Consider the following 65,800-nt stretch of genomic DNA (forward strand, 5'->3'; position numbering starts at 1 on the left):
GCGAAGAGCCACGTTCACACCACGACAATGCGGAGGGAACGAGGGAAAGCTATTTTTTACTTTTTAAGCTTTTTTGCTACAGGCTAATATATAAGGACCAGGATATAGTCCAGAAATCAGGGCACATGCCAGGCATGTACCTGACCTGCTGGGGAACAGTTATCCCCAAGGCACCCTGACATGTTGTGCACAGGGTCCAGGTAGGAGTCTTGCTGTGGGGCAGAGGAGAAACCCCTCCATGAGCGTGGAGAAACCCCACCAGGAGCAGTTGATCACAGCTCACTTTATTGCCAAATACATGCATTTTTACAGTTTTAGTTTATAGGAGGTCCAATCACATTAGACTTTAACACTATTGGCCTATCACTTTTTCCTCTCTGCTTTGTCCCTGGTCCAAGCCCCTTCAAGGCTGTATGCTGCAGTTCAGATTATTTGTTTAAGGCTTATGTGATGGTTTCTGCATTTTAGGCTTATGTGATAGGGGACTGAGTGAGGGTCAAGGCTGGACACATGATACAGGCACCCTGCTTGGTATCTTTAACCAGTTACTCCCTCTTGAAGTTTTAACTTCAGGGCCACTTTGCAAAGTCAGGTTTTTCCTGCTCCAGTGCCCGTTGCCCTGCTCCACACCCACATTCAAACCCCAACACGACATGGTCTCCTGAATGTCAGCAGATGTAGCCCCCGAGGTCCCCAACCACCACAGGGAATTGTCCAGAGATTCCCAGTATCAAGCACTGAGTGACTCAGATATTCTCAAGCACCAGAGGGCCCAAACAGCATTGCATCCTGGGTTCTCTGTTTTGGTGGATAGTTGGATGAGTATCAGTAGGAATGATCCCCAGCTCCCTGGGTACAGCTTGATAGACAGCCTCCCTCATTCTACCCAAAAAACAAAACAAAACAAAAAACAACAAAGAACTAAGATACAGGGCCTGGGAGACGGCTCAAAGGCCTAGACTATATGCATCTCACACAGGTGTAAGGTACAGTCCCAGCACTGAAATCAAGAAGGAGACCTAAGAAAAGCCAGACAAGGCCCCCAAAAGCTAAAATACAATGACAAAATGGCTGTATGGTAGAGTACTCACCTTGCATAAGTGAGGTTCTGGACTCAATCTCCAGCACAGAAAAAAAAAGCTTTTATTGAAAAAAGACTGCAGTGCTGGCAGATACGGCAGAAGCTGGGAAAAACATTTGCAATGCTCAACTGTCCTTCGCAAAATACAAGACAAAGATGACTTCCCTCCGACATCCTGGTGATCCTAGTGGATCTATCCCATCTTCCAGAAGGGCAATGGAGATTATCCATGACTTCCACTCAGATCTCTTTGATAGCCACATCCACCTGCCCACATACTAAATTCCACAGGATGGATATGTCATTCCCAACATTCGCCCTTCCGAAATCTGACATGCCATTTCTTCAGTAAAGAAGTGAACAGCATCCGGGCCAGACAAGGTCAGATCCAAACACCTGAAGAACCTGCTGTCAGTACTCATTAATACACTGGCTTGGCTCTTCACATCACACACTACCTATCTGAATGCAAGGTTCCATTCCAATGGAAAACCAGCAGGACTGTACTACTGTACAAGAAGGGAGACATCCACTACATTGGCAACTATCGCCTGATCTGCCTGTTGTCTGTCCTCTACAAGCTGTTCACTGGAGTCATCCTGAATAGGATTGGCAGAATACTAGATGAAGGACAACCATGCGAACAAGCCGGGTTCCGAAAAGAATTCAGCAAGATCGACCATATCCACACGATAACCAAGCTCATTGAGGTTTCTCGGGAGTTCAAGATGCCACTGTATAATGTTCATTGATTTAAAGAATGCCTTTGATTCTGTTGAGACTTAAGTGGTTATCGAAGCCCTAGCCAAACAGGGCATTCAAACTCAATACATCAGGATCCTCCATGGGCTGTATTACAGATTCACTACCATGATCTCACCATTCTACAAGGAAGTGATCATCCATGTCAACAGAGGAGTTTGGCAGGGATACCATTTCACCGAAACTCTTCAGTGCCACCCTCAAGAAAGTCATGCGATGACTGGAATGGGAAGGAACGGGAGTGAAGAAAGATGGTCAGCAACTACACCATCTCCGCTTCGCTGATGACACCATTCTAATAATACCAAACATTGGCCAAGTGGCTCAAATGCCGGTCGATTTCGACCGTGAGTGTGGAAAGGTCGGACTACAGCTGAATCTCACGAAGACAATGTTTATGAGAAACCATCGCGTTCCTGACGTCCCATTCGCTCTCGGTGGAATGAACATCTCCGAATGCATTATGTGTACGTAGGTTGAGAAGTCAACATGACTAATGATCTGGCACCTGAGTTGCACAGGAGGAAGAGAGTGGCTTGGAACGCCTTCAAGAGCATCGAAGAAATAGCTAAGAGGACAAAGAACCTCCGGCTCTGGGCACATCTCTTCGATTTCACTGTTCTTACTGCATTAACATACGCCTCAGAGACCTGAGCCCTATGAAAACAGGATGAGAACGCTATTCGGGTCTCCCAAAGAGGAAGAGAAAGAGTTATGCTTGGAATATCACCCTTCACTCAAATGAGAGAAAGAATCCGGCGTTCCGACCTCCATCGATGATCAAGAATCAAGAATGCTGTCTCATTTGCCAAGGTGTCGAAAATCAGATGGGCTGGACAGATAATGAGATTTGGAGACGACCACTGGACTAGAGCCATTACTGACTGGATTCCACGGGACATCAAAAGATTGCATGGCCGCCCACCTACCAGATGTTAAGACTTCTTCATCAAGACCCTAAACAATCAGTTTGAGGCTCTTCGTGTTCCTAGAATGAACAGATGCTATTGGGCTACACTAGCACACAACAGGGACATATGGAGATGTTACTGGAGCCCACTTGAGCAAATTGATGAGTAATGGGATGTCAAGTGATCAGGTGATTGAAAAATAACCATGATCATGATAAGGCCAGAGAGATAGTATAGCCAAGGCTGACCCAGTTTCAATTCCTGGTATCTGGTCCTCTGAACACTGCCAGGAGTGATTTCTGAGTGCAGAGCCAAGAGTAACCTCTGAACATGACAGGCTGTGGCCCAAAACAAACAAAATCATGATTAAAAAACTAAGGAATGTTTACATCCCTCCTAGGCCTTGTAAACAGAGCAGGATTAATCAATATCACTGGCCTCCACCTCTAGATCTCATTACACTGGAGGATCTCTAAGGAAAATAAATTTGCAAGGAGCTATCAGCTCATGTGATACCAATGCCTTCAGGAATGTCCTAAAGGAACTACTTGGAATTCTTTTGGAAGAAATGTCACTCTTTTCAGAAATCTCCAGAGTAGGTTTTTTAGCTTATTTCTTTTTTATATTATGATTTGCTTATAAGTAAAAATATATGATGAACATTCCTCTCTACTGATGAAAACCTTTTGGTATTGGGACCTATGTTTTCTTTTGTTTGTTTTTATTTTCTTTTTTCTTGAGAGGTCTACACACAGTGGTTATTCGTCGATTGCCTCGAGCAGGCCCCAGTAACATCTCTTTCATCCTAACCCTGAGATTATATTCAAGGCTCTTTAGGAGAATGAGACCCATCATTGTTACTGGTATTTGGCATATTTGGTACGCCACGGGGAGTTTGCCAGACTCTGCCCTGTGGGCAGGCTACATTCGATAGCCTGCAAGTTTGTCCAAAAGCGGTGAGACAGAGCCGTCCAGAGAGCCCGTGAACACACAACCTTAAGCGTGTTCAACTACCACACACAGTGGTAGTCAGGGCTTAATCCTGGCTCTGAGCTCAAGGATCACTGCTGGTGAGGTTGGGGGGATTATCTGTGAAGTGGGGATCAAACCTGGGTCAGCTACATACCTATAAGGGAAGTGCCCTACCTGTTGTACTATAAAACCAGCCCATATTTTCAAACTTTTTAAGAAGCCTCTTGAACTTTGAAAAGCTTCTGCTAAGTCCTCTGTAAATTTTCTTGGGGGTTCTTTCTTCTCCTGTAGTTTCCTTTTCTCATATTCTTCCTCAATTGACTGCATTACTGTTCCTGTTCCAACAACTCGTGAGTCAGTTTTTCAAATAACACCTCTAAGAGTTCCTCATTGTGATTTTCATGCACACCCAGATTAAAGTTGCTTGCCATTTCAGCTACATTCTTGCTGATTTTTTGCTATCTCTACAGCTTTCACAAATTCTCTGAGGTCTTCAACAATCCTCAAGTGTCTTCTTGCAGATGCCACCCACAAACTCCCATAAGTACTAGCACCTTAACCCAAGCAAAGTTCTTTTTTTTTTTTTGGTGGGGGGGGGGACCAGGTGGTTCTTGGGGTTGCTCAAAGTGATACCTGGAGACCATGAAACTGGGAATCTTAAAGGCAAAGCATGTGATCAAACCCTCTGAGCTATCTTTCTAGTCCTCTGTAAAATCTTAACACGCTAAAGGTTGTGTGTTCATGGGCTCTCTGGACGGCTCTGTCTCTCCGCCCGCGCCCGCGTTCAGTGCTCTTGAGTCACTGTGTGTGGCCTGGATCAGTATAGCTGTTCTCTCTCTCAAGCTTGAGCCCCTCTTGCTCTGACTCTGGATCTCTCTCGCCCAAGCCTACAGTCTTAGTTTATATAGCAATCATGTAAGGCAGTGACACAAAGGTGGGTTGAACATTAACAAATCAACAAAGAGAGGTAATACAACTCCTCCAGGATTTTAACTCAAGGATAAAATCTCATCTAAAGAGATTATTCCAGATTACTAGGAGATCTGCTCAAGGGTGGGATCCCAACAAGGGTGTGTTCTTTCCTCAGCTAGTAATCTACTTAAATAGTTGTAGTAAATCTACTTCTAATATTTCTATCAATGTCATTCTGTATGAGCACAGTAAGGGACATAAATTTACAGTTTGGTTCTTCTTGAGGACATCTCACTATATATTCCCCAGTCCTTCAGGCCAGGTTAGTCTTCCTAGCACCAGCAGGATCTTAGTCTCGTCGTTACTTACTTTTGGATCATGACAGCATTTGTCCATGATCATGCTCTCAACTTATAGTTGAGTATCATGGCACCTTGGCCTGGCCCATTTCAATGCCAGGGTAGCTCACAGCTTGGCCTGGATCCATTCAGTCTCTCATTGGACCCTGCTTTTGGGGTGCTAGGAACTAAGGGCAACTGAGTCAAGAAAGCAGATGCCCAGGAGTAAATATTATTAGGAGTCAATCAACTCCCAAGCTACAAAGCATAATATTAACTGTCTTCCTTGTGTCCATACAGAAAGGACATTGCTTTAAGGTAAACAATTCAAAAGGCATAAGGAGAGGAGAAAGGCAGTATTAACTTATAATACAAGTTCAGTGCTGTGGGATGAGTGTGACCCGATAAACGTAAGCTACCTGAGGAAGGACAAAACAGTGTTATCCTACAGTCCTCAAGCAAAGGGCTTAATGCCCTTCTCACTTCTGTACAGAATTATATCTGTCTTCCTCAGTTGTAGCAATGGCCTAGGTAAACGTGGTCCTCTGGTAGTAGACCTTGTGTAATCCATTGATTTAATAAAGGGTGGTACTGGAAGAGATGCCATTTTGGTGTTAGTATGATCACCAATAAAAAGAGTTGGAGCAACAATAAAATCTTTTTTTTTTATTTGAGGTGGGGGGCAGTCACACCAGGCCATGCTCAGTGGTTACCCCTGGCTCTGCACTTAGGAACTACTCCTGGTGGTGCTTGGAGGACCATATGGGATATTGGGGTCAAACCTGGTTTGGCCATGTTAAGGCAAATGCCCTACCCACTATACTATCACTCCTGCCTTCAACAATAAAATCTTGAAAGAGGTGTTATTTTCCCAAAAAATACCTTATTTCATTAGCCTCCCTGTAGTGCTTGGGGAACCATGCAGTGCCAAGGACTGAACTTGGGGCTCCCACATATTAATCATGCACCCCAGAGCTTTGAGCCATCTCTCTAGATCATTTTACCTTCTAAAGTTATTATTTTCCTTATATTTATAAACCTTTGGTACTAATATCTATTACACTAAAGTTTCTCATAACTTTTGTGATACCTGTCATAAGTTCCTTGACTACATGCATAATGATCTTCTGAGTAGGACACCAACTTGCTTGCTCTATATCTTTGCAAATGCCCAAGAACAATGTCTTAATTCAACACTTTGCAAAGAGTATCAACCATAACCACTAGCATCAGCATCATTTGATAAGTTATGAATACAATGCTCAGGTTCCACTTCAAACGTATGGAATCAGAAACTAGGACACAGCCCAAACATCTGTGTCTTAACCAGCCCTCTGGATAATACTAAGCATTGCTTTAGGATTGTACATTTCATAATGAAAATGAATCACACAAGAAAGCAAAATTTGATTCTTTGAATATATAAACACACACGTATTGAGACTGTATATTCCACAATGGATTGTTTGCAGCTTCTGAAATAAGAACAAAACAGTGCCAAAGATAGCCCAATACTTTTCTGGTTTGTCCTCTGGGCTATTAAAAACTATCTCTCTCACCCAAATGGCAGCTAAAGTGACTTTTTTCTACACACTAAAGGTATACTTTCTAGAAGCATCTTATTTCTGAAGAATCACTTGTGAAAAGAATTTGTAGCTCTATCTTAATAATGTGCCTACTGGAAACTAGATATGAGATTCTCACTAATCTCCCTCATAGACAGCTACTGAAGAGGAAAAATGTGAATCATTTCTCTATTCCTCTCTAGGACTTGGTTTTCTGTTCTTTAATCTCTGCTCTTTACTTTTCTTTCTTACTTTCTTTGATCTTACATTGACTTAACCATTTTCTTATAGAAACTGCTTTAGCTATATTTTAAAGGTCTTGATCTGTTAGCATTCAGATCTGATTATTTTCTACTCTCCCTTAAGTCTTCTTAATTGGCCCCTGAAAGTAAAGTTTTTAGTTTTTTAATCTTATTTCTAACCTAATAATCAGAAAGTGAAATGTTCATTATCATGGAATGCAAACTCTGCAAAGGGCCAAAGAGCAAATATCTTAAGACTCTGTTAGCCAAACGTCTGGTTTTTTGTTTGATTTGTTTGAGGGTCACACCCAGTGGTATTGGAGGGTTGCTCCCAGTGTTAAGATTTACTGTAACCTTACGTGTAGGGGGAAATTTTACATATATAGGCCTTACCTATTTCATGTAAACTCCAAAATATATTAGCATAGAATTTCTTTAAAAGTTTTATTAATGACAAGTAAAGATATGATTATTACCATAATGAGATTCAAGGATAAAATGAAACTTAATGTAATATACTTTAGATTCCAGAATTGAAATTTTCCTTATGTAAGAGAATAGGCCTTTTATTCTATTATTTTCAGTGGTTTTTAATTACCTTATTTGCATAGCAACTGAGAGTATCCCACCAGTATGACAGAGCCTGGCAAGGTTCTCGAGGCATATTTGATTGGCCAAAAACAGTAACAAGTCTCACAATCGAGACATTACTGGTGCCTGCTCGAGCAAACCGATGAACAATGGGAGGACAGTGCTACAGTGCTACATAGGTTAAAATCATATAATAATAACAAATTGACTCTTAATGATTTATTATATGACCATTCTATTTTTTATTTATTGAAGTTTTGTTTGAACAAGCAATATAGAGTAAATTTGATATGTGCCTAAAGGAAGCAGGTGGGGACTGGGAAGTAAACTAGGGAAATTGGTGAAGGTAAGGTCACATTAGTGGTGTTGGAACACTAAGTGCTTGAAACAACCATATGATGAACAACTTTGTACATTATGGTACTTTTTAATAAAAAAATTTTCTTTGAAGATTTACTGTAGCCTAAGTACATGAAGATTGTAACAGTCCATGCATGCTCCAAAACCAATTCTCAAAACACTGGTCTGCTCTAATCTTGAAGGTTCAGGCCGAGCTTGCATGTACATTTGCTTTGTTCAACTGTCATGGCAATATTGACACTAACGCTGATCCCTGGGGCCAGAGGTAGAACCGCCTGTAGGGCTCTCTTGCATTGCACGGGGCTGTCCCTGGTTTGATTTCTCCCACACCCCATATGGTTCCCAAAACCCTCCCAGGAGTGATTCCTGAGCACAGAGCCACGAGTAAACCCTGAGCACCACCAGATGTGATCCCCTCCCCCCACACAAAAAAAGAAAAAACAAAATTGAATCAGCCGGATCTCATCTGTCAGCTGTCACTGGGTGATGTGAGGGTGTGAGGGCAATTCCCGACACTTCTTCGTGTTCCACACCTGGAAGTGGAGAAAGCAACAGGGTTCTACCCTGTGCAGCTGGCAACACAACAGGATTTCAGTGAGATAATCCCCATCACAAGGAGCTGATCTAGCGAGACTCCAGTCGTGATACAATTAGAAGTCAACCAAGAAATCGATTATGTTTAGATTAACTTGGCGGACATCTGATCAGAGCTAAGACGCTGCATCCCACGGGACAACTTTCATTTCCTAAACCCTACATTTTAACATGCGGAGAACTGTCCTTCTGCGGGGGGGACAGGTGCGCTCTAAGATCCCCGGAGTTGCCAGGGGGACGACTGGGTAATGACGCAGGTTTAGTCCGTCGGGCAGCGCGAGAGGGTGCCCCGAGTTCAGGGAGAGCTCTCAGAGCACCCGACTTCGGCGCCAGGGTGCCAAGCCTGAAGCCCTGGGCACACACTTTCCCTGGCTTTGCCCTTCCGAGGAGACGGTGTCACCCAGCCCACGCAGACCGTCACCCGCCTCGCGGCTCCCACCACGGCTGTGCCCGGCGCTCTGGCTCTGCGCGCTCCACGCGCAGGGAGCGCCTCGCGCCAGAAAGAAACGAACACCCTGACAGAACCTCGTGGCTTAAAAAAAAAAAAAAAAAAAAAAAAAGGAAGAAAGCGCCACCAGTTATCACTCGGAGACACATCAATCACCACCGTGACTGCTGTGGCGGCGACGAATTCCGCCTCTTTTCCAGCGCCCAGAACTTCCCTCCACCGCGACTGTGGGAGCCCCCTGAGGAGCCCGAGAGCGGAGCCCGGGCGGGGCGTTGGAAAGAAAATGTTAAAAAAAAAAACAAATAAACAAACAAATAAAAAAAAATAAGTTGTAAGATCACCATTTCGCTGAGCCTAGAAGTCCTCAAAGCGCGGCGGATCCTGTGACAAATCACAAGGGTTTCCCTCCGCCCCGTGGGTGACGAGAAGCTCGTGACTGGAACCTGAGCGCTGGGCGGGGCTGAGGGGAAACCGGGGGGGCGGGGCCGCGAGTCCGGAACGCGAAGGGGAGGGGGGGGAAGCAAAGCCCCCGACGGGCGGCGCGTGCGCACTGCGCCGCCGCGGGACCTCCTTCCCGCCGCCGCCACTCGGAAGCGAGCCGCCAAATCTGTCCCCGCGCAGCCGCCGCCGCCGCCGGGCGCCGAGCCGAGCGGCCGCCCTCCCTGAGGCGCGCCTGCGCACGTTCCCACGCACGCTCCGGCGTACGGCGGCGGCCAGGGGTCGCGAGCCGGTGGAGCACCCGCGCGCGGAGGAGCCCGGGGAGTCAACGCTTCTTTTCCCTCCCTCCCCCCCATTCCCCTCCCCGCTCCCTCCCCCCCCTCCCCGAGAATGTTCCGCTACGAGGTGAGCTGTTGCGACCGGAAGTGACCCCTCCCTCCCTTGCGCGCCCCTCTTCCTTTCTCACCCCCCCCACCCCACCACCACCACCACCACCACCACTGCCCACCCCACCCCATCCCACCCCCTCGCGGGCGCATCGGTCCCGCCGCGCTCGGAGTTGCTGGAGAGTTGGGGGGTGGGGGTGGGGGTAACTGGGGTGAGGTGAGGAGGGGCGGTCGGTAAGACGCGCCGGCAACTGAACCGAGCACGCCCGTGGGCCTGGGGGGGTCGGGAGTGGGCTGGGGAGTGGGGGGTGGTCGGTCTCGGCTTTCCTCTTCCAGGGACGGTAAGCTGGGATCAAGGGGCGGGACTGCCCGATCGGTGGCCCCCGGAGAAGAGTTGGCTTGTTGTTTGGGGGTGGGGAGGGCCCATGAAGTGCGCTGACGAGGAACACCCCCCTCCCCCCTCCCCAGCCCTCGTCCACACTGCCCTACCGCACACACACACACACCGCCCGGCGGTGTCTTCCCCGAGGAGAGTCGCGGAGGGGAGCGCGTTGCAACCCACCCGGGACTCCTGCGGAGCAAAGAAGGCACCGGGGAAACCCCAGAGACGTGTTTCCCGCCCAGGACCCGGAACCGACTTGGTTCCGATTGCACGCACGCGCTCACACACGCACACACACACGCGCGCACACACACACGCGCACACACACACGCACTCATAGTTAGCCTGCGCCGGTGGGCTCTTGGACTTGGCCCTGGACGGCGACCCGAAGACCCCCCGACCCCCACCGGGGGGCTCCGGGTGGGGAGGGGGGCGTGTCCTGCGCGGTCCCCGCGGTCCGGGCAACGAGGTCCGTCTCACGCGGGTTGGGTGCGATCGTGCCCGGGGATGGAGCAATCGACGAGAGCGAGCGGGAGAGGGCTGACCCTGCCGACCCATTCACGGTGTGACCTTGAGCGACGCCTCGTCTCGGGACACACAGTTTCTGGGTTGGTACCTTGAAAGGGGCAGCGGGTGTCCGAGGGTGCTGCCCGATTGCAAACAGAACACCTGGGTGAAGAGGACCCTTGGCGGGCTGCAGGGGGGGGGGGTTGAGGGGCTCCGCCTTCCAAGTTGGAAGGGGTGGTACCCTGATTGTGGCGGTTCCGGGAGCGCTTTGGATGCGCGTAGTGGCTAAGAGCTAGCCGCCCCCCCCCCCCCCCCCCCGCCCCATCCCGCCTTCCCGGAGATCCTGGAATTGTAATTCTTGGAATACGAAGAATTGCAAGCGCACAGATCCTTGGTCTTTGATAGGGACCTTTTCAGATGAAACTTATTTCGATGATTTGTAAATCAGAGCTGAGATAGGCAGTGGTTGGAAATTGCAAGTGTGTTGGAAGTTAAACTGGCGGAGGACAGTGGTTAAAATAGGCCATCGCTGGGTTGTTATGGTGACAAGTGGCGTCGTTCAGTAAGTCTTTGCTTCGTTTGTTCCTCTGAGGTGAGGCTGAGGTTTCAGAACCTAACACGGGGCTGTGACACAATAGGAGCTCCAGAGCCATTCATCAGAAAGAATGTAACGGGGCCCAAGTTTGCACACGCCGCCTCCACGGAGCTTTGAGTTTGCTATGAATTTGCACGCCTCAAAGAGGGAGGCCCCGGACCTTGAATTTTTCCCAAGAGTTCTCATTTAGTTGTGGGTGAAAATGTAACTTTCTGATGTTACCACTGGAACTTGGGCTGTAGGAAACAGAAAGAAAAACGAAAGGGGAAACTTTAAAAGGAAATAGTACAGTGGTTGAAAAGATGGGCTGAATGGGGAAGATGAGAGTTTTGTTGGAAGCTATTCATGTAATTTAAGCGAATTAATAAGGTGGTCGTTTTCACTTGTCACTAATATCTAACCATGAGTTAATAGGATATCGGGGGCCTGATTTCATGAAGAAATGTTATTTTTAGATTCTTGATGAAGATAGATAATTTGGGGGGAAAGGGTTCATGAAGGAAGGAATAATCAAGAGAAATTCTCAGATCTTCCAGTCTCAGGGAAATTGGAGTCTGGAAAAAATTCTGTCTTTACAAAAAGTCATAATGATATTATTATGTTGATAGGGGAGGTAAGGTGAACATTTTTAGAACTTTTTTTAAATGAGGTTGTGAACTTCATAAATAGATTGTCTCTTTTCTCCTATTTTTTAAGTCTTTGGAGGATTGCCCTCTGGATGAAGATGAAGATGCTTTTCAGGGCCTGGGAGAAGAAGATGAAGAGATTGATCAGTTCAATGATGATACATTTGGGTCAGGTGCAGTTGGTAAGTACCATCTTTCTCTTATAACAACATCTTGGTTTCTTGCTTTTTTTCCCCAATGGTCACTTTTGTCAGTAATGTTATCTTGATAGATGTAACCTTAGTAATTTGACAGAGTATCCTCTTCCTGAACTCCCTGGTTTTGGGCCACACCCAGCAGTGCTCAGGGTTTATTCCTGTTTCTTTACTCAGGGATTATTCCTGGTGGGCGTGGGGGGCCATATGGGAAGCAAGGAATCAAATCCAGATCGCCTGCATGCAAGGCAAGCACCCTAACTGCTGTACTCTCTCTAGCCTTGGTCACCTTGATGTCTTAATCAGAGCAATCTTATTTTTATTAGAAGCATCTACCCTACTCCCTTGGTCCTCTTTTTTTTTTTTTTCCTTCTAAAGGTAGATGTTCCTTCAGGCCTTTTCCTTCAGCTGTATTATCTATTACTCTAAGTTGACACTATAATTAATTCCAGTGGTTAGAGATGATGTGTTGTTGTTTGGGGGGGCCACACCCAGCCAGTGCTTAGGGCTTACTCCTGGCTCTGCACTCTGAGATCACTCCTGGCAGGTGATCTCAGTGCCTAGGAGAGGAAGAAGAGATTGATCAGGGAACCATACATAGTGCTGGGGATCGAACCCAGGTCACGTACATGAAAGGCAAGCAACTTCCCCACTGTGCTGTTAGATGTTTTACCAACTTTTAAAATAATTCCCAAAGACAGACATTTCTTCTTGTGGTATGAATAACTTTAGAGAAATCATTGGACTAGGAGAAAATTCAGATTTGGTTTAAATATATGTTTTAAAATCATATGTTTCAAATGCACTTGATCATTAGTATATTGCATGCTACCGTTTTATAGTATTTTCAATAGAATAAGATTTTATTTTGAGAATTTTGATAACAAGTTCATATTTTACAAAACTACTGTTCAGAGATTTAAAAAAAATTCACATTCCTGAGACAAGAGAGAGAAACTTTAATGGGCTGGAGCACATGCTTGGCATGCAGGAGGCTTGGGTTTGTCCCGACCATCACATTGTCCCTTGAGCACTGACCAGGGAGTAACTCCTGACCTCTACCAGATATGGCTCCAAAATGACAACAGAGTCTTTATTCCTAAATATAAATAAATATTCTCACTTCCGAAGCACATACTCTAAAATTGGAAAGATCGAAAATATTAGCATGACCATTGCGTAAGATTGACGGGAAAATCATGAAGTATCCCAGGGCAAAATAATTATTTTTAGAAGTTGGGAAGGATTAAAACTTAAAAAACAAAAGACACTAAACTTACCACATACACAGTTAAAATCATTGAGATGGGAAAATTAGAAAGCAAGAGCTTATATGTAAAATTTGAGAATTAGACCTCCTCGAACAAGTTTAGAAATACATTCAAATTCAACGGTAACTTTTTTTAAAAGGAGTAAGTGCAAGTCAGTGCGTGATTTTTGCTTTGACTGTTGATGTTGAAAAGCACTACTAATGGTGTTTTTGTTAGTATATATAAAGATGAGAGGGCTGGCCTAGATTGATCCCTTGTATGCAGCCAACTCGGGTTCAATCCCTAACATCCCATATTGTCCCCTGGGCACCATTAGGAGTAATTCCTGAGTGCAGAGCCAAGAGTAACTAACTAACCCCTGAGCATCACTGGGTATGGCTCCAAAACAAAATATATAAAGACGAGTCATTTCTTTGAAATCTTTGTACTTCTAGCTATGCAGCACATATTCAGTCAAGTAATAAGGAAGAAGAGAAAATTTAGCATTCCATATTATTCCACGATGTTGAAAATAAAAATATAATAAGTCTTTAAAATGTTATGGTTACTGGTTTTACAATTTAAATTTATTAAAGTTTAGTCTAAATCTAAGGTGAATGAATTTGCAAAACTAAGGAAGTAGATTAATGCAATTAGGGTTTGCACAGTTTGGTGAAGAGCTAAAACTGCCACTGTTGGGAGCCACCCGGAGAAGTATTTAAGGTAGCAGCTAGCCTCACCGCAGAATGCAAGTAAAAGCTTCTGGATTATAGCCATAATTTAGGCTATGAGATCATTGTACAAGATGACATGATCTAAAAATGCTGTTTGCTCTCCAAAGAGATTGCAGGGAAGGGCAAATAGATTGGAATTACCAAATCTAAAAACTGATGGGAGTTGCAAATTGTTTTGAATTAAGTATAAAATATAGTAGAGACTACAAATATTGTATGCTTGTTTCTATAATTTTTTTTTCCTCTTCAATTTCTTAGCAAATTTCTGTGTTTAACTTAAGTTGATGACTATTCTGGATACTAGGATGGAGCAAGCATGGTGATGTTTTCAGTTTTCAACCTGCACAGAAAAGGAAGTGTTTCCTTTTCCTTAACTTTCAGAATGCTCCAGTCTTTTATGTTCCTTACAAGATGGGGGGAAATCATCTTTAGTGTATGGGAGGAGCTGGAGTGATAGTACAGTGGGGAGGGCCTTTGCCTTGCACATGGCCGAGCGGGGTTCGATTCCCAGCATCCCATAGGATCCCCCGAGCACCACCAGGAGTAATTCCTGAATTCAAAGCCAGGAGTAACCCCTGTGCATCGCTGGGTGTGATCCAAAAAGCAAAAATATATATATATATATAAATATATATATATATATATATATATATGGGAAGGGTTCTCAGTGATGGTGTAGCTCCTGACCTGGGTTTGACCTCAGGCACCACATATAGTCCTCTAACCCCACCAAGAGTAATTCCTGAACACAGAACTAGTAGTGTGCCCTAAAAATACTGCCAGGTGAGGAGGTAATAGAATATAGAATGGTTAGGGTATTTGACTAGCATACACTAGAACAGGTCCAATTTCTGGCACCACATGGTCCTCCAAGCTTCTCAGAGTGCTACCCTGGGACCTCCCCAACCCCTCTTCCAGCACCCAGTTAGCTGAGAATCAACGGGGGCAGGGGGTGTCCCTGGATCTCTGAGCATTGCTTGAGAAGCCCCCAAAATAAGTATAAGGAAATGTGCAAAAGCGCCCAGGGTTGTACAGTAGAAGGTAGAGATAGTGATAGAACATATGACTAGCCCAGTTGAATTCATTGAGATTTAAATAATACTGTATTGTAAATTTAAAATCTTCATAACATTTTAATTTCTATTAAAGTAGAAAGGGTTTTTTTAAAAGGAAAACTACTTTCTAAGTTAAACCTTTTACTTGTTTAATATACCTATGCAGTCAATATGCAGTTGGTGTTGAAAATTCTAGCCAGTAGGTAAAAAGTCAGACCTTTCGCACGTTTGGCTTGAAACTTTTAGCAAGAAATGAAGGTCATGAATGATGCCCATTAGTACTGTAGTTATTTTAAGTCACTAGCTACAGATACTCTGATGTCACCTTTCCTTAAGAAACTAGTCACTGTCTGCTGCATGGAAAAATATTTTCATCATCTTGGGCAGTAAGTGGGCCACAGTAATCTCAACTCATGCTCTAAAAATAAAAGCTTACACATTAAAGGTGCTTATTATGTGTTGGGCACTCTTCTAAGAAATGTTTTACATGTATTATTAATTCTCACAGTGTCTTTGTAAGGTAGATACTATTATTAACTCATTTTAACAAATGAACAAAAGTGACAGGTTAAGTAACTATTAATACAGTCAGTATAAACTGCCAGTTACATTAAAACGGTCTTTGGGGAAATCTTTAGGAATATCCTGTCTCCATTTGGAAGGGCTTCGTGTTGTCTGCTCCTTTCTTGATAGTTGCTGTACTCTTTGGTAACTTATATCATCATAAAATAAAATAATTTTCATGTTGTTCCATTAAATCTCTTGTTTTATTTCTGTTTGATAATATTCCTAAAGTAGACTTTAGGGGAGTTACTATAAGTATCAGTTTAAAAAAGCCAGGAGGAGTTCAGTAATTCATGTCAGGGTCTAATTAGCTGAATGTTTAACAGCTTTCATTTCACTTTTCTTTTACCTACCTTTTGCCATTTCCCCTAATGTAGGTTGAAATTAAGTGTTAACATATCTAGGTGTTATATTTTTAGATAATTTGAATAAAAATAGTGAAATATCCACTTATTATTGCTTCAGATGATTTTTCATGTAAGAAATCTATGTATTTTATGGCATAGATTTCTTTGCTAACATTTTAATAAGTAACAGTAAAATCATAGCAGCTGGTCTTGCCATAGTTTTTTTTCTTACCATATTTTTATTTAACCACTTTTTATTGTTTTTGATTTTGATCAGTTTTTCAAACAGGATCTCGTTTATAATATGTGCTCTATGACAGTTCAGTTACACCCTGGTCAGAACCAGTGTATTTTTTAATGTAATTACTAACATCAGATAAACCGTTTGTCTTTGGTATGATCTGGTAAAAATGGTAAACAGGAGTATAAAAATACAACTCTACGGCATTAAAATCAGTCTGTTCACTTTGTAGGGCCAGAGAGCTAGTAAGATACCTGTCTTGCACACAGTTGGCCCAGGTTTGATTCTCAGCACCCCAAATGGCCCTCCAGGCATGCCAGGAATGATCCCTAAACAAGAGAGTCAAGATTAAGCATTAAACACTGCTGGGTGTGGCTCTAAATTTTAAAATAGGCCAAAAAAATCTGTTAACATTAAATTTAGAAATGTAAAAAAATTCCTTAATTCAGGATTGCAGATTTCATTTTCTAGGCCTTGCTAAATAACAAGAGCATATTCCCCCTGGGGCGATAGCACACAGCGGTAGGGCGTTTGCCTTGCACGCAGCCAATATGGCCGACCCGAGTTCGATTCCTCCGCCCCTCTTGGAGAGCCCGGCAAGCTACCGAGAGTATCTAACCCGCAGGGTAGAGCCTGGCAAGCTACCCGTGATGTATTCAATATGCCAAACACAGTAACAACAAGTCTCACGATGGAGACGTTACTGGGCCCGCTGGAGCAAACAACGGGAGGACCGTGACCCTGACCGATATTCCCCCTAAAAATTTGCTCGTGAGAGACTGGAGTGACAGTACAACAGCGAGGCTTTGCATAAGGCTAACATCTAGGCTTTGCATAAGATGTCGCCTGGGGAGGATAAAAACTGCATCAAAACCTGATTTTGATCCGAATAACCTCAAAGACCCTGAGGGGAGATCTCCTACCTTTTTCAATCCCTCTTGTCTTCCCTTGATTCGTCCCATCCAGAGATAAACCTTGCTGTCTCTTTTGCCATATAACCACAGAACAATTTATCTTTCACAAGCGCCTTTGCTCAGTGTCACCTCAGTGAGATGTGCCTCTGACCATCCTATTTAAAGCTTACCTGCTTGAAAGAATTGCAGGAATTCAAAAATCTTTGTCCATTTTGTACAGTGATCTATCCTTAATGCACAAGATAGTCCATGGCACATGATAGTTGTTCAATTATCATGGGAGTTAAATTTTTAACTGGGTGGCAGCTTTGGGGGGTGTGCATGACTATAGGGGCTTCCAGAAATATAGGGGTTGGGGCCAGGGGGGTGGGAGTGCATCTCCAATTCTGTGAACACCTAAAGATTTCAGCCATAAAACCAGTACACCTGAAGTTTTCAGTAGATTAATTTCTGGGTAAGAATCGTAATCCTGGTGTTTTCTAAGAAGTCTTCCAGGCATTACTCTAGATGCCGTGTGATGTTAAGGATTGAACCTGAGTAGGGTACATGCAAAGTAGACTAATTCCTATACTACCCACGACCTCATGCTTTTCTTAATTATGAAATGTCCATTTTTACTGTACCCTATAATTTGAATTTCATTTTATGTCTCAGTAGAAATTCCACTTTGCAGGTGTCTTTAGGAGTCAGAATTGTGAGTTTGACTAAGACTTTCCTAAAAAATTTTATTTCTGGCATAAGTTTTATTATTTTTTTAATAATTTCATTTTAGATGATGATTGGCAAGAAGCACATGAGCGCCTGGCCGAATTGGAAGAGAAGCTACCAGTGGCAGTTAATGAACAAACAGGCAATGGAGAAAGAGATGAGATGGATTTGTTGGGTGACCATGAGGAGAATCTAGCAGAAAGACTTAGTAAAATGGTGATTGAAAATGAATTGGAAGATCCAGCTATCATGAGAGCAGTACAGACCAGGCCAGTTTTGCAAGTGAGTAAGTTACTCTGATTGGAGAACTATAGCAGATTAATAATTAAAGTGAGGCGTTGAACTTTGCCATTGTGTTTCACCTGCTAAAACAAGAGAATTATACGTGCCATGGAAATTTGTTAATAGGATTCCTGATGAAAATAATTCTGGAGTTATGTTAACAAACAGTGAGTGATATCCTAGAAGATTATACTTTGTTTTTACTCTCAATTGTTGCTTAGGCACTATGATTTACAATATTCTTAATAATAATTTTTCATGCATACAGTGTTCTAGTACCACAACTGCCACCCAACTCTCAATGTCCTTTGTCTTTCTCAGGGTCCCCTCCCACTATCTCCCTCCTTGGCAAGCAGTACTTTCTTATTTTCTTAGAGTTGAGGCTCTCTTGGAGCCCTGCTCATAAAACAGTCAGACAGACAGACACACATACATACACACACACACACACACACACACACACACACACACACACACACACACAGTAGATTAATTATACAGAGCTCCTGCACACTCAGCCCTGCTCATAAAACAGACAGGTAGACACACACACACACGCACGCACGCACGCACAGTAGATTAATTATTCAGAGCTCCTGCATTGGTCCAGACCTGTTCTATGTGTTTTCTTTTTTGTTTTCAGCCCCAACCAGGAAGCCTCAATTCTAGCATCTGGGATGGATCTGAAGTTCTGAGGCGAATTAGAGGACCACTGCTTTCTCAGGTATTTAAACATTCTTGAAGTAAATTTCCTAATGGTGAAATGCCTGTCTTCCTTTCCTTGCCGAAACAATGTATAATATATGCCATTTTAAGTTGGCCCCTTCTTTTAAGTGTTCTGTAGCTGTAACTATTGATTGTACTTTCTTGGACTCCATAGAAGTGGTTGAAAGAGGGCTATTGGAACTCAAAGTTTTTATCATTCTAGACAAATCTATAGGGTTGGTTGGAGAACAGTGGTTTTTCAGTGTTTGGGGTGGTACAGGAGTTAACTACAGAATTTCAAAAAGTGATAAAATTTACGTTATCTTTTGGTGGGTGAAGCACATTCTGTAGTGCTCGGGCTATTCTGGACCAAGTGCTCAGAGACCATCTATATGGTTCTGGATGTCCAACTCAGACATCCTACATGCAGATTGTACTCAGTCCTTTCAGCTGTCTCCTCAGCCCTATTCTGTATCTAGATTGTGGTGACAGATCTGTGAATTTATCAAAACTCAGAATTGTATACTGAAAGGGTGCGTCTCAGTGGAAATGAAATAAAAATTAAGATTGGGCGGGGGGACCCACACCAAGCAATGCTCGGAGGTAACCCCAGGCTCTGCACTTAGGAATTAATCCTGGCAATGCTTGGAAGACCATATGGGATGCCAGGGATTGAACCCAGGCATGAAAGCCCTACCCTCTGTACTATCACTCTGGCCCATAAATAAATTTTTAAACTAATTTCCTCAAGGTATTCTTGGTACCTATAGAGATTGTTAAAATATTTCAAGCTAGTTTATTTTCCTCTTTCTTCCCACTTAATTAGGAAATGCCTACAGTGTCTGTATTAGAATATGCCTTGCCTCAGAGGCCACCGCAAGGCCCAGAAGATGATCGGGATCTTTCTGAGCGTGCTCTACCAAGGCGATCAACTTCACCTATTATTGGCAGTCCTCCTGTTAGAGCTGTCCCCATAGGCACCCCGCCTAAGCAGATGGCTGTACCCAGCTTCAACCAGCAGGTACCTCTCATTAACAGGCACTCAGCCCAGGATATTGGGAATCTGGGCAAAATTATTTAGGAAATTGGTAATGCTGGGAGGTGGGTGGAAGATTTGCGTAGGCGTTAGCTTAGAAAGAAAAATAGCCAACTAGGGGAGAAGTTAGTACAAATAAGAGACACGTTCCCCGTCACCCATCACTGGTGCTGCTCCTATTGCTGCTGTCCTTTCATTGGGGGAGAAGAAAAAGGGTAGTTAACCACACTCCGTGTATCCATCCTTTTTAATGTGTTTTGCTGGCTGCCCGAAACATTGGCAGAGAGAGAACTGAAAGCTGGGGGGAGTGGGAACACACAGCACTGTCCACATCCCTTTTTACCTTTAAGATATCCCTGCTTTCCCTAGAGCCTGTGCAGTCCTGTTCCATAGACTTTCCTCCACCTGAAACCAGCAGCTGAAAAGGAAGGCCAATTTGGAAGGTATGGGGGGAGGGTGGTGTTGGTATGGCCTAGTTAGGCTCAGTATCCTCTGACACGGTGGAGCCACAGTGTATCCTGAAAGAGCTGAGCATGGCGGCCATATCACAGGGGCTTCAGAATAGGACTTAGTTAAATCCTCCAGCTTTCTTATCATTCCTTCTCCCTCACTGCTCCCAAAGTATATCCTCCCGGAAAGCATCTGTAAGTCAGGGTATCTGCTGGTACCTCCCTCAGATAGCATGGAAGGGTGGGGATAACTGGAGAATTAGCTAAATCTTCCTCAGTTAAAAGTGGCACTTTGCTTGGTATTTGCGGAAGGAAGTGACCAAGGGTTCTGTCTATGAACCCAGAGATGTAGCAATTTGCTTAGAAGTAGGGCTGTGCGTTGAGTTCTGTGTCTCTACCAGTACTTGAGGGGAGGGAGTGTAGGTGGAAGACAAACTGACTTCATTGAGTGTAGTTGTGTATGTTTGTCCTCGTAGATTCTGTGTCCGAAGCCTGTCCATGTTCGGCCCCCAATGCCACCTCGTTACCCTACTCCCTATAATGAGAGGATGTCTCCAAACCAGCTCTGCACTGTCCCGGTATGACACTGTACAACTTAATGATGTCCTTTATGTATTTTTGTATTGCTGCCTCTCTGATCTCTACTCATACGTAGATAACTCCTAAATCATGCCTATTTCTTGTTATTGCCATCCTTGAATTTCCAGATTATTTTTCTGTGGGGGCAGTTGTACCACAACCAGTGGTGTTCGGGAGCTACTCCTGACAGTTTTTAGGGATCACCATAGTGTTGCTTGGTGCCAGGGGTATAACTGGGGTCAACTTCATGTATGACAAGGACCTTTACCCCTGTGCTATTTCTACTGCCCTCAATTTCTATCTTTAAAAATTTAAATTCAGCAAGATTATCTAATTTCTTGCTAATCCCTTATTTTACTGCTTTACTTTTTTTTAGTTTTGATGTGTAATCATGGTGTTTAGAATTTCCTAGGAGCGTTCTCATATTTGTTTACTAAATAGAACAATTGTAAAATTTTTGAGAATTTCATATTCCAGTTAGTTCTCCGTTTCTGTTGCGTTCTCATCTGTCGATTTACCAGTCTCCTAACATTTTCTTTTCTTTTTTTCAGAACTCTTCCCTCCTGGGTCACCCTTTCCCTCCTAGTGTTCCTCCTGTCCTCAGCCCCCTCCAGAGAGCACAACTTCTTGGAGGAGCACAGGTAGGCCTATGGTTATTCCAGCTCAAAGTGCTCTCTCTTTCCCCAGGTTCAGTAAATGCTGTTTCTTGGATTAGCTGTTAATCGCTTCCTCCTTCCTTTTTCAAAACACAGTTGATGAAATCAGTATTTACTTTTGCGTGGCTTAAAGCAGAGGACCTTGCTGATTAAACGAATTGTAAGATCTTGTCTGCCTTTGTAGCTACAGCCTGGACGGATGTCTCCCAGCCAGTTTGCACGGGTCCCTGGATTTGTTGGTAGCCCACTTGCTGCCATGAATTCCAAGTTGCTACAAGGGCGAGTTGGGCAGATGCTTCCCCCAGCACCAGGCTTCCGTGCCTTCTTCGGTGCTCCAGCCCCTGCTACCCCACCTCCACAGCCGCACCCCCCTGGCCCAGGACCTCATCTCCAAAACCTCAGGTATCAAAGGCCACTGTCAACCATTGTCAGCCAAGTCTCTTGATCTCTTACAAAGTAGCGGTCTTAACATGACAGTACAGAAATCTTGCAGTATTTGCAGGTGGCATGTTTTAAGATGTTATTTGGTCCACAAGTTACCAGACACTGAAAATGTTTGACAGTCTCCAGACTATGTTTTGAATCACTTTTGCTTAAGTCACATGCTTCCTATGTACGTCTGCACATTCACAACTTGATTGCCTCTTAGAAAGTTTTGATAGTTTATCAGTATTGTTTTCACTAATATATGTATAAAAACGGTACCTTACCAGTTAACAAGAATTACACATATACTAAATACAGAACTACAGATTTTAGTACTCTGACAAAGGCAAAATAAATAAATAAATGTGCTAGCTAAGTTTATACAAACTTAGTGCTAGCTAAGTTTATACTAAAGTCGATTCAGATGTTTGATTATACCAAAGTGGATTCAACTTTTTACTTCTGTGAAATTGTGGATTCTTCAAAGAAACAAAATCAATAGGGTGTGAAGAGTATATGTTTACATTTTATGTTTGTGAGACAGTTTTAGGAATGCCGCGTGATTCCCCCACGTGATATGGGGGGATAACAAGTCCAAAATCCATGAAGTAGGCCATCAGGTCAGAACTAAGAGTTAAAGTTGTAGTCTTGAGTCTGAAGTTTACAGGTCAGGATATAGGAGTTGCAGGACTTTTACATTTCAACCTTTCATTACTGTTTTGGGGTCACATTGAGTGGGTCTCAAGAGCTACATCTGACTTGGTGTTTAGGGAATCATGCAGTGTTTGAACTCAGGCTTCCTGCATGGATGCATAATAAAGCATGTGTTTGGCTTATAAAGCTGACTTAAGTTTGAGCCTTAGGACAGCTTAAGTTTTGAATTCTCTCTTGGGGCTGGAGTGGTAGCACAGCGGGTAGGGCTTTTGCCTTGCATATGGCCGACCCAGGTTCGATTCCCAGCATCCCATATGGTCCCCCGAGCACCACCAGGAGTGATTCCTGAGTTCGTGAGCCAGGAGTAACCCCTGTGCATCGCCAGGTGTGACCCAAAAAAAGCAAAAAAAAAAAAAAAATTGTTTCTAATTCTCTGGGAAACCACAGTAAGTTGATGGCAGTTAAGACCATCAGCTGATTGGATGAGACCCAACAACATTATGGAGGGGCTTCTTTTTTCGTCAACTAATTGTAAATGTTAATCATGTCTATGAAGAAGCTTTAGAGAAGCATCTAAGCTAATGTTTGACCAAAGAAGGAAGAGCAGGAGAATTGGGATGGTTTGTGGGGCAGGAAAAAAAAAAAAGGAAGAGGATCCTAACCTAGCCACGTTTTTGTTATAAAATTTACTATTGCATATCTATAAATCAATAGATAGGTAGATCCCATGTCATTTCCAAATATTCAAAACTAAGAACATTGAATCTGTTTTACCCAGGGGCGGAGGGAAGCACTACTGCTTTACTGCTAATAACACTCTTACTGTTGTTGTTGTTGTTTTGGGGCTACCCCCAGCGATGCTCAGGGGTAACTCTAGGTTCTGCACACACTCCTTGCGGTACTCAGGGAACCATGCAGTATGCTGGGGATCCAATCTAGTCAGCTGCAGGCAGGGTAAACGCCTACCCACTTTACTACCTCTGCAGCCCACTGCTAATAGTTAAGCATTTACATTTATAGAACCTGCCCCCCCAAAAAATTAAAAACCCTGATTTTTCCTTCTGAAATATCTCCTCAGCATAGACTTTAACATTCCCTTAGTGAACTGTATGCATTTACCAGTTACTAATATGAAGAATGATGTGGCTCTTTCCAATTTCATGTCAGAATGATGTAATTCAAACCTTATTCCTTTTTCAGATCTCAGGCCCCAATGTTTAGACCAGACACCACTCACCTTCATCCCCAACATCGCAGACTCTTGCATCAGAGACAGCAGCAGAACAGAAAGTAAGTAACCACACTGCCTCTTCATAGATGTTCTTTCCCCACAGATCCTGTTGAGACTCCTTGCTGGTAGTGTTTCATGCATACAGTGCTCTGCCCCACGGTGTCAGCTTCTTTCCACCATTGTCCCCTGGTCCCCTCCCACGTATCCTCCAACCCACACCTTGGATTCTTAGCCAACTCTTAATTTGGGATGAGTGAGGATTGGGCCACATCCTGTGTTGTCAGTTGCTATTCCTGGCTCAGTGCTCAGGAGTGACCCCTGGAGGTGCTCAGGAATCTGTGGTGAGAGGGATTCAAACCGGGGTCTGCTGCATGCCAGAAAAGCACCGGTGCTGTCTCTCCAGCCATCAGCTCTTAATTTTGATGGAGTAACAGTAAATATAGTACTAGGCATTATGGTAATTTCAGGCATTTGATGGAAGAACAAAAGATACAAAATCCTCCTGTCTCCATGGAGATTTGTTTACATATGTAATAAAATTAAATATTGCAGCTTCGTCAGCCTTCAGTTTTATGGTTGTATGTGTGTAAAACCTTTTGGTTTCAAAGATCTTTTCTGAAGTGGGGAAAGAAAACAGGTTTTTTAAACTAAGATTTTTTAAAAATAGTTTGCTCTACCAAACTAAGATTAAAAAAATTATATATATATATATATATATGCAGTAGGGCCAAAGAGACCGTATGGGAGTAAAGTGCTTGCCTTGCATGCAACTTTGGTTGGATCCCCCAAACCACATGTGGTCCCAAGAATACCACCAGGAGTGATAAGCATCAAGCGCCACTACCCAACCCCCCTCAAAAAAAAAAAAAAAAGGTTAAGAACGGATGACTTAAATGTGACTGTTTCAGGCTTATTACTACCAGTATAGCTCTCAATATGGTGTTGGTTTGGGGAGATGTTTTTGTTGTTTTTTGTGCCACACGCGGAGGTGCTCAGGCTTACTCCTGGCTCTGCGTTCAGTGAGGGTCCATATGTGGTACCAAGGATTGAACTAGGGTTAGCCATGTACAAGGGAATTGCCTTAACCCCTGTACTGTCTCTCTAACCCCAGTGAAGTTGTATGTGTGGCGGTGGGGGATACGAGGGGCGGGGGGATATGTGTGTGTGCACCAGGGAGGAGCGTTTGATTTTTTGATTGTGCGCTTGGTAATGCTCAGGGCTTTCTCCTGCCTGTGAGCTCAGGATCACTATCCCTGACAGAGCGGGGGGTCAAATACAGGTCACCCACAGTCAAGGCAAGCTCTGCGATCTCTCCAGCCCAATAAAGTTTTCTAAAGTTTAAAACTTGAAATTTAAAACTTGAAATACACTGAACTACACTTTTAACAAAAGACATCATATGCAAATATGTAACTCCTAGATAAGGAAACATACATGACTTATAAAAATGAAAACTTTTAGGCACACTTGTTATCAGAAAAATGCATGTTAAAATATAATGACCTAATAGACATCTAAGGACTGGAACCCATAATTTGCATGCAGAATTCCTGGGCTCAGTCCCTGATTCCACATGGCCCCCCTAAAAACTTTGAAGAGCTTCCTCTTTTTTTGCATTTTTATTTTATTTTATTTATTTTTAATAGTGAGACATTATGAGGTACAGTTGCAGACTTACACACTTTTCTGCTTGGATTTCAATTATACAATGACCAAATACCCATCCATCCACCAGTGCCCACTTCCCACCACCACAGATCCCAGTATCCCTCCCACCCCCCCATCCCCCCCATCCCACCCTGCCTCTGTGGCAGGGCATTCCCTTTTGTTCTCTCTCTCTTATTGGGTGTTGTGGTTTGCAAAAGAGGCAATGGGTGACAATCATGTTTAGTCTATACTATAACACAGCGGGTAGGACATCTGCCTTGCACGTAGCCAACATGGCTGACCCGAGCTCGATTCCTCCACCCCTCTCGGAGAGCCCGGCAAGCTACCGAGAGTATTTGATATGCCAGACACAGTAACAACAAAGTCTCCAATGGAGATGTTACTGGGCCCGCTCGAGCAAGTGGATGATCAACGGGAGGGCCTTTACTTACTTACTTTTACTTACATGGAAAGTATCATGTTAAGCGAGATTAGTACCAAGAGCTTCCTCTTAACATCACTGGGTGTGGCCCCAAAAGTGAACTACAGAAAGCTGACCATTTTATACCATTGGGCACGCACAACTTGAAACAAAATGCCCTTAGCAAAAGCAGAGGGCACTCCATTGTGATCGTTCGGGGCAACATATTGTAAGGTTGAGCATTTGGATATATCGCATGGCGACAGTTCTGCTTTTCATGTATATCTGGGTAATTTGTCAGCACGAGTAAACGTTAAAGGCTGAGGTTTGAATGAAGAAGCAAGGAACAGAATTACATGTCTAGTACCATTTACGTAAACCCTAAAGGCGCACAGATTAATATCGTATACTGTCTAGCACACGACTAACAAAATCTTAAAAACATTTCAGGAAGGGGGCGGAGAGATAGCACAGTGGGTAGGGCATTTGCCTTGCACGCAGCCAACCCGGGTTTGATTCCCAGCATCCCATTATGGTCCCTTGAGCACCGCCAGAAGTAACTCCTGAGTGCAGAGCCAGGAATAACCCCTGTGCATCGCCAGGTGTGACCCAAAAAGCAAAAAAAAAAAAAAAATTCAGGAAGTACACATAACAAAGGCAGGGTAGTGGTTTCTCTAGGAAGGAAAGCTGGCAACGAATCCACACGGTCATATTTGCTGGGAGTGTAGGGGTGGGAGGCACGGCCAGGAATGGGTCCTTCCATGTAGTTCTCAGCAGGTCCCAGAATCCTTTGGTGATTCTTGGCAAACCAGCCAGCAGTATATTCAGGGGACTATGTGATACTAGGGATTGAACCAGTTTCAGCCAGGGTTGGCCACTGGCCTTCACCCCTCTACTATCTTTCCAGCTCCACAAGAGGGTCTTGAACTGTAAAGTAATGCTGTATTAGTTTGGTATTTTTAAAAAGCAGGGCCAGAAAGGTAGTACAGTGGGCAGGGCACTCATTGTGTACACAGCTGACCTCAGCTCATTTGCTGGGAGACCTCCAAACCTCTCTAGGAATAATCCCTGTGCAATACCAGGTGTGCCCCAAAAACCTAAAAATAAAAATCCAAGAGTTTTGGCTGCATAAATATCTTTCTGTTAAGTTGCAGAGCAGTACAGGGCCGCAGAAAAACAATATGTAAGGAGTTAGGTTTGAGATCTGGACCGTCCTCACCCCCAACCTCCTCAATTCCCATCATTGCCCAAGTGGCTCAGGTAAGCCCTGACACTTACTCGTTAGAGCAGCACTGATTGGTTAGTCCAAATCAAAAAAAGAAATGAAAGAAGGTTCAGGTGGTGGGTACGAGTTGTCTCATGGTATTGCTGGACGTTTCTCTGTATTAGGAGATGTCATGATTTTCTGCACTTGCCAAATTGGCCTCTGGTCAGAGAGAGCTCTTACTCCGCCACCAGGTGTACAAGTTTGGACAAGTTTCTTGAGCTCTTTCGACCTGTCTGTTGTCTGTGTGGAGAAATTAATATTGCCTGTCTCGTAGGCTTACTTTTATGTACGGTTTATACAAAAACCCATAAGTAAAAGTGCTTGCCATATAACAAAACATTTGTATCCTTATTTTCTTGATTATATACGTCATAGCATATTCCTTTTGAATTCTGTCAAGATTCCACTGGGCCAGGGAGATGCCTAAAAAACTGGAACACCTGCTTTGTATGGAGGAATCCCAGGTTCAGTCTCCTGCATCACGGTCTCTTGAGCACCATACTCAACGTAACCCTCCACAACACACACACACACACACACACACACACACACTGCCAGGTATGGCACAAAAACACAAAAATAACGCCTCCTAAAATGACCCTTTTTTATGGTGTGGTGTTAGCAGGAATTGAGCCCAGAGCTACGTCGACTACCTTCTTTTTCTTTCTTGTTGCCCTCACCAGCCTCAAACCTCTTTTTTTTCACTCTTAATGAAAGTAGTCGGGAGACTTTGGGTTTATTTCTGTATTGTTTTAAGCATAATAAATGTACCCCTTTTGGAGTGACTGTAGCCTGTATTTCTTTTTCAGTCAGCATCGGAATCTCAATGGTGCAGGAGACAGAGGAAGTCATCGGAACAGTCATCAGGATCATCTCCGGAAGGATCCTTATGCCAATCTCATGTTGCAGCGAGAAAAGGATTGGGTCTCTAAAATCCAGATGATGCAACTGCAAAGCACTGATCCCTACCTTGATGATTATTATTACCAGGCAAGTCCTCTGTTACAACATAGTTCTTTACTCTAGTCAAGGCATTCCTGAAAACAGGTGTAAAGCAGTTCAGTGATAAGCCACAATAATAAAGAATGTTACTAAAAGTGAACAAATAAATAATACACTAATATTGGTAGAATTAAGTATTGATAAGGACTGCCTTTGGAGCCAGTCTTCAGAGGGGTTAAAAAGTGACTATGAAAATTCATCTCCATTTCCAACTAGAGAGATTCATGTATTTTCCCCCTCTTGGTTTTTGGACCACAACCATTAGTACTCAGGGTCTGCTCTGGAATCCGCATCCAGGGATCACACCTGGCAGAGCTCGGAACCTCTTTGGGATGCTAGAGAGCAAACCTAGGTTGACCACATGCAAGGCAAACACCCAATACTGGGCTTTCTCTTCAGCCCCCAAGACATTATTTGATAAAGTAAGTTTATAGAAGTCTTAACAAGCTGGGGTCAGTGTCCCTGTTGCTAGTACAGAATTTTCAGGCGGAAAGAACAACCTGGAGCGATAGCACAGCGGTAGGGCGTTCGCCTTACACGCGGCCAACATGGCCGACCCGAGTTCGATTCCTCCGCCCCTCTCAGAGAGCCCGGCAAGCTACCGAGAGTATTCGATATGCCAGACACAGTAACAACAAAGTCTCCAATAGAGACGTTACTGGGCCCGCTCGAGCAAATCGACGATCAACGGGAGGGCCTTTACCTTTACCTTTAAAGAACAACCATGTTCTCTGCTTCTGTTGTGATAGAATTACTTTGAAAAACTGGAGAAACTGTCAGCTGCTGAAGAAATGCAGGGTGATGGCCCTAAAAAAGAGCGCACCAAGCTCATTACCCCTCAGGTGGCCAAACTAGAACACGCCTACAAGCCAGGTAAGTACCTATCTCTAGGCCCATAAAAGAGAAACTCGACGGGCTTCTGGTATGCTTCAGCTGAGTGGATAGAGATGTTTGAAAATGATTTATGAAGTATCGTTGCCCTTAATAAATGAGAGATTAGCCTTTATTCAAGCCTTGAATCAATGGTTTGGCAGATGATCTTTCAGAATTTATAACTTCTTATACCCTGTTACAACTTCTAGTCTCCCTAAAATGGGTAAGGAATACTTCATTTTGATTACTACTAAAAAAACAGGGGCAGATTTTGATGAGATCCTGCTTTTACATATAGTCAGTTTTTCGAATTTGTAATAGACTGTTCAATTATGCATGAAAAATTGTGTAATTTTTCTTTGAATGCTGCTTACCCACATCCCTGAGTTTTTATTTCTTGGAAATCTTTTGTCCTTGCAGTGCAATTTGAGGGCTCTTTGGGAAAACTTACTGTCTCTAGTGTGAATAATCCTCGAAAAATGATTGACGCTGTTGTGACATCTCGAAGTGAAGATGATGTAAGTGTCGGAGGAATTATTTGTTTAGTCAAGTCTAGGTCAGTCCCTGATCTTTTGAGGTTACTATGGAATGGAATTCAGCATGTTGAAGTTGTTCATAGTCTAACCTGGAGTTTCTGGTTTTCGACAGATGTGCTGAAAGATTATAGCCTCATCACTCAGAGAGCCAGGCAGGCCCTGGGGTTCTGAACAGGGTGCTCTGGCTCTAAACAGGATCTGCTACTTACTAAGTTCTGTTTGGGTTTTTTGGTCGGTTGGGTTTTTGTTTGTTCTGTGACGCAAGAAAATTTTCATTGAAGCTTTATTTAGAAATATGTGAGGGGAAAGGGGGAAGTACATGTTCAAGAGTGAACATAGACTTCTCCGGAGTGGAAAAGGCAAGCAAAGAAAGTGACAAGCACGAAAGATGTGTATACAAGGGAAAGTGTGGACTTGAAGAGCAAGTCTATTTCCTGTAGCTTTTTTTTTTTCCTTTTTGGGTCATACCCGGCGATGCACGGGGGTTTCTCCTGGCTCTGCACTCAGGAATCAACCCTGACGGTGCTCAGGGGACCATATGGGATGCTGGGAATCAAACCCGGATCAGCCGCGTGCAAGGCAAACGCCCTACCCGCTGTGCTATCGCTCCAGCCCCTCCTGTAGCTTTTAAAATAATAATTTTCTCTGTTTAAATTCTATACTGTGATAATCTGTGATAATCTTTTGTTGGGTTTGGGAGCCATACCCGGTGGTGCTCAGGGCTTACCTGGCTCTGTGCTCAAGGATCATTCCTGGTGGGCTCAGGAGACTGTATGGGGTACTGGGTCAACCATGTGCAAGGAAAACACCTGACCTGCTGTACTATCACTCCAGACCCTTGCATTCTTTAATTGTCTTTTGCCTGTGAATTCAGCCTTTATGGACATTGATCCATCAACTCTGCAACCTTTATCCACATTAGTGTTTTAGAGGCAGGTTTCTCCTCCTTAAATATTGGCATGTAGAATTTCATGTGTACATTTAGTAATTTTTAACAGGTAAGAGTTCACACTGAATATTGGTCTCTCTCTTTTTTTTTTCTTCAAGGAAACAAAAGAAAAACAGGTTCGGGACAAGAGGCGGAAAACCCTTGTCATAATTGAGAAAGTAAGTTTAGGAGTTGCTGTAGAGTTTCAAGTCAGGAACTGTCAAATGTCTTATACAATAAATAGGAAAAGAAGCAATCAAACAGTATCTGGGGTTTTATTTATTTAATTTGTTTATGTAGGAGCACTGCTGTTTATTCAGCCATTGATTAAGCTGCTTGAGTTGGGCATGAACTCCATGGTATCTGGGGTTTTAATTAATAAATATATTTTTTAAGTGGCCATTGTGTACCAGAGCACACTAGAAAGGAATGTCCACCTCCCCCCCTCGCTGACAGCTTCATGAAGAGAAACCGGCAAGTTACAGTTATAAGCTGTCCAGTTAATAGCTGGTGATTGCGGAGCAGGTCACCTTCCTAAGAAAATGAAAATAATTCAGTTCACATGTGTTTATTGAGCTCTCCTGGGTGCTGAGTACTGTGCTGAGTGGTAATGGAAATAAGAGATGAGTAATTATCATCGGTACCAGGTTGTAAGGCCATAGAGCGAGCATAGTGGCTAAAGCCCAGACTCTAGGGTCTGAGGATGAACCTGAGTGGTAGAGGCCTTGCCTACACAAGGCCCTGGACTCTAAGCAGACTCTGGAACCAGACTGCAAACCATGTCTTCCATTTTTGGACAGTATCAGTGTCTTAAGACAAGTTATTTATCCTTTCTGTGCTCTTCTCCTTTCTTCATCTGAAAGGGTAGAATTTAAAACCAGAGTTTTTTTTTTTTTACAGGGCCACTTTCTGTCTTCCATGAACAGAGTACATGCAAATTGCTTAGAACAGTACTTGGCACCACCTAGGGAAATTATCCAAAATGGTAGCATTTTTTATAAATTTGTGACATCACAGTGATGAAGAGAGTTGACAGTTGTTGCTGCTGGAAAATTTGCAGGCAGTGTAATCATTTCACTGTCATTGCATTCCAGCTAAGAATGCGTTGACGTTCTTAGCAGTGCATTCTTAGAATGTCGTTGCATTCTAAGAATGCAGTGTCCCTTTCATTGCAAAAAAAAAAAAAAGAGAGAGAGAGACAAAGAATGGGTCTGAATGGGTTTTTTGTTTGTTTAAGTTCTTTCCTAATGTTTTTTGGACTTTAAGGAGCAACTCCTCCTCTCCACCCCCACCCCCAGTCTTAATATAATGTGTTCCAGTTTTCATCTGGTAATCCTTAGCTGTAGTTATTTCCCTTACTCTACTCGGGTCCTCACTTGACACTGCCTTGCATGCTTTGTCTCCTATTTAGACGTATAGTTTACTCCTTGACGTGGAGGATTATGAAAGGCGTTATCTCCTAAGTCTAGAAGAAGAGCGACCTGCCTTGATAGATGAGAGAAAGCACAAAATCTGTAGCATGTATGACAACTTAAGGGGGAAATTACCTGGACAAGATAGGTAAGAGTTGTGCACCTCAAAAAACAAAAACAACAAAAAAACTTTAGACCGTGAGATCTGCTCAGTTCTTTCGGCTGCGCTCCCTTACTATCTCAGCAAATGCAAAGTCTTCTCTTTGGGTCGAAGAGTGCTATTTTATATCAAACATTTCATAATCCTTTCTAGCCAGAAGAAAAAAAAAGTCTTGCTATCCTGAATTCATTTCTTCAATAAATACATCTTCAGTACTTTCTAGATACTTAGGTACTGGTGCTACAGCTGGTAATTATTATTGTTTTCTGGATTTCAAACCTGTTCATGTTTACCAGCATCTTCAGCCTTATAACCTTTGATATATTTTCTTTCCTTCAAAGATGGATTTTTCTTAGATGGTTCATGTGGAAAAACTTAGTCTTCGTATAAAAATTAAACTCCCTCAGATATCTTTACCTCCATGTACCTCTCATCTCCCCCACCTAGTATCTGGAACAGAGTCTTGCTACTGGTAAACGTTCTGTTAAATGCCAAGTGTTTGCTTGATGAATACAAAAGGAGCGCGTCTTTCTATTTGTTCTTTCAAAAGAGTTGATGATAATCCTAAACATACGGGCAAGGGGGCGTGGGGGGGCATTATGCAGTTAAGCACTTTCCCACCGTACCCTCCTTACTGGAGCTCAGCTCATAGGGAACTGGTTGAATGACTGGATTTATGCAGATTGGAATGTCTGTGACCAGTTTAGGTGTCGTTGATGGGGTGGGAGCTGTGTCTCAAGAGATAGAGCACATGCCCTGTGGGGATGACCTCGGCAATAATAGTAACAACGCTTTCCGCAGCAAAAAGATATTTGAAAAATGCCTTTGTGACTATTTAGTTGTGAAAATTTAGTTGTGATTATTTCAATAAATAAGACACAGTTCAGATCTGTTTGTTGACGTGGGAAAGTGGTACCTAGCTGTTGAGTGAAAGCACTGAGGTAACAAAGCCATATTCTGTGGGCACTTTTTAAAGGAAGGGAAAACATACAAGCAGCCAAAAGGTTATTCAGAATGCTAACATGAATAAAATTCGTGCTCAAAATTACGTTTTTAATGCCCCTTTTGCATCTCTGTTATAGCTATATTAGCCACATTATTTGTGTAGTACCTAAAATTAATACAAGAGCCAGAGAGACAGTACAGCAGATAGGGTGCTGGCCTTGCACACAGCTGGTCAACCTGGGTTCAATGCCCAGCACCACCCCAAAAACCTAATAATGATAATACTGGGAACTAATACATCTAATTTGACGGTTTGACCTTTTTACTTTTTTGCTTTGCTTTGGAACCATACCCTGCTGTGCTCAGGGACCACTACTGGAGGGGTTCGGGGCACCACCTGTGGGTGCTGGGGATCGAACCTGAATCGACCACACCTGTACTGTCTCTCCAGCCTTTGACCATGTTCTTTAGAACAAAATTAGTAAGTTGTGAAACTTCAGAAATTATATGACTTGGTGAGAAGTGTGAGAAGTACATTACACTGTTATGTTGTGTAGATAATTGCAGAATCCATGCAGTGCCATGTAAAGGGGAGAGAAGGAAGATTAGCTCTTGTTGACCTAAGTTAGCATTTTTCTTCCCCAACAGGCCAAGTGATGAACACTTTGTACAGATCATGTGTATCCGAAAAGGGAAGAGAATGGTTGCCCGCATTCTTCCTTTCCTCTCCACAGAACAAGCAGCTGACATTCTCATGACAACAGCCAGAAATCTCCCTTTTCTTATCAAGAAGGATGCACAAGATGAGGTGATCTGCTGTGGGATATCTTACTTCGGGGCCTTCTGAGTTGATAAGCTTTCTGGAATTCCTATTTTGTTCGCTCCTCTCTCATCTGTGTTGCTTTGTTTAAACTTGGACACTATAATTGGATAATATACAATGTTAAATGTTATCTACTCCAGGCCTCTTTTAATCCTGCATTTTGGTGTAACAGACTGTTCCTTAACGTGAGAAAAACAGCACCCTCGTTGAAACGGAAATAGTTGTTAAAGTACTGTGGCCGTCATCAGAAAGACTTGGGAAGCAGATAATTCAGACCTTACCCCATATAAAATGAGTAGAATTTATAGGAGAAAAATCAGGGCTTCTGTTTATATAAAAAGGTCCACAGGCCGCTCTGATCCTCGCTTAAGTTTGCCAACTTCTTGTCTTGGTTACTTTGCTGGAAATAAGGTATAATATACCTTATTATAATAAGAATCTAATCACCTAAGCCACTTATTAGTAATTTTAAATTAGTCTGTTGGGGTGCACAGATGTTGTCAGGGTTCGGGTGCTTGGCTTGTATGAAAGCAACCCCAGCTCAATTCCCACCACTACACGATTCCCCAAGAATAGTTGGGTGTGGCCCCCAAAAGCAAAATGGTGTATTTTTATCATCATCTGATTTTTATGATTTTTGTCATTATCTAATGTTGACTAGAATTGTAAGCGTGATTATCATATTTGTAAGTTAACGTGTTAGAATTGCTCTCTGCTTATGACTGTAATAATACTCGATGAGCAAAGTTTAGAGTAGTTTAAAGTTTAACTAGTTTAAAGGTTACAAATTCAAAACAAGAAATTGTCAGGATTTAGGCCATGATTAGTGTAAGATTTAAAAGAAAGGTGATCTTACAATAGTGGATGATAAGTTGAGTAACAGCCATGTAGTAATTTGCAGAAAATAGACAATGCCAAGATAAGTGGTCTGGCATGATTCATTTGAAAATTTTTCCTTCCAAAGTAGTAAGAATTGAAAAGAACCTTCTTGAAATTGCAGCATCGGTAGAAGTAATATGTGAGAAGTATGAATCTCATCAGAAAAGTGGGAAAATGTTTTAGGAATAAAAAATGGATTGTAGGGCAGTTTAAGGATCTGAGGTTTATTCTAGAAAATGGAAGCTAAGACTTAGAAAATGAACTACGTTATAGCCTATAAGTTGTTATAGGCAATGAACTGGGCATTCACTAATAATCTCAGAAGAAACCATACTTAGTAACATATTTGGGAGAGATTTATTCCATCAGGAAATGCTTATTGAAAACTTATCAGGCAGTGTTTTAGGTTCTAGAAATAATAGCATCTAATTTTTGACAGTAGAAGCTAGAAATTCACAAGTGCATTTTTTTATGAAGCTTACCTGCCAGGGGACAACTTGATTAAATATCTAGAGACTAAAGTATTACTTAAATGTACTAAAGAGTAGTAGATCACATCTATAAATAATCTTTTTCTTGAAGTAATGGCTAGTCTAGGTCTGGAGCATAGTATGTACAGTGAGAATCCTGGAATAAATATCTTCATACAGAAAGTGGAGAGGCTAAAAGGATTACTAGAGTTTTGTGTAGAAAACACATAAATCAGGTTGAAGGGATCTCTGTTGGTCAGAGAAAAATGGAACTGAATTGAATATATCAAATAATTTTTAATTTATAAGTTTATAAGAGGGATGGAATGATAGCACAGCGGGTAGGGCGTTTGCCTTGCACGCTGCTGACCCAGGTTCAATTCCTCTGTCTCTCTCAGAGAGCCCAGCAAACTACCGAGAGTATCCCACCCACACAGCAAAGCCTGGCAAGCTCTCCGTGGCGTATTCGAGATGCCAGAAACAGTAACAAGTCTCACAATGGAGACGTTACTGGTACCCACTCGAGCAAATCGATGAACAACAGGACAGTGCTACAGTGCTACAGTTTATAAGAATATTAGAATACCTCCAGAGTGCTAGGATAACAACTCATAAGTCTGAAAACTGATAAATAAAAGGGAAAGATAAAGCATTCCCCTACCTTTTTATTATAATTAGATATGCATAATAACCTGACAATTGATTATGTAATATTCTTTCTAGAAGAATTTCACTAATGCCCCTAAGATTAGAAAAAATTTTTTTTTTTTTTTTGCTTTTTGAGTCATACCTGGCGATGCACAGGGGTTACTCCTGGCTCTGCACTCAGGAATCACTCCTGGCGGTTGTCAGGGGACCATATGGGATGCTGGGAATCGAACCCGGGTCGGCCGCATGCAAGGCAAACGCCCTACCCACTGTGCTATCACTCCAGCTCCAGAAAATAATTTTATAGTTCCTAAGCAAAAAGCGGTTATCAGGGTGACAAAAAGCTTTACTGGTGGTAAAAGCAGGCAGTGAAATATGGATGGGGCGCTTTAGAGTGTTGGAGCCAGCTGACAGCACCTGCTCTCACACAAATCATTTACTTTTTTGGTTTTGGGGGCCACAACTGGCAGTACTTAGGGTTTACTGGGTGCCGTATGGGATGCTGGGGATCAAACCCCACTTGACTATGTGCAAGGCAAATGGCCTTCCTGCTGTCCTGTTGCTCCGCCTCCTACAAGTCTCTTTGAATCCAACTAAGATAACCAGGTAGGACATACTATTTGACATGGTACAGTATATAACACAACTCTCTCCATGGAGTTTTTGTGTTTTCTTGTCCACTAATGATCTGGGCTGGAGCGATAGCACAGCAGTAAGGCATTTGCCTTGCAAGCCACTGGCCCGACTGAGCCAAGTTCAATTTCTCCACCCCTCTTGGAGAGCCCGGCAAGCTACCGAGAGTATCTCATCCACACGGCAAAGCCTGGCAAGCTACCCGTGATGTATTTGATGTGCCAAACACAGTAACAACAAGTCTCACAATGGAGACGTTACTGGGCCCGCTGGAGCAAATCGATGAACAGTGGGAGGACAGTGCTACAGTGCTAATGAAGAAGAATCCAGTCAAACCCCTAAGGGCAGGAAAGATGAGGATAAGGCACCTGCCTTGCTTGCAGCTGAACTCTGCCACCACCAGGAATGACCCCTGAGTGCAGATCCAGAAGTGGCCTCTGAGCTTCTCTGAAGGTGCCACCCCATATACTCCTGCCAATAAAATGACCTCTAGTTCTAAGTACCAATTTTTGTAGGAAAAAGAAAAATAGTGGAGCTTGTTAAGTGATACAACAGGTAGAATCAGCCGGGTCCAGAAAGTTGGGTTGGTGACTTAAAGCATTTAAACCCACATGCACTAGGCGGAAAGTTCGGGCCCAACCTCAAGACTATCTTGACAATGCTGCTTTGATACTCCCTTTGTGATTCCTGCAAGAAAAACCGGCAAGATTGTTCATGAACTTAAAAACGCACATAAAACCAGCATGAGGCCATAACCTTAAATTCTTGTTAGTGCCACCGCTTTGAGGCAGCCCTGACAGCCCCACTGTCTGAGATCACTGGGGGCAGGGGTAGACGTAGAACAAGAAAGGGAGATAGATGAACAGCAACAAATCTGTTAGCAGGTTTAGAAGCATTACCAGCTAGATCAGATACCAAGCTGTGGGTTTGTTTGATTCTTTTTTTTTGGGGGGGGGGGGTGCAGTGTCGGCTTAGAGTAAGTGATGCCCACTTTATTTTTGTTTTGTTTTGTTTTAATTTTTATTAGTGAAACACCATGAGGTACAGTTGTAGACTTACAAATTTTGTGCTTGGATTTCAGTTATACAATGATCAAGTACCCATCCCTCTACCAGTGCCCATTTTCTACCACCACCGGTCCCAGTATCCCTTCCACCCCCCATCCCCCCATCCCACCCTACCTCTGGCAGGGCATTCCCTTTTGTTCTCTCTCTCCTTTTGGGTGCTGTGGTTTGCAAAAGAGGCATTGAGTGGCAATCATGTTCGGTCTATAGTCTACTTTCAGCATGCCTCTCCCATCCTGGGAGGATCCTCCGAACACCCTTTATTTGGTGCTCCCTTCTCTATCTGAGCTCCCTTTTCCCCTAGCATGTGTGTCTGGCCTCCAAGCCATGGAGTAAAATTCCTGGTACTAATCTCGGCCACTCTTGAGTGTTAGTGTCCTATTTTGTTGGATTTGTTTGATTCTTGGTTAGCTTAATCAGCTGCAAAAGACCTTTCATTTTTTTTACTTTTTTATTTTTTTGAAAGAAAATTACTATAGGAGCCAGAGAGACAGTACAGCGCTTGTCTTGGAGGCAAATAAGACAGGCTCAATCCCGAGCACCATTTATGGTTCCCTAAGCACCATCAGGAGTCATCCCTGAGTGCAGAACCAGAAGTAAGCCCTGAGCACAGCTGGGTGTGGCCACACTCAGAGAGGGGGGCGGGGGTGTGGAGGAGAAGAGGAGGAGAGAGAGTGTGAGTGTATAGGGGTCAAGGCTCTTGCCTTGCATTCAGCCGACCCTGGTTCCATCCCTGGAACCATATGTGATCTCCCAAACAACAGTGCAAGTAGCTCCTGAGTATGGCCCAAAGTAAATATTGGTCGCAGAGTGGTACAGACGGTACGGCATTTGCCCTTGCACATAGCCAACCCTGGTTCAATCTCCAGCATTCCATACAGTCCCCCGAGCACCACCAGGAATAATTTTTGAGTGCAGAGCCAGAAGTTACCTCTGAGCACCACAGGGTATGCCCCCAAATCCAAAAACAAATACAAAGGAAAATTATGAATTTATTGGGTGTGACATTTTAAGGAACTTTGTTTAGAGACACAAAGTATTTATGGAAATATGGATAAGACAATAATTACAATTAGCAAAATTTAATTGAAGTCAGATGATGGGTATGTGGTCAGATGATAAGTATGTGGGCCTCATTCGCTTAATCACTTAATTTCCCATTAGTCGTCAATTTGCTCGAGCAAGCGCCAGTAACGTCTCCATTTGTCCCTGTCGCGTGCTAGTGTAGCCCAATGGCATCTGTTCGCTCTGGGAACATGAAGAGCCTCAAACCTATCATTCATGATCTTGATGAATTTTGTTTGCTTGGGGGTCACACTTAGCAGAACTCGGAGGTCACTTGAGTACGATGTCAGATCAAACCCAGGCCTCCTGCATCAAAGCATGTGCTCCAGCCCATTGAGTCCTCTGCCTCCAAAAACGCTTCATTTTTAAAACTGTTTTATTTAAATTAGTAGATTATAGAATTAGCCTACTCTGTGTCCTTGAAGGCTGTTTAAAGCAATATTGTTAACTTTTCATATCATGGGTACTGTGTAACTGGAAGCACTCTTGATTTACTTTTGTGTTATAACCTAGTTAGCCCTGTCTTTTTTTTTTTTTTTCGGATCACACCTGGCAATGCTCAGGGGTTACTCCTGGCTTTGCCCTCAGGAATCACTCCTGGCAGTGCTCAGGACACCATACAAGACACTGGGAATCGAACCTGGGTCGGCTGCGTGCAAAGCAAACGCCGTACCCACTGTGCTATCACTCCAGCCCCTAGCCTGTCTTTTAACTTTCCACTCTGAGCCTGATGGCAAACAACGAATAAGTGACACACGTAGCCTTGGGTTTAGACCCTAGCCACTGGCTTTATAACTCGGCATTGAGCTTCAGATCACGTATCTTCACTAATGATACACAAAAATTGGGCTATTACTTCCTCATCAAGTTTATATAGAATTTTTAGAAAAGATAGTTACCTGAGAATACTTTCTGATAACTCTGTAATATTCAGAATTTACCTGTCATAGACTATTTCTCACAATATATTGGAACTGCCAGTTGATTCATTTCTTCCCCGTACAACTTTGGATTCCCAAGTCTGTGGCCTGTTTCCTTTTTTCCTTTTTAAACTGTCTGGCACATTGTAGGCACTTTGGTATTTGTAGAATAAAATACTGATGTTTATCGTGAATCTTGCTGTGTATACGAGAAGTGAGTTTGCACCCTCGGTTCACACAAGTCAGGGCATTTCCTGTGCAAACTGAGTTGTATACAAGTTCTCAGTAGATAACCTTAGAATCTACATGAAGGGGACAGTCACGTCCACTAGACTTGTTAGCCTTTGTTAGCTCTTGCCTAGGGTGGCAGAGTGTAGATCTGATCATCTTTCCATCTGTCCCCACTGCTAAAAAGTGACTGTGGTTAAGAGGTGCCATAATGTAACGCTCCTCTTTTTTGTTGTAGGTGCTGCCATGCTTATTGAGTCCCTTCTCTCTCCTCCTGTATCATCTTCCGTCAGTGACTGTCACCAGCCTTCTGCAACAGCTGATGAACCTACCTCAGAGTGCAGCTGCACCAGCACCTTCCAATCCTCACCTCGCTGCTGTGCTCCAGAACAAGGTGCTCATTCCCGTCTAGATCCCTGCCGCCTCTGAATTAGACTTAAGTTATGATGCCTGTGGCAATGAGTAGGAAAGGCTCCTTTTTAGTCCGGAATCACATTCAGTTCTTAGTGACAGAGACTAGTAATAAGAGCGGTTTCATTCAGTAAAATAGAATTTTGTGTGTCCTATAGAATAAGTCTAGCTTATCAGGGGGCCTCATGGTGTTGTCTGGGACCCAGAGTCCTTCCATTGACGTCAAGTATCATTGGCATCGAACACCATGGCGCACGACCTCTCCAGGCTCTTGATGGTTCTAAAAGTCAAGGTTCCATTTGAGGCAAGTGTCTTGCATCAAAAAAAGAGGTGCAGGGGGCTGGAGCAATAGCACAGCAGGCAGGGCGTTTGCCTTGCACGCGGCCAACCCGGTTTTGGTTCCCAGCATCCCATATGGTCCCCTAAGTACCACAAGGGATAATTCCTGAGTGCAGAGCCAGGAGTAACCCCTGTGCATCACCAGGTGTAACCCAAAAGGCAAAAAAAAAGGTGCAGGATCCAAGAGACAGTACAGCAGGTAAGGCACTTGCCTTGAACTCGGCCAACCTGGGTTGCATCCCCAACATCCCATATTGTCCTCTGAGCACACCAAGAGTGATCCCTGAGTGCAGAGCCAGGAGTAAGCTCTGCGCATCACTGGGTGTAGCCCAGAAACAAAGGGACCAGGGGGTATAGATTGTCTTCCTTGTTGTGACCTTTTCTAGAAGTTCTAACAAAACACTTTTAAATCTCAATGACAAGGATTTAATAGTCCTATTAGAAAAGCAGGAAGACATTTTTTCATTCCTGTCATTGTCAGTAAATATGAAACGGAGTGTGAGTAATGAGAAGGATACTTATTAGATTGGTTATTAGCAGTTTCTGTTTAAAGACTATAGTTGAGCCCATTTCATCTTTCACTGTTACCATATATTCAGAGACTCCAGGGAAACAAGCTAGAAGAAAGTACATGAGCTTTCAGACATTCCTTGCCTGCTGCTCTCGAGGTTGATGACCTGGAGATGATTACACTCTGTTGAGCCAGTTTCCCTTTCTATAACATGGAGATGTTGCCACTGACTTCAGAGTTGTTCATTACTTACATAATGCGCAAGAGGCCATACACATTTCTGTAAACAAGTCCTTCTATAATGTTGATGAGAAGTTAAAAAAAAAATAAGGGGCCAGAGCGATAGTGCAGTGGGTAGAGCACTTCCCTTGCACACAGCCAATTCGAACCCCAGCATCCCATATGGTCTTCTTTGCACCACTAGTGGTGATTCCTCTATGCAGAACCAGGAAAAATCCCTGAGCACCGCCAGGGGTAAACCCCAAAAAAGCAAAAACCAGAACAAAACAATTTTAATTCTTCATCAGTGGCCACTTTTGGTGGAGTTCCTCCCATACTGCCCTTGTCATTTTTTCTGAGTACTGCTACTTCCTCCCACATCCTACAGATGAGTACCTGAGGCTCATCAGTGTGACTCGGGGGTCCCACTCAGTGAGTGTAGGTGTACGTGATGAGACCTGTGATGGAAGGACATCCCGTCCAAGATTGGGTCCCTTCATGCACGCTGAGCTATGGAAATAGGTTCCAGTCACCGATGACAACAAGATGAAATAAGCAGTTTGAGGGGAAAAAAATATTCACAATACAAACAGTTGTGTCATGTTAGAAGAATTCTACATTTTTGTTCAGAAGTTTGGTGATGGCTCTTTGCCCAAATGTACATACAACGCATGAGCTTTATTCCAAACAACCTGGAGTAAAATTGGTTTCATTACGTCATTTGCTTCAGAGCCTGTTTCTGAGGACCTGTCTACACTGGTCAGGCCTCACTGTAGTGCCTGGTAGTGAGTAACAGCCAGCTGCTACAGGAGAATGAAAAAGACATCTGAATGCCCCTCTCTCTCTTGCATCTGAAACCTAACAAAGCATGGCCCTGAGGGACAGTTTCTCAAAAGCTGACAATGATGACATCACCAGAGGGGACATAAGTTGGGGGATCTAAGGCCAGAGAGATAGTACAGCAGGAAAGGTGTTTTTCTTGTACTTGGCTGACCTAGGTTCAATCCCCGGCACCCCTCAATAGTCCTCAGAGCCCACCAGGAGTAACCCCTGAGCGCCAGGGGTTAGCCCTGAGCACAGCAGGTTGTGGCCAAAAAAAAAAAAAAAAACCGAACAACCCCCACAAAAAGGGATAATACACGCTTTCTGTGTCATTGGCTCTTTCGGTTTGGTTTTAGGGTTTTTTGGAACACCCTAGTGGTGTTTGTGGGTCACTCAGCCCAGTGTCTCTCTGTCCTTAGCTTTTTCCATTTTTATTTTGAGGAAGGAAAGCAATACCAGACCATGCGATCAGACAAGATATATATGTAGCCCGGTGTGTTTCTGATAATAACATGAAGGTGACTTTCATGAAAAGGCAGGTTTATTCTCTCTGAGGTAAACTTAGAAAGGTAGGGTGGAATTCAGAACCATCCCTCCCTGTCCTTTATGATCTTTTCTAGCTAGGACTTGGACATTTAACCTGAGATTTGTCCCAGTTTGCATTTTCATTGTATGTTTCCCTTGTACACCCACCCCCCCCCCAAGCTGGTGCCAGAGATCACACCCAGGGCCTCACATATGCAAAGCATGTTTTCTACCTCTGAGAATATCACCAACCTCACATGCCCCTTTGACTACGAGTTTCCTGATTTGACTTTATTTACTGGATAAAAAAAATACATTTTTAATCATTTTGATCTCAAAAGGTGCTGCTGAATTTTATTTATTTATTTGGGCTGGAGCCATAGCACAGCAGGTAGGGCGTTTGCCTTGCACGTGGCCAACCTGGGTTCCAATTCCTCTGCCCCTCTCGGAGAGCCCAGCAAGCTACCGAGAGTATTTTGCCCACACTATATGCCGAAAACAGTAACAGCAAGTCTCACAATTTGTTGTGAGATGTTACTGGTGCCCACTAGAGCAAATCAATGAACATGCAGAATAAGGTAAAGGTAAAGGTAAAGGCCCTCCCGTTGATCGTCGATTTGCTCGAGCGGGCCCAGTAACGTCTCCATTGGAGACTTTGTTGTTACTGTGTCTGGCATATCGAATACTCTCGGTAGCTTGCCGGGCTCTCCGAGAGGGGCGGAGGAATCGAACTCGGGTCGGCCATGTTGGCCGCTTGTAAGGCGAACGCCCTACCCGCTGTGCTATCGCTCCAGCCCTCTAAAGAGTAAAGGCCCTCCCGTTGATCATCGATTTGCTCGAGCGGGCCCAGTAACGTCTCCATTGGAGACTTTGTTGTTACTGTGTCTGGCATATCGAATACTCTCGGTAGCTTGCCGGGCTCTCCGAGAGGGGCGGAGGAATCGTACTCGGGTCGGCCATGTTGGCCGCTTGTAAGGCAAACGCCCTACCCGCTGTGCTATCGCTCCAGCTGGCAACATGCAGAATACACTGCATTTATTTTTATTTATTTATTTTGCCTTTTGTTTTTTTTGTTTTTTTTTTTTTTTTTTTGCTTTTTTGGGTCACACCCAGCAATGCACAGAAGTTACTCCTGGCTCTGCGTGCAGAAATTACTCTTAGCAGTGCTCAGGGAACCATGTGGGATGCTGGGGATCGAACCCGGGTTGGCCGCAAATGCCCTCCCCACCGTACTCTCGCTCCAGCTCCTGAATTTTAATAATCGTAGGTCTTCTGAATATATCCATATATTCACTTTTTTTCCCCCTTTTTTGGCTTTTGAGCCACACCCAGGCTCAGGATTTACTCCAGCATGGTGCTCAGGAGCACTGTGGTCCCAGGGATTGGCTGCAGGCCTCCTCCGTGCACGCCATGTACCCCAGCCTTCGTACTCTTTCCCTGGCCACTGTTCTTTTATTTTTCAAACTTACATTAATACCCTTTTTGAGACTTTGTATGTCCTGGGGTTGTCTTTTGGAGGGGGGGGGGGGCCTATGGACTCTATGGGCTAGATGGCTCAGTACTTGGCCCTGAGGATGCAGTGCTGATCAAATTCTGTGGTGCCAGGGACCTCCAGGTAATGCTGGCAGTGCTTGGGAGCCTTCACAGTCGTACCCACCGGTGCGCACTGCGACCGTGCAGTGAGATGCTGGGGATCAAACCAGGACTTGGTCACATGCAAAAAGCATGCCTCCCTAACCTTGCGCTATCTTCCCAGTTAGGTTTTGTTGTTGTTGTTGTTGTTGTTGTTTTAATAATGCACTGTAGCACTGTCCTCCCATTGTTCATCGATTTCCTCGAGTGAGCCCAGTAACATCTCCATTGTGAGACTTTTTACTGTGTTTGGCATATCGAACACGTCACAGGGAGCTTGCCAGGCTTTGTTGTGCGTGCGAGATACTCTCGGTAGCTTGCCAGGCTCTCCGAGAGGGGTTTTAATATAGCCATGTTTAATCAGAGGAAAGGCACACCTGGCAGTGGTTGGGACCATGCAGTTCCAGGAATCAGACTAGGGTCAGCAGCATAGCATGCAAGGCAAGCACTTGAATCGCATACTGTGTCTCCAGCATGTACCACAACCTCCCCCCCACACACATACCTGCATCTTTTTTTTTCTGGGCAGGGTGGAGGGGTCACACCCAGCAATGCTCAAGGGTTACTCCTGGCTCTGCACTCAGAAATTACTCCTGGCGGTGTTCAAGGGACCATATGGACCATATGAATCGAACCTGGGCAAACGCTCTACCCACTGTGCTATCACTCCAGCCCCTGTATCTTTTTTTTTAAGGAAATTTTCTTTCCACACTGGTCCTCTGTGTTTTTCTAGAGGCTTTCATCCCTTTTTTCTTAGTTTAAAACATACTAATCTGGGGTTTTTTGGTTTTGTTTTTTTTTTTGTGGGGGAGGGCATTGTTTGTTTTTTTAAATTTTTTCATGAATTTCACCATCCTATATCAAAATTTATCTTGGTTTGACTTTTTTTTTAATCCACCTCTATTCTGGTAAATAGAAGGAAAACCAAATTTTACAGCAGAGGAGGGGAAAGCCTCTTTCTATCTCATGGTAGAGTGGCAGAACTGAGTCTTTACTACATTGACCAGATAGAAATAAAGCCAGAATCGAAAGACATGATTATATCTTGGCCCCGTTTCACAGAAGAGTAGGGCTGTGGTTATCATTTTGATGTAGCACTATTCCCATCTAATGCCGTCCTCCCCTCAACCACTGGGGGTGCTGGAGAGCTAAATGGATGCTATTCTGAATTTGATTCCCTCTGTCGTCTTTCGTAGTTTGGCCTGTCACTGCTCCTTGTCATCCTGAGCCGTGGGGAAGACCTACAGAGTTCAGAACCTGCTCCAGAATTAACGCAAAACAACCAATGGTCAGTGTGGACTCGACTTCTCACTGCAATTTCTATAGGCAGTCTTTGTGTTCTTTAGGTCACGATGTGATCCTTGTTTTCCTCCCCCCTCAGGACGGAGGTAATGTTCATGGCTACCCGAGAACTTCTGCGGATCCCACAAGCAGCCCTGGCCAAGCCCATCTCCATACCCACAAACCTAGTATCACTCTTTTCTCGCTATGTCGACCGTCAGAAACTGAACTTGCTGGAGACAAAACTGCAGTAAGTTTAAAATAATACACTTCCATATCTCATCAAGTTCATGTTTTAGGTTACAGAGTTATGAACAGGGGTGCTGGAGTGATTTACAGTGAGTAGGGCACTTGCCTGGCATGTGGCCGACCGAGACTCAGTCCCTGGCGTCCCATGTTGTCCCTTGAGTACCCACCAGGAGTGATTCCTGGGTTTTGTCAGGTGTGGCCCAGAAGCAAAAAATAAAAATAAAAAGTTTAATTTATAAACAGATCAGGGGGCAAAAAAACTGAGTTTAGTGGAAGACATCAATGATTTCTATTAATATCAATATCTGCTAGATACAAAACACTCAACTCAGAGCCAGAGAGAGTAGAGCAGATAGAGCAGATGGGACTCCTTCCTCGCGTGCAGCAGAGCTGGCTTCAGTCCCCTGCAGTGCCAGGAGTGATCCCTGAGCGCAGAGCCAAGAGTATAGCCAAGTTCTCCTGGTTCATTGACTGCTAAGCAGAGAGCAGTATCACTATTTCATTATTAAAGAATTCACTGAAGGGCCGGAGTGATAGCACAACAGGTAAGGTGTTTGCCTTGCACGTGGCTGACCCGGATTCGGTCCCCAGCATCCCATATGTTCCCCCAAGCACCGCCAGGAGTAATTCCTGAGTGCAGAGCCAGGAGTCACCCCTGAGCATTGCTGGTTGTGACCCAGAAAGCCAAAAAAGTAAAAGAATTCATTGAAGAATACCATTTCGGTGCTAAAATATATTCATTCATTTATGCAAACAATTTTTTTTTCTTATTTCTACCCCTAGGCTAGTTCAGGGGATCCGATAAAGAGACCTTCAGATGTGTCCCGTACCTCCTTTTGGCTGTCACCTGCACTGCTGCCATCACCAGTGGAGTGTTTTGAATGCGGGAGGGAAGGCCGCTGACTCCCCAGAGCGTCTCATGGGCCTGCTGCCCGTCGGCAGGGGTCTCTCGGTGCCCGGTGTTGCCCCACTGCTCTGAAATTTGGCTGGGTGATACTTCTGCTGGTTTCTTCTTACCTACTGTGTTACAATTCTGCATGTCCTACTTTTACTAAATTCTTCCCAATTTTGCAGAGATTTTTGTTTTTGTTTTTTGTTTTTTTGCCCTAGAGACACAAATATAATCTCTCCCTTTATCCCACCATCACTACTCCAGTTGAGAGTAGATTGTAGCCTGCCAAAGGATTCCTTCCCTCATCCTATTGAAGTCTTATTGTCCCATATTAATATTAATATGACTATAGGAAAGCCAATTAAGTAGAAATACACATATATACATATATGCCCAGGTATATGTATATATACACACACGTTCCTATATATGTTTATGTGGTATTCCGAGGATCCTTTTAAAGAATCAGTTTTAGATTGAAAATTCTTTAGTTGACACATCACTCCTCCGAACGAAACCCAAAACCAGCTGATATATTTTTTTAACTATTTCTAGTCCATCTTGTAATTAATTTGGTGGGTTCTACTTGTTTTAATATTAATACAGGGTATGCAGCACATCTAATAAAATCGAAACTTTTTAATTGGCTGCTGCCCAGCTCTAGACTGAACGTCCTCACACCCCACCCCACCTCCCCACCACCCCCCACTTCCTTTCTGTCCACTTCAGTGGAGACAGCACACGGTTAAGTCTTTTTTCTGGTACAACTACAGTGTATTGAGTCTGTTTCCTTTAGGGCAGACAAGATTGCCCAAGATGACCTTGACTTACAGTCTGCTTCCATGGTGTAGCTTTTGCACACTTACTCTTGTCTTCCTCAGACTACTTCAGTAAGCCATGCTTTTCCTTCCCTCTGCCCCTCACCCCCACCCCACCTCCTCTTTTTTTTTTCTTTTTAATTTTTTGGTGCCATGGATAGAAAACTCCAAGCATAGCCACGGAGGCTCACTTTGCGTGCTTGGCCCATCTGTCTCCACCACACCATGGGCAGAATTACTGTCGCTGCTACTTAATCTCACCCAAGTCCCACTCCCAGGCAAGCCTGGGGCCTGGGTTTGAAGCCCAGCAGGGGCAGCTTGCTCTGATTCTTTCTACTAACCCCTCTTCCAGCAATCAACCAGGATATGGGATTTTGATCCCTAGTGATTACAGCCTTCAAGAAAATGAAATCTGAATTAATTTTATATGACAGTCCTAGAACTTTTTGCTGTTCTCACCTTTTCGAATGTAGTAGAGGGGACAAGTTATATATAAAGAGAATAAACATTTTGCACATACATGTATTGTACAACAGTAAACTCCTCCGTTATAACCAGCTGTCCTTGTTCTCCATCTCCGTTCCTCCCCACTCTGTCACCCCAGGCTCCACCAGCTCTTCCCCAGTGATGTAACCTCGTTTCCCTCTGCCATAATCTACTGACTCTCCACCAGGCGCCTTCCCTACTCTTCCTTCACAACTGATCGAGTGAATACTTGATTATTATTTCTTCCTTTCTGTGCTTTATCTTTTCGTTTGGTTCTAATAAAAATTAAAGTTTCTAAATTTACATTTTTATAGGGTATTGTAAATAAAAACAAATTGTATACTTGAAAAAAAAATGTGTGCCTCCATTTCTACTTTCTTGTTCATTCTGAATTTGACTTTTAACATGCTTCTAGCATATTTCCAGAGACTAGCAAACATCTTGATGATGGGGTTTGCTAACAGTATTATTGCCTAATGCTTTTTGACCTTCCTTTTGTAAGAAGAGAGAGAGATAAAGATCTTTTGTTTTCATAGTTACTTTTCTTTAAAACGGAGGGTGTCAGGGCCAAAGAGCTAGTGAATACAGTGGATAGGGATTGAATCCCTGGAATCCTGTATGGTCCCCCAAGCCCCACCAGAAGTGATGCCTGAGTGCAGAGCCAGGAGTAAGCCCTGCTTGAGCCTCTTGAGTATGGCCCCCAAATGAAAATTTAAAAATAATAAAATCAGAGGGGTTTTCAAGGGCCAAGGAAGTCAGCTCAATGGGTTGGAATATAGATACCTTCCATCTACCTGAATTTGATCTTCAGTGACCACTTGGAGGCCCCCCAGCACTACTGGTATATCTCTGATAACTTAAGCATCACCAGGTGTGGCCCTAGTAGCTAATGGACCTAAGTAATACAGCCTATCTGTACAACTGGGCTAAATATCACTGGCAGTTACCTAAGCTATCATTTTTAAAAGAATTATAAAAATAAATGGGGGGATGGGGCGGGGGAGGCAGAGCAATAGTACAGCGGGTAGGGCAATTCCCTTGCACCAGACAAACTTACCCTTGCGTGAAGCCCAACCTGTGTTGGATCCCTGGCACCCCGGGTGATGCATTCTTGAGCGCAGATGCAGGAGAAAGGCCTGAGCACTGTCAGCTGTGACCCAGAGCACACACCAAAGAAATTTAATGATTAAGATGGTGAGAAAAAATTGTCATAAAATCTGACGTAATGCAGTGAAATAAGATACTCAAGTGTGCTTTGACCTGTGTCAGGTGGCTTTCTTCAGAATTGGACCCTCTCGATGTGTCAAGTAGCAGTGTGAAGGATGATGGTATCCTACCTCTTGTGCCAGCTCTATTTAAATCTGATTATCAGAAATCCAAATTCGCGTGGCAGCTATATTGGCCACACGACATCATATGCTCTTCATAATCGGCGATAGAAAACAAATTATCTAATGATGTCTTTTTGGCAGGTCTGAATGTTGGGGAAAATTCCAAGTAATAATGTTGGGTCTTTTGTCGTAATATTGAATGTGATCAACATAGAGAGAGTAAAGTGGAAATCTGCCACACAGGTGGGAGGTGGGTGGGAGGGGGTTATACTGGGGTTCTTGGTGGTGGAAAATGTGCACTGGTGAAGCGATGGGTGTTTGATTGTTGTATGACTGACCGAGACTTGAACTGAAAGGCTTTGTGACTGTTTTCACAGTGATTCAATAAATTAAAAAAAAAAAAATGAGTTAAGGGGGGGAAATGAGTTAAGGGGCTGGAGCGATAGTACAGCAGGTAGGGTGTTTGCCTTGCACGCGGCCGACCCGAGTTCGATCCCCAGCATCCCATATGGTCACCTGAGCACTGCCAGGAGTAATTCCTGAGTACAAAGCCAGAAGTAACTCCTGAGTGCTGCCACGAGTAATTCCTGAGTGCAAAGCCAAAAGTAACCGGGTGTGACCCAAAAAGAAAAAAAAAAAAGAGTTGAGTGGCTTTTTGAAAGTATGTCTTTCACTTGAGAAATAAGAATCTTAAAATCACCTGATAGCAGTGGCTTTTTGTTGTTATTTTGTACTGGGTGTGGGTGGAATGTAGTTCCTGGATTGAACTCGGCCTTGCAGTACTGAGTATGTGTTTTACTTTCTGAACCATGTTCCTGGTCTGTAGTTGCTTTGGATCTCTGAAGCATCGAGGGGGACACATCCATTGATGCTCAGGGCCTATTCCTGGCTCTGTGTTTAGTGTCACTGTGGTGCTGAGGGGGTTTCATTTGGTTCTGGGCATCAAACCTGGGTCAGCTCAGGCACGGCAAGAACTTACCCCCTGCACACTCTTCAACCCTGTTTTGACCTTTTCCTGTTTTGCATACCTCACACGTGAGTACATTGCAGGTGTCATAATAGCCTCTGGTTGGCTCTTTTATTTTGCAAAGATTACACATAAAACTGGCCCAAAGAGCAGTCCCCACAATTGCACAGGGTCCCTGAGCCACGCCGGGAGTGATCCAGAGCACAGAGCCAGGAGTAAGCGTTGAGCACCACCAGTGTGGCCCAAAGGACGTTTTAAAAATAACATCTCCACGTGCTCCCTATGTTGATTGCCACAAAATGCACACAAGGATGTTTGTCTTGCTCTCTAGGAGGAACCGTTTCCGTCCTGATCCGAAAGCAGGGGGTTGAATGACCTCCCCTGAGACTGCTGAGCCTCGTCTCATACAAGGGCCATTTCCCCCTCGCTCTTCCGTCCTTCTAATTCCAGCAAATTTCATCACCCTGCTGTACATAAGTGAAGGAAAGAGGAAGGTCAAAGGACAAGGGATAACCTTTTGCTCTAGGAAAAGTGAGATGGCAAACGAGGCTCTTCTAGTAAAGAGAAAATGGAGTTTATACTCAAAGCTCATTTCCACTGCTCAACACAGCCCCTGGAATTAACAGGCGTTAAGAATTGTGTGCGGGGGCTGGAGTAATAGCACAGCGGGTAGGGCATTTGCCTTGCACACGGCCAACCCGGGTTCGATTCCCAGCATCCCATATGGTCCCCTGAGCACTGCCAGGGGTAATTCCTGAGTGTAGAGCCAGGAGTAACCCCTGTGCATTGCCCGGTGTGACCCAAAAAGCAAAATAAATCTGATCGCTGTCTTAAATTTTTAAAAAAAGAAAGAATTCTGTGGGCTATGACAATGATAATTGGAAATGATCACTGGACAAGAATTGAGTGCTGAAAGGAGGTAAAATGATAAACATGATACTCAGTAACAGTATTGCAAAACACAGGCCCAAAGGGGGAGACAGAGGAGAAATTTGCCGTATACAGAGGCAGGCTAGGGTGGGGAGTTAGAGGGAAACTTGGGATATCGGTGGTGGGAAATCAGCAAAGGGACAGGTGTTGGAACATTGTATGACTGAAACCCAGTCTTGAAGAATTGTGTGAAGGGTCAGAACAATAGTACAGTGGGTAGGGCACTTGCCTGCAACTAACCCTAACCTAGGGTCCATCCCCAGAACCCTATATGATCCCCATAGCTCCACCAGGAGAGATCCATGGGCACAGAGCCAGAAGCCCTGAGTGTGTGGCCTGAAATGAATGAGTAATGTTCATTTCATTACTACACCATGCCTGTAGTAAACATGCCGGGTTTGCAACCAAATATATTACTGTTTCCCAGGTGTTAAGTTTGGTTTTTTTTTTTCATGTAGGTTAAGGAAACCCCATAAGGTATGTCTTTACCTATGAAAAGGGGGAAGGTTTAATGTTGTCTAGAATTTTCTTATTTTTTTTTTTCTTTCTTGGGTCACACCCGGCCATGCACAGGAGTTACTCCTGGTTCATGCACTCAGGAATCACTCCTGGAGGTACTCGGGGGACCATATGGGATGCTGGGAATCGAACCTGGGTTGGCTGCGTGCAAGGCAAATGCTCTACCCACTGTGCTATTGCTCCAGCCCCTTTATGTTGTCTAGAGCTGCCCCTCTTTAGAACCAGACTTACTCCTTCAGCTGCTGAGCATGCAGTTGGCTGATCGCTCAAAGCTGAGCCTGTCTTCCTCATCTAAGGAACATGCGTCTTAGAGAAGGTCTGAATGCAAAGACTGCTGAGTGCCATGGTATAAACTCCTAGTCATCTTGTTTCGGGGTTGGACCCCTGAGAGATACCAGCCCAACTCTGACCTCCCCAGAGGTGAGGTGGCGCCTCTGTTAGTATGTGCCAGTAAACTTCCCAGATAACCTGATCTAACAGATACATTAATTTCTTCCACTGTTCTTTGAAACCAAAAATTACTGTTTCCACTAAGAACTTTTTCTATTCGTTGTACAAAGTTAGGGTAAAACGAGGGAACCGGGCCCGCCCAGACGAGACCCCACCTGAGTTGCAGCCCATAAACGGCTTCTTCAGCTCCAGAACAGCCATGATCCCAGAGGTACACAAACCAATCTCGGAACCCAGGGGCTTCTGGCAGAAATGCTTCTGGACTGTGGATTAAGCTACGGCCCCATGCCACCCTGGGTGGGAAAGGGCATTGTCCCTTCCATCTTTTCCCCTTGGTGGCAGCATGGTGGCCGCCATCTTTAAGAGCCTGTTGGACAGAGAGCTACAAACGTGCAGTAATGAGAGATGCGGGGCCTCACGGGATAGGGGGTGGAACCGACCCCTCTCCCCGCCCTGACAAGACCCCAAGTTGCCACCCATGAGTGGCTTCTCTGGCTCCAGAACTGCCATGATCCCAGAGGCACACAAACCAATCTCAGAACCCAGCGGCTTTTGGCAGAAATCCCTCCGAACTTAATTACTAAAATATCAAAAATCCAAATCATATGCTGTTCGTTATCAGCAATAGAAAACAAATTATCTAATGATGCCTTTTCAGCAGGTGTGATTGTTGGGGAAAAATTCCAAATAATAATGGTGGGTCTTCTGTTGAAAAATTGAATGTCATCAAAATAGAGAAAGAGTAAAGTGGAAATCATCTGCCACACAGGCAGGGGGAGGGGTGGATGGGGGGTATACTGGGGTTCTTGGTGGTGGAACATGTGCACTGGTGAAGGGATGGGTGTTTGATCATTGTATGACCGAGACTTAACCCTGAAAGCTTTGTAACTGTTCTCATGGTGATTCAATAAATAAATAAATAAATAAAAATAAAAATAAATAAAAGTCAGAGAAACAAACGAACAAACAAACAAACAAAAACAACTAGGGAACCAGGAACTTACTCTGCATTATATTGGCAAGATCTGCACTATTCAACTCTCAACTCGGCAAAAGTTCGAAGAGCCAATCAGGAATAACATGGAGAAAGGTATTTTTAATCACTTTATTCACTGTATCACTGTATCACTGTCATTCTGTTGTTCCTCCATTTACTCGAGCAGGCGCCAGTAATGTCTCTATTCTTTCCCGCCTGAGATTTTAGCAGCCTCTCCTTACTCGTCATTCCCAATGATTGAAGGCTCTTTCAGGGCCAAAAGAATGATACCTGTTATAGTTACTGTCTTTGGCATATCGAATACGCCACAGGGAGCTTGCCAGGCTCTGCCTGTGTGGACAGGATACTCTTGGTAGTATGCCAGGCTCTCCGAGATTATTATTTTGTTGCCTACTATCTGAACCCCATCAAATATGGCGTGGTAATTATGGAAAATGGGTAGGAAGTGTCTTATGATGTGTGGTGTGGCCACGTGGTCCGGAAAGCGGCCTGGAGTGTGGTGGCATTTGGGTAGTGGAGGTTGGCTGCCGGGGCTGTGTCCATTGGGGCGTGAAGAGCTCTCACCCACCCCACTCTGGGGCGCCCCAAGTGAAAACCTGGTCCGGAGTCCACTTGGAGTCTGCTTCTCCCCCTGACTCCTTGGTAGTCTGCTAGTGGGAGAACCTCGACTCCGATCCTTCACTTTCTCCTGTCCCGGAACCCGGCAAGTCCTCATCATGCGTGAATGCATCTCCATCCACATTGACCAGGCTGGTGTCCAGATTGGCAATGCCTGCTGGGAGCTCTACTGCCTGGAACACGGCATCCAGCCCGATGGCCAGATGCCCAGTAACAAGACCATTGGGGGAGGAGACGACTTCTTCAACACCTTCTTCAGTGAAACAGGCACTGACAAGCATGTGCCCAGGGCAGTGTTTGTAGACTTGGAGTCCAGTGATAGATGAAATTCGCACTGGCACCTACCACCAGCTCTTCCACCCTGAGCAGCTCATCACATAAAAAAAAAAAAAAATCCCAAAACTCACTGGCTACAGAAAGTGACTCTAACCTTAAATCCAAACCCTGTCCATCAGCCTTGCAAAAGTGCTAGTGGTGATAAGAATTTTAGGTGGAGGTGACTCAGTTTGACCCCTTAAGCACTTTTCTAAGTAAGGAATATTGTAGGTAAACGCAAAGAACACTCTTCAAAGCAGTTCATCTGACTTTCTCTTTGGAAGACTGACTGGGGCGGTCATAAAATGGAATCAAATTACCATGCTTTTTATCTCTTGGGAATGGAATTTAAGAAAACCATTTTTCCTGAGGGAACATCAAGTCATCATTTGTAATGAATCAAAGTTTGGAAGGCTAACTTTCGCATTGGGAGATCTTCTCAAGGCATACACTTCCAGTTCTAGACTCTAAGTTCTACTGTTACCAGCCGTGGAAACACCAAGGGAAGGCAGTTCAGTACCAAGGGGGTGGTGGTGGGGGAGGGCTTGGGACTTGTCATATAGCATGTGTGACTAAGAGCTGACATCCAGATTACTAGGCTCCAAGTCCCTTTGAGGGGACTCATCCATCCTTTGAGGATGACAATAGTAATTCTTAGCCAATGGGTGAACAGTGGACTACTTTAAAAACTAAAGTGTCCTGGTACTTCAAACTCCATAGTATGAAAAAAATTGCGCTAGGATAAAGCCAGACTAGTTGATGTTTCTCTTCCAGTTTCATCTCCAAATGCCTCCTTCCTTCCCTTATAACTTTCTATTGAAAAACTGAGCCTGTGTGAGAAATTTCCACCCAGATCTTGAAAGCCTTTAAGTTACCCGTCCTAAAGATCTCCAAATCACAACAACAAGCAATGTGCTATGCTGGAGAGTAGACCTGTGACTTCATACCAGAGTACAAGCCAGGATAGCAAAGTAGCCTTCTCTGAGAGGTTCTTTCATTCCAAACAATCTGTTGGGGCTGAAAAACAAATTAAATCTTTTTAAATTTCATAAACATTGTTATACTATTATCCATCCTGTCAAAGAATCTATGTTTTTGGATTGTTCACTGCATCATAAAAAACAAAGCCAAATTTAAGCTGTTAAAAATTTCCTTTATTCACATGGGTTTAAACAGGTCTGCACGGAAATACATAACACTGATGATTATATATCGCACCTTTACTTCCAGTTGCCAAGGCTTAGAAACAAAGCTTCAATAGGTGAGTGTACAAATAGTGGCCATCTAACCAATGGCACTAAAAAAAAGAGATGAGCTACTGAGTGAGCCATGGAAATACATGGAGGAAACTAAAGTGGATATGATGACGTACAAGAAGACAATCTGAAAAGGCTCCCTACTGCTTGCTTCCAACCTAAAACATTCCAAGAAAAGGCATGACTGTCCTCCCGTTGTTCATCAATTTGCTCGAGCGGGCCCAGTAACGTCTCCATTGGAGACTTTGTTGTTACTGTGTTTGGCATACCGAATACATCACGGGTAGCTTGCCAGGCTCTGCCGTACGGGCGAGATACTCTCGGTAGCTTGCCAGACTCTCCGAGGGGGGCGGAGGAATCGAACTCGGGTCGGCCATGTTGGTTGCGTGCAAGGCAAATGCCCTACCGCTGTGCTATCGCTCCAGCCCAAGAAAAGGCATAAATAAATTTATGAAGATGTATGGAATAGAAAGTAACTGCCAGGCATTTAAGGAAAAGAAAGGAGGAATAAACAAAGCACAAAGGACATATGGCAGTAAAACCCTTCTGAATGATACTACAATGGAAGCATGTTATTATATCACTGTAGCGCCCGTTGTTCATCAATTTGCTCCAGCGGGCTCCAGTAACGTCTCCATTGTGAGACTTGTTGTTACTGTTTTTGGCATATTGAATATGCCACGGGAAACTTTCCAGGCTCTGCCGTGCGAGCGGGATACTCTCGGTAGCTTGCTGGGCTCTCTGAGAGGGACGGAAGAATCAAACCCAGGACAGCCGCATGCAAGGTAAACACCCTACCCATTGTGCTGTCGCTATCGCATGTTCTTATATACTTATTAAGTCCATAGAATATGCAGCCCAAAGAGGGAGCCCTAATAATAAACTATAAACTTAGATGGTGATCAATTTAGCAAAGATACCAATGTTTATGGGCTGGAGCAATGGCACAGCAGGTAGGGCATTTGCCTTGCACATGGCCAACCCAGCCGATCCGGGTTCGAGTCCTCTACGCCTCTCGGAGAGCCCAGCAAGCTACCAAGAGTACCTTGCCGGCACGGCAGAGCCTGACAAGCTACCCGTGGCGTATTCGATATGCCAAACACAGTAACAACAAGTCTCACAATGGAGACATTACTGGGCCCACTGGAGTTAATCGATGACAGTGCTACAGTGCTACCAGTGTTTATGGTAGGGGGGCTGTGAAGTTGAGAGGGCAGGTGACATATTGAAATTGTTTCTACTCAGATACTCAGGACTACCTCTTCAAGTTTTGGTTTTTGTTTTGTTTTTTGGGGAGTTTTTTAGTTTGTTTGGTTTTGTTGTTGTTTTTGTTGTTGTTGTTGTTGTTTGCTTTTTGGGTCACACTCAGCGATGCACAGGGCTTACTCTTGGCTCTGCACTCAGCAACTACTCCTGGCAGTGCTCGGGGGAACCATATGGGATGCTGGGAATTGAACTTGGGTTGGCCGCGTGCAATGCAAACACCCTGCCCGATGTGCTATCACTCCAGCCTCACCTCTTCAACTTTATGAAGAACCTGAAACTGCTCTTAAAAGAAACGGCTAGTTGAGAGGGCTGGAGAGATAGTATCAGAGGTTCACTTGCATTGTAGGCAGCTGCGGTGGCCACAACCAGAATAGACGCTGAGTACTGCTGGGTGTGCCTGAGTACTGGTACGCACCGCTCTCCCCCCAAATAAAAAAAGGGTTGGGAAGATGACTCAGAGGGGCCAAGCACCTGTTCTGCATGTGGTAGCACCAGGTTCAATCCCTGGCAGTGCAGCATTGGATTTGCCCATCACACATCTGGCAAAACAGGGTAGAGAAGGGTGATGGATGGCAAGGTGGCATTGGACAGGAAGTTTCTCTCTTACAGGCCAAAGTCTGTTGAGGATCTCTGAGCAGAGAACTCACATAAGAAAAAAATACTGAAATCATGTAAGAAAAAAGGGAGCGATAGCACAGCGGTAGGGGTTTTGCCTTGCACACGGCCAACCCGGGTTCAATTCCTCTGTTCCTCTTGGAGAGCCCGGCAAGCTACCGAGAGTATCTCGCCCGCACGGCAGAGTCTAGCAAGCTACCCATGACGTATTCGATACGCCAAACACAGTAACAATAAAGTCTCCAATGGAGACGTTACTGGGCACGCTCAAGCAAATTGATGAACAACGGGAGGACAATGACAGGACAGTGACATGTAAGGAAAAAAAAATACTATTATAGGAAGATCCTGCTGCTGCTCTATAATGAAAGTTTGGGGGGTTGGTTTGTTGGTTTGGTTTGGTTTTTTTGAACCACAGCCAGTGGTGCTCAGGGTTTATTCTCTGCAGTGCTCAGAGGAACATGCAGTACTGAGGATTAAAGCTAGGTCTCTTGGCTTAGCCCAAAATTTTCACTTCAGGGGCTGGAGTGACAGCACAGTGGGTAGAGCGTTTGCCTTGCAGTCGACCAAACCAGGTTCAATTCCCAACATCCCATATGGTCCCCCGAGCACTGCCAGGAGTAATTCCTGAGTGCAGAGCCAGGAGTAACTCCTGTGCATCCCCAGATGTGACCCACAAAGCAAAATAAATAAATAAGTATTTTTTTTAAAGGCCAGAAAACAAAGTTTTCATTTCATTTTTTTTTTTGGTTGGTAGGGGATCCCTTTGTTTTTGGACCGCACCTAGCAGTGCTCAGGGGCTACTCCCAGATCAGTGCTCCAGGGACCATGCAGTACTAGGAATAGAACCCAGGCCTCCTGCATGCAAAGAAAACCCTGTGACCCTCTGTGAAGATATTTTGAAAAACAGATTAAGGCAAACAGACTAAATAAATCATGCTAAAATCACAAGTACCTAGGAGCCGGAAAGAAGCCCCCAAAGGGTAAGTTCATCCCATACAACTATGGGAGGTCTAGTTTTGATCCCCAGCATTGAAAGGTCCCTGAGCATCTTAAGGAGTGACCCCAGACAAACATAGCTGGCTGTGTCCCCTAAACAAACAAAAACTCATAAAAGCACAAGTGTCTAAGCCAGGATTTTAAAAAATAAAAGAAGTACATATGGAAGTCCCTCAAAAAAATTAAAAATAGAGCTACCATATGTTCAGGCAATCCTACTTCTGGATATATATGAAATTGAATCACCATTTCAAGGATATATAAACCCCCATGCGCACTGGCAACATTATTCACAAAGGTAGAGACATGGAAACATGCTGAGTGTCCATTGATAGATGGATAAAGAAAATGGAATAAAGATTGTTATTGAATAGTGTTAAGCCATGAGAAAAAGGAAATAATTTCATTTGAGACAACACGGACAGATTTCATGAGCATTAGATTCAAGGAAATAAGTGAGAAGGAGAAAGACAAATACTACATAATCTCATGTGTGGAGTCTTTAAGAAGTCTGTGGGAGTCAGAGAGATAGTACAGGGCGCTTGGCTTTGCCCAAGCCAGCTTTGATGGCACTCCAGTTGGTCCCCTGAGCACCACCAGGAATCATCCCTGAGTACAGAGCTAGGAGTATGCCCTGAGCACTGCCGGATATAGCCACAAAACTTAATTAATTAAAGAAATCAAGGACCAGAGAGATAGCTCAATGGGCTGAGTATATGCTTTCAGTGCAAGAGACTTAGATTTGATCAGCACTACAAGAAAGAAAGAAATGGGAAGAGAGTGCCAGAATGATATGCCGTGAATAGAGCACTTGCCTTGCATGTGCCTCACCAGGGTTCAATCCCTGGCACCCATATGGTCCTCTGAGCTCGGCAGGAGCAATTTCTGAGCACTGCTCCGAGTGATACCCACCACTGAAAAAAATGGGAGGAGGAGAGAAGAGGGAGGGAGAGAGGGAGGGAGGAAGGGAGAGAGGGAGGAAGGGAGGGAGAGAGGGAGGGATGGAAAGAGGGAGAGAGGGAGGAAGGGAGAGAGGGAGGAAGGGAGAGAGGGAGGAAGGAAGGAAAAGAGGGAGGGAGGAAGGAAAGGAGGGAGGGAGGAAGGGAGGGAGAGAGAGGGAGGGATGGAGGGAGGGGGGAGGGACAGAGGGGGAGGGAGAGAGGGGGGAAGGAGAGAGGAGGGAGGGAGAGAGGGGGGAGGGAGAGAGGGAGGGAGGGAGGGAGGAAGGAAGGAAGGAAGGAAGGAAGGAAGGAAGGAAGGAAGGAAGGAAGGAAGGAAGGAAGAAAGGGGTCCAGAGAGACAGTGCAGTGGGTAAGGCACTGACCCCAGCAACCCATATGATCTCAGAGTCCCAGCAGGAGTGAGCCGTGAGCACAGAACCAGGAGATAAGGTGTGGTCCCCACCAGTTGTAGTCCAAAAGCAACAAAAGAAAGACAGAGAGAGAAAAGAGGAAAAAAAAGAAGAGACAGAAAAAGAAAGAAATCAAACAGTAGAATGGTGGTTACCAGGGACAGATAGGAACTCAGGAGTGGGAAAAACAGAAAACCATCATCCAAGGCTGAAAACCCCTAACTCCAACATGAGTAAGTTCTAGGAGTCACATGTAGAGCATAGAGTTAATAGCAGTGTGTTATACAGTAAAGTTATGAGAGTGGACCATAACTGTTCTCAATTAAAGAAAAAAAGTGATTATGTAAGGTGATCAAAATATTAATTAACCTTATGGAAGTGATCATTTGCAACATACATGTGTATCAAATCATCACATCATATACCTTAAACCAAATGCTACATTTAATTACATATTTTAAAACGGGTGCATAAAGGATTGGCTAGCTTTTGGCTAAGGACAAGATAGAAGGATGAGGATTAGACTCTATGAGAATACCAACCATTTTTAAGTTTAGTATTTCATACATCAAGGACTGATAGAATGATTACCATGCCCAGTCCTACCAATTCTTTTTCTATTTTGGTTTTTAGGTGTTTTGTGTCACATCTGGCAATGCTCTGAGTTACTCCTGGCTCTGAACTCAGGAATCACTCCTGGCAGTGCTCTGGGGAACATATGGGATGCTGGGGATTGAAACTAGATAGGCCATGTGCAAGGCAAATACCCTCCCAACTGTACTTACGCTCTCACCCTGAGTCCTATCAATCCTATCCTATCCCCAAATATATCTGGATTTTGCCCCCTTCGTGCCATCTGTTAACACCATAGTCCATTTTCCAGTATTTCTTGTCTAAAACAGTATATGAGCATCTTAATTGCTTTCATCGCTTCAGCTTCATAACTATACACTAGCCAGTGATAACAAAACAGACAGACAAAACTCCCCCACTGCTTTCCACTGCATTTAGAATAAAATCCCAAATCCTTACGAGGTCTTGTAAGTCATTTGTATCTGTGCTTTCTCCCTCCACCTTTATCCCACCATCCTTTTTCCCCTCTATTGCAGTTCTCTTCTTCCTGGGGTCTTTCCACAAACATGATTCTCACCAATCTCTTTTCAAATGCTGGCCTATCCAGTCCAGATGACTCAAAGAGAACTCACCTCCTTTTTTGAGGGAGGGGGGGACGGAGGAGGGTCACACCCAGGGATGCTTAGGGGTTACTCCTGGCTTTGCACTCAGAAATTACTCCTGGTGATGCTCGGGGGATCATATAAGGATGTCAAGGATCAAAACTGGAGGCTGGAGCAGTAGCACAGCAGTGGGTAGGGCATTTGCCTTGCACGCGGACGGCCCAGGTTCGATTCCCATCATCCCATATGGTCCCCCGAGCACTGCCAGGAGTGATTCCTGAATGCATGAACCCGGAGTAACTCCTGTGCATTGCCGGGTGTGACCCAAAAAAGCAAAAAAAAAAAAAAAAAAAAAGGATCAAACCGGGTCAGACACATGCAAGGCAAGTGCCCTACCCGCAATCCCACAATACTATTGCTCCGGGCCCCAATTCATCCCCGTTTGAAGCCAATTAGTTTCTTTCATAGCTCTTTGGCTGTTGTCCATCTTCTTATCTGTGTATATATTTACTGTGCATCTTCTCTCTATGCAAATGCTGTACATATGAATTTGTATGTTTCTTTCTTTTCTTTTCTTTTTTTTTTTTTGCTTTTTGGGCCACACCCAGCAATGCTCAGGGGTTACTCTTGGCTCTACATTCAGGAATTACTCCTGGTGGTGCTTGGGGGACCATATGGGATACCAGGGATCGAACCCGGGTTGGCTGTATGCAAGGCAAATGCCCTACCCGCTGTACTGTCACTCCAGCCCCTCATATGTTTCTTAACACCTGGGATCTCAAATATTATTTATGCTCCACAAAAAAACATTGATAGTACAGAGGTAAGGGTGTCTGCCTTATACCTGCGGTCAACCTGGGTTCGATCACCAGCATCCCATATTGTCCCCCAAGCACCGCCAAGAGTAATTCCTGAGTGCAGAGCTAGGAGTAGCCCCTGAGCATCACTAGATGTGACCCCCACCTCAAAAAAGTATGTGTGTTTATACGTTCACTAATCTGTCCCCAACACTTCACCCAATCCTAGAGGACTTTCCTGTTTCTTTCTTTGAACAAATGCTCAATAAATAGGAAGGTGGATGAATATGCTATTCTGGCACTGAAGGAACTGATAATCAAACAAGTACAGATCACACATTGGATGACCACACAATTAAGTGGCAATGTGTTTGGAATTTAAATAACTATAAGGCAAAACAACATCACAGGAAATTCTAGAAGTCCTAAGAAAGGAAGCATTATTTCTAGGCAGGGAAATCAGAGGAAACTGTGAAGGAAGCTTATTGTTCTGGGCACTGAAAAGAGGAAAAACATATGCAAGAAGTACCTGTCCAAGACAATTCAGGGCAAATGTGACAGAAATATTTGTAGCATAGAGTATATGCACTAGAGTAAAACGGGCTGGTTAGAAAGAGAAGGGAGAGCAAATTGTCAAGACTAAGAAATAAACAACAGTAAGTCAGGAGATTAAATTAAAATTTGTCAGAGACACAGTAAAAAGTAGAAATGATATATAATAGGGACTGGAAAGGTAGTACAGGAGTTAAGATCCTTGCCTACATGCAGTCAACTCCAGTTCAATCCCTGGCATTACTAGGAGTGATCCCTGAGCACAGAGCTAGGAGTAAGCCCTGAGCACTGCTAGGGGTGCTCCAAAACCAGAATTTAAAATGATGTCCTATCCTCAACGCACACAGTGGTAGGGCGTTTGCCTTGCACGCAGCCAACATGGCCGACCCGAGTTCAATTCTTCCACCCCTCTCGGAGAGCCCGGTAAGCTACCGAGAGTATCTCGCCTGCACGGCAGAGCCTGGCAAGCTCCCTGTGACGTATTCGATATGCCAAACACAGTAACAACAAAGTCTCCAATGGAGACGTTACTGGGCCCGCTCGAGCAAATCGATGAACAATGGGAGGATAGTGATAGTGATAGTCCTGTCCTCAACTAGCAACATTTTCCTATATCCCTGTATGGATACAAAGATAATATATACATATGTCTATGTACACTTCAAAATATTTTGTTTTTCTTAACTTTTCCTTTGCTATTAGTGGTGGGGTTCACTCCTGAGGGTGTAGAAGGGTGGCTACGAGGGGGTTATTATGGTATTTTACCCCTTGACCACATCCCTGGTCCCGTCTTTCCTGTTTCTTTCTTTGTGTACTTTACTGACCCATGTCAAAGGAAATCATAAACTCATGACTCTTCACTCTGAAATACTTGAACACGTTTCTCCCAAATTTGAAGATGTCTGTCATCATACCTATATCACATAAGCAAATGATATAACAAGCTAATGTCATCTAATACAGGTTCATTTTCAAATTTCCCAAATCGTTTTTTTTAAAGCCTTATGAATTGTTTTCAAAAATAGATTCCAATCAAACATTTGGTTACCTTTTGGGCTAGAGAGATAGTACATGGGTTAAGTCTCTTGCATTGCAACTGAGAGCACAAATTCAATCCCAGGCACCACAAATGGTCCCCAGGGAACTGATCTTGAGTACTTCTGGGTATGACCCTACACCCACTCAAAACTAAAATAAAATAATAAATGCATTCCACAAATTTCTATTTTTTTGAGGGTTGAGGGGGGGCACACCCAGGTGGTGCTCAACCCTTGCAGGGCTCAGGGATCAAATTCAGGTCAAGCACCCTATCCACAGTACTATCTCTCCAGTTCCCAGAATTTAAAAACAAAACATGTTTGTCTCTTGATTTTGTTCATTTGCTTCATTTTTTTTTCATTTGTTTGGCATTTGGGTCGGGGTGTCATTATCAAAGCAGTTCTGACTACTCCTGGCTCAGCACTTAGAGGCCCATGTCGTACCAGGGATCAAAATCACGCAAGGCATGTAGCCAATTAAGCTACCTCTCTGCCACTATTTTTTAAAATTTAGAACCATGACCTCGGGTTCTAAATTTTTTTTAAGTAATAATTCTCCTTAATTTTCATGTCTTCTCAAAACCAGTTGTCTTCTAGAATACCTCACATTCTTGATTTATCTGATTGCTTTTTGGGGGGGTGTCGTTAAACTGGTTCCTCCAGCCCCTGTAAACCAGAGGTCAGATATGAAGGTTTGATTAGATTTGGGTTCAACATTCAGGCAAGGAAATGTCATTATGTGATGGCTTCATGCTGCAGCACATGAGTTACCTCATAAAAATGTGCATTGTCCCAGGGTTAACAACGCTAAGCTGGGTAACTCAGTTACGCAGAGGGGACAGACAGGTTTTCCTATTATCAAAGTCTTTGTTTCTCCTTTGTGATTAGCAAGTCACTGTAGGCAACGTGCTTGGCAACGTTTTTTGCAGCTATTTTTCAGAGGTGTATCAGACCTCTTTATATGCATCCAATCACAACAGCATTCCTGTAGCGTTTTACTCTTATTCAACGGATGTGAAAATAGACTCACAGTGTTTAAAAAAAAAATCCCAACACTGATGATGGAGAGGCAGTACAGCTGGTAAGGTGCTCTGAATGCACACCACCAACCTGGGTTCAATTACAGGCACCTCCAGAAGCCATCGCTGAACTCAGTAAGCCCCAGAGCATAGCCAGGTGTGACTCTAAATAAGTTAAAATTTCTCAGGATTATAGAAAAGGTAGGACTTTTAAAGCATATTTTCCAAAATTCACAAATCTCTATCTCTCTATGTCTCTCTCTCCCTCTCTCTCTCTTTTAAAAAAAAAAACACTTTTTTTTTCTTTTCAACTTTTTTGGGTCACACCCGGCAATGCACAGGGTTACTCCTGGCTCTGCACTCAGGAATTACTCCTGGCGGTGCTCAGGGAACCATATGGGATGCTGGAAATCGAGCCCAGGTTGGCCGTGTGCAAGACAAACGCCACCCACCGTGCTATCGCTCCAGCCCCTGAAAAAAAAAATACATTTTTAAATAAATAGACATCTTTTGAAAAAGGGGGATGGGGGGCGAGGGTACTTTCACTTTCTTGTTACCTGGGAAGCACATAGCCAAGGGAAAAGCAAATCTGTTTAGAAGTATCTAACAACTATTTCTATTGCCGTTTAAAGCTGGAAAGAATGTAACAGATACAGGGATTTCTTTAGAGTATACTTTTTGAATCTTTATAACAATAGTTTACACCATCGAAATGTTAAATGACTTTCTCATACGTACCAAGAAAGCCAACTAAACAACAGCAACTATTTCCCGTGCCCAGCTAAGCATATACGTGTGGGCTCGTGCTCAAGCCAAGGGCCTTGACATCTGGTAGCGACGGGTTGAAAGTACACTCGAAGCGAGGTCCTCGCGAGTCTATTTTCTCCTCCCAGCTAGGTCAGCAACTCCCGGGCCAGAATTAGGAGAAGCATCTGACAGTCTAGAACCAAGAGATAAAAAGGGGTGTGGTGCCAAGTTGAGCAAACCAGGGAAGGAAATGAGGAGGGCCGTGGGTCCAGGAGGGAACTGCGGAAACTATTTCTGGGCCGCCCCGGCAATCCAGGCCTCCGGCTCAGAGACGGCTGCGAACCCGGGGCTCCACGCAGGGACAAACTCTAAGACTGACTCTTACAAAGAGCTGCAAAGATCTTAATCCCGAATAAAGGGTCATGCAAGACTGCGTGTGTCTACACACACACACACACACACACACACACACACACACACACACACACACACACACACACACACACACACATACACACACACACAATCAAAACAAAACAAAACAAATAAAACGATTCGGAGAAGTTGACGGGAACCAACTTCTCCAAAACTGGCAGCAGACGGGCACGCCCCTCCGCGCTCCTTCCCGAGCCTTATTGGTTGTCTTGGTGCCGCCCCGCCCCCGGCTCTCAACGGGTCTCTTTCATTGGTCAACATCGCTTACAGCTTTCACAGACAATTCCCGAATCCAATCATCTCCAACACCCGTCCCGGCGAATGACGTGCCGTCCAACCAATGAGCAGTGAAAACGAGGGTGTCAACGCCGAGACTCTTCCCCGCCTTTTCTCCTCGGCTACTACAGTAAATGGCAGGAGGAGGGCTGAACAGTCGCCACCAACCACCAATCCGTCAGGGCGGAAGAGGGTCGAAGAGAAGAGTGACGGGAGGGGGTGACGTGGCAGTGACGGGGGGGGGGGGGCAGAAACGGAAATAAGTGACGGGCCCACGAGCCAATCGGCGACCAACTCGCCCGGGCCC

General features: G+C 44.1%; 1 protein-coding gene and 1 pseudogene across 1 annotated transcript; both read left to right on the forward strand.

Moving 5' to 3' along the window:
* The first annotated feature begins 9,363 nt into the window (after positions 1-9,363).
* Positions 9,364-46,577, forward strand: PATL1 (PAT1 homolog 1, processing body mRNA decay factor). Its single transcript, XM_056132649.1, has 19 exons — positions 9,364-9,619; positions 11,781-11,892; positions 17,782-17,999; positions 18,643-18,723; positions 19,531-19,725; positions 20,666-20,767; positions 21,320-21,409; positions 21,609-21,826; positions 23,705-23,794; positions 27,880-28,060; positions 28,822-28,945; positions 29,366-29,463; positions 30,529-30,588; positions 31,821-31,969; positions 33,575-33,734; positions 39,895-40,050; positions 45,312-45,403; positions 45,497-45,646; positions 46,429-46,577. The coding sequence occupies exons 1-19, from the start codon at positions 9,605-9,607 to the stop codon at positions 46,448-46,450; spliced, it is 2,313 nt and encodes a 770-aa protein (XP_055988624.1). The 5' UTR covers positions 9,364-9,604; the 3' UTR covers positions 46,451-46,577.
* A 7,083-nt stretch (positions 46,578-53,660) lies between these two features.
* LOC130045812 (tubulin alpha chain-like) lies at positions 53,661-54,034 on the forward strand (annotated as a pseudogene).
* Positions 54,035-65,800: the final 11,766 nt, after the last annotated feature.

Source organism: Sorex fumeus, unplaced genomic scaffold (genome assembly GCF_029834395.1).
Source record: "Sorex fumeus unplaced genomic scaffold, SorFum_2.1 ptg000007l, whole genome shotgun sequence".
Lineage (NCBI taxonomy): Eukaryota > Metazoa > Chordata > Mammalia > Eulipotyphla > Soricidae > Sorex > Sorex fumeus.

Coding starts and splice junctions, on each gene's coding strand:
- PATL1 (XM_056132649.1), top strand. Junction 33,735..39,894: donor AGAAGGATGCACAAGATGAG/GTGATCTGCTGT, acceptor TTTTTGTTGTAG/GTGCTGCCATGCTTATTGAG. Junction 45,647..46,428: donor TTGCTGGAGACAAAACTGCA/GTAAGTTTAAAA, acceptor TTCTACCCCTAG/GCTAGTTCAGGGGATCCGAT.